Here is a 72,089-nt window from a genome sequence, read left to right as displayed (position 1 = left end):
CCATGGCATATTTTCAGAATTAAATCGCAGGCCAAGAATGATGTAGAAGTGACTCTCCAAAGACAGAAAGAGCAGTTGGATGTGTCATTAATGAAAATGACTAATGCTTTGACAGCTGAATTCCTCAATCTTCTAATGAGCATGCAACAACAGTACTATGTGACTTTGGTGATCAGACACAATATAGATATTTAGATGAAGATAGTAAAACTCCCAAAACCTTAGGGGATGTTTTCTTGAAATGATGCTAGAATGTATTTGTGTAATCCCTTTATCAAGTCAACTTTATATATATATATATATATTCAAGTCATCTTTTATATATATATATATATAAGTGAAAAATGACAATGGGTTCCTCAGGAAAATTGCATGACTAAAAGGCTACCATTCATCCTGAACTGAATACTACACCTCAAATTATCAGATCTTTGTTTATTTCTATATTCATTGTACACTTAGGGAAGTGGGGAAGAAAAGTTAAACCTTCTAAACATAAATGGACACTATGAAAGTTTCCACTTGTAACTGAATAAGCCACACAAGTATAAAAATAATGATGCTATTGCAATAACTGTATCCAACTACAAAGACTTTTCCTAATGAATAGTGTGTAGTTAATGTTGTTGCACTCCCATAATAATACAAGTAAACTCACTACTTTTCTTTAGCATAGTGTTTCTCCAGCTTAGTGTTCTAAGAACTATGAGTTGTCAAAAAATAAGTTTATTTTCAATGAATTTCATAGCTACATGTTTTATTATAAGAAGGATGAAATAGAAAATACTTGTCTGTGAAAATGCTAAAGACCCTTTAATACTGTTCTTAAAACTCTTTTCTCTTACTGTTCTTAAAACTCTTTTCTCTTTTGATCTTTTTCATGACTTCCTTCACAAGTTTTCATTTGCTAACTCACTAGTGTCCTTACTCCTCAAGGTCCCCTTTAGAAAGCATAATTTTCTGTCTTTTCAGTGAGCAATAACAACAACTATTATTGGCATTTATAGTTACATGCTGAGCTTTATGGCAGGAAGTCAGATATTCTCTGTAACTTTCTCTGTTGGCCCAATTGAGAAAAGTTTTACTGCTGTAAGCTAACACTGCAGAAATGCAGTTGTAAGTTTAGTATCATTTTCTTTTCTCTTCTTTCCTAGTCTAAAAAAATATCTGTTCTTCAAAATATCTAGCTGGCAAAAAAAATATTAACTGTCTATGTCTAGGTAACAAAAAAAATAAAAAGTAAAATTAAAAAAAAAAATTAAAAATCCCACACCACAGCAAATGAATTGGCCTTTTGCACACACAGATGCACTCTTGTAGCAATTTAATTTATCAGTGTAAAACCCCATCAAAAATGAAACATCAAGATACAGGCATTTTACAACAGTTTTATGGAAAAGTCATTCTTTTCTCTGAAAGCTCTTCCTTAGTAGCTTACTGCATACAAAGGACCCAAAACACAGATTAGGAGTACACTGAAACACGACTTCATAACAGAGTTCATGAAGTAAATCTATGCAAAAATCTCTATATAAATACTCACATCCCAGCTTCATTTTTTATGGTAACATTCCAGCCATTTTTCATTCTAGTGCTCTGTTTAATTCCGTTATGTGGGAGTTTATTTGCTTGACAGACATAATAGTCAATTAATGCTAACACATGCTAAATCCTGTAACATCTTCTACTCTGATATCCAACAGAAAGTACCTTTGGTAGTGTCAGCAGTTCACATTCTAAATTTAGACAAAATAATTATCTGAAGAATGATTGAGTTTTATGCATTTCAGCATCCATTCATACAGCAGGATCTGCTCTGGTCCATTGTGTTTGTAATCCATGGATTACATTCTGAGTACGCATTGACACTAGCAACAGTAACAGCTCCATTACAGTCCATCATCCCAACTAACCATGAATTTCAAAGCATTTACCTCTCTATTTCTGTAAGCTTCTACTGCCCATTCCTTCCTATAAATATTTATAAATAAAAATACAAATGAAATATAAAAAACCAAAATGGTCCTAAATGATAAAATCTTTAAATGTTTTTGAAGAAGAAAAGGAAGGGATGCCAGGTGTGAATCTCCGTGATAATTACATTATTTAAGGTTACAGTGCCGAAGCATTCTTCACTTCAACCTAGTCTGAGGCCAACAAAATCTTTATTACAAGAAAATAAGCTGAAATTCCAAAGGTCTGAGTGTTCTTTTTGACAGATAAAAACAGCAACAACAATAAAAAAATAGCCAAGTGAGTCAAAACTTTAATGAGGATTCAGTTTATTCAGATGGGACTCATCATTTTCATGAGCATAATACTCATAGAATAAATTAATTCATATAAAACTAGGAATATCTGAGTACACGTACTAGTTGTAGCAAAATTTCTTCCCTGATCCAATACAGTTGTTTGTTGAAGCACCCCACATCCTAATACATTGATGCAAAGCAAATGTAGGACCCGAATAAGTTATAAAGCCTGATGGCATTTTCAGGTCCCCTAGTAAGCACATTAACCCCAAGAATAACCTAAGAGAAAGGACAAAGTATTTTTCTTACTTATTCTGTTGAGTCAGGATGTAATACCAAACATTTATTTCTATAACATTAATAATCTGTACAAGAATGACAATATGATAATAATGACATTATTATTGGGGGTTTACTTGAAGTTCATTTGTCTAAGAGGTAGTATGCCTCTGTTTTCTGCTTCAGTTAGACATCTATCCAGATTTTCCTTCAATTTTATACGTTTAGAAGGTATAACTTTTCTTCCCCACTTCCCTAAGTGTACAATGAATACAGAAATAAACAAAAATCTGATAATTTTTGGTGTAGTATTTAGTTCAGGATGAATGGTAGCCTTTTAGTCATGCAATTTTCCTGAGGAAACCACTGTCATTTTTCACTTTTTTATATATATATATATATATACATAAAGATGACTTGAATATATATATATATATATATAAAGTTGACTTGATAAAGGGATTACACAAATACATTCTAGGATCATTTCAAGAAAACATCACCTAAGGTTTTGGGAGTTTTACTATCTTCATCTAAATATCTATGTTGTGTCTGATCACCAAAGTCACATAGTACTGTTGTTGCATGTTCATTAGAAGATTGACAAATTCAGCTGTCGAAGTGATTGCCTAAATTCCCCTTCATAGATTAATTTGCATGAGAATTGATAATACTTTTTTCCTGAAGATTTATTTTTTCTATTGGGAATTTCATCCAAATATGCATATAAACAAAATTAATGTTATTTAATACACCTTAAGGGCGATATGTCATCTTCTATGGAAAGAAAAAATTCCTAAGTGTTAATATACTCCATATCTGACAGCTGATTTTTCATTTATTTTGAATGGATCTGAAATATATACTTCTTTAAGTCAGAGTTAGTCTCTCTAAAATGTAAAAAAAAAAAAATAATAATAATTTGCTTTAAAGATCATACCTATGTATCTAATAAAGTATAATTTTTTAAAGTAGATACTGGAGGTTGATTGCAGACATAGTGCAACTAAGTTGGATAGCAAGGGTAAAACAGTGAAGATGGAGGTTTTTTTTTTAGTTATCCACCTAAATTATTTTGTAATGTGTGAATATGTTTAATTATTTTACCTATTGGAAATAAATACATGACCTCTGAAATTCCTATGATTCCTCAGTAAAATTCTTAGATAATGGTTTTCAAAGCATTCATGTAGTTAATATTGAACTGAAAAGCCTTCGTATTTTAACATATTGTATTGCAATCTAGAGCTCTTTGGGTGTAATAGATTCTTTATCTATGAATAAACTTGTGCTTAAATTAGTTATCTTTTAATCTTCTGAGAATACATTTGATATGTGACAATACCTGTAATACATTTGAAAAATTGTATGTGTTTTTGTTTTAAAGGAAAATCACTTCTAAGTTGCTCAGTAAATAGTCTTAGGGTGGGGGGACAATCACACTACAACCAAAAGATATGGAAATTACATATTTCTGTGACCCACATCTAAATTTCAAATATTTGTCCATACCAGTCATGAACTAACATTTCCCTCTAACTTTTATGCTGTGTCAGTGCTATAGGGTAAGGATACCTTTAGTACAGTAGCCTTCCTTGAAAATTTTGTAAACAAACATCACCTTTTCATTTTGAAGATCACTGAAAAAAATTTCCTTTTTAATTAAGGATGTCAATAAATATTGCAAGGGATCCAAATGGATATAGTGAACTAGTAGCCCTTTCTGAGGTATGTAGTGTGCAAAGCACATCAGATTCTAGTGTTTTTAAGTGAAAGAAAATAAAATTTATATCTTAAAAAAGTATAGTCTTAGAAGGGCTATGGATAATAAAGGTGGTATAACACAAAAAATCCTTATGAAACTAAGCTCTCATTTTATTATAGTTTTGTGATCAGTGACATTCTTTTTATTGAGCTGAAAACTTTAAATGCTTGCTCAAAATACATATTTTAGATAAAATGCCTTGACTGATGTTTATATCTCTCTCTCTGCTAAAGACAAATAACCTTTGATATTTTTCTGAATCTGTACATTTAAGAATACAGCTTTCAGAAGTAAAATCTGAGGCTTTGTATGCAGTACTTTATAATACACAAACACATTTCCAGTTTCCTTTCACTTTTAAGGCTCTGGATTTCATTACCAATTAAAAATTAGAAATATCCTAGGCTTAGCCCTGATTATGCTACAAAGCTTATCTGTATATTTTTCTTTCATTCAAAGACTGTTGTGTGTGTGTGTATTTATATAGCAAACACTGTATTTATATATTACTAGACATATTTAAAATACAAACTCAGAATATGTAATTATGTGTTCATCAGTCTCAAGGAACCAAGGCCAAGCTGAAAGACAGTAGTGTCTGCTTTTGATTCATTTCATGGTCTGCTCTTTAAGTAACCATTGGCCCTCAGAAAGATGTCATGTAAGATTTTTACTGGGGAAAAAAAAAAAAAGAATTTCTGACAAACATAATAAAATCTTTAAAAGCAAACTAAGGAAAGAAAGGAATAAATAAACAGTCCACTGCTGTGTTAGCATGGTTGAATAACAAAACATTAAAAACAAGACTCCAGACATGTTCTATTTAGTTAGCTGACCTTACATCTCTGTCTGGATTCTGGCCAGGACAGAGTCAATTTTTGCAGTAGTCAGGAGAGTCATGGTCAGGACGCTGAGGTTATTCTGTACCACCTCATGTAACATGCAGGGGTAGGGGAGAGAGGGGGCAGAAATGATCCCATCTGGTCAGACTGGTGATGAAGCAAATGGTCAGGGTAACATCAAGTTCCACCTGGTGAGCACTTGTGTGTGAATCATTCAACTCTTTTGTGCACTCTGTTATTAATATTGTTGCTGATACTATTCATTTTCATGTCATAATAGAAAGGGACTCAGAAAACAGTGATGTCAACTGCTCCGGCAGTCCTAGTAAAGTGATGTTCAAGGTGCTGTGTCTACTTCTGAATACTCCAATACAAGAAAGAAATGGGCTGACTGGACTGAAGGGCCACAAAGAAGACAGTGGACTGGAGCACCTGACAGTGAGTAAAAGGAGAGAGAACAGGGAGTATTCAGCTGGGAGAAGATTCAAAGGGAATATTACCAATGGTAATAATATTTTGATGGAAGGGAATGAAAAAGAATGTGCCCAGTGACAGGACAAGAGGCAATGGGCACAAATGAAAACTCATTAAGTTCCATCTGAACACAAAAAAACCAGTCTTTTTTCTTGGAGAGTAGTTACATACCTGCACAGGTTGCCCAGAGAGTTTGTGAAGTCTCCATCTGTGTTTCTAGGTATATTCAGCTTGTGACTGGACATGGACCTGAGCAACCTGTTGTAGTTGACATGCTTTGAGTAGAGTGGTTGGACAAGTCCCTACCAACCCAAAAGATTCTGTTATTTCATTAAAAGAAAAAAAAATCCCTTTTTGGCATATGTTTATGAAATGGTCTATGGTTATAACCATTAGTGCAATACAAGAGGGGTGGATCTGAGAGAGGAACCCAACTGGTGTTGAGCACCATGTATATTGCATGGGGAGAGGAAGGTGGGGGGGACTACTTCTAGTCTGATTCTGTTTCACGAACACGTCTGAAGAATACTAGGTGATTTTTTGGACTGATTCATCACTCCATTTCACTTGAAGAATTTATTTCATGTTGTCTAGAATCATTGCATGACACAAAGCAATGATCAGTAATCAGAAACGGCTGATTTTCTTCAAGAGTGCTTTCCTGATCAGAAATAAAATCCTGGCACTGATTCAGGAGGTAGAGAACTGTTAGTTGCTTATTATCCTAAGAATTATAATTTAGATGTTGGCCTCAATACTGTGGCAAAAATACTAAGTTTGGACTATTTCTTTGTTAAAGTCAAACTGGGGCTCTGACCCTGCTGTTCACCAGAGGAAGGAGCTGTGAATAAAACACAGATGAGGTTCAGTATAGGTACAGCTGGTGTGCATAGGACAGCATGAATGAACAGGTCTGAACAGTTCAGGTTTTGCTTTGGAAGGATATTTCATAAGTATCTGAGGTAATTCTCTTGCACATCAAGAGTAGGGGTTATCTTTGCTATTTAATAATTCAGATTATTCTGTGTCTTAACAATGTTATAAAACTAAAGGGCCGAAGGGGACAGAATCTATTCATATCCATTCTCTATCAGCAGAATTTGGGGCAAGATTATAAAATATCATTAAGACCCCGAGGACTGATATATCTGCAGATTATATTAAAGTTAGGAAATAAAATTTGTGACATAATACATTTGCCCTCAAGAATTTCCATCATAAAGTCTCTTTCCTGAGAAGCAGTGCTATGTATGAACAGGCATCAGATATAGAGTGCAACCTGTTAAAATTCAACAATCAAAAAGAAATGGAATAAAACACCAAGCCTGAAGAAAATACTACCAATTTTTGTTTGTTCAATATTTTTTAAAATCAAGTTTCATTAAAATGTCTTTTTTTTGGTGGTCTTATATGGAAATATTGAATATACGAACAAAGTGTATTTGTATTTGAAACAAAGAACAATGTTACATTAATTTTCACATGAGGATTGTCAAATACTTTTAGGAACCTTAAAAAGTAAGGAGGCTGTTTGACAAAATAAAGAGTAAAATTATTTATAGTGCATATCTATACATTAGCTAAAAATGTTTTTATCTTAGTCAGATACCACGGTAACTTCTATTAAATCTGAAGTAGTCTGTTCCTTTTGTGCCAGGTGTGATAGATTTACACAGATAAAACTTTCCCCAGACATTTCCTCAGTGACTATAAGAGGTGATTTAGGAAGGAATGACTGTGTTTGTATCGGAAATTAATTAATTTTCCATGCTATGGTCCCAGCAAGGGTTCTGATCTCCTGCAATGATGTACAATGGCTCTGTAATGTGGGCTACTAAGGGCAAAAAGGAAACCAGAAACTATCAAACATCTTCTAAAACTATATATCAGACTTAGCTAGAGGAGAAGCTCAAGTAGGGCTTAATCCAGCACTTCAAACTAGTGTAGACATAAAATCATGGAAAAAGAAGATTTTGGCAGAAATAAGTGCCAAATATAAGCTTTTGTTTTGATGTTTAAATTTAAGATGTGCTAAACATCTTGAAAACAATTATTGATGATTAGTTCAATCTGCTGGTTCCTGAAAGATGCAGATGGTACAGCACTAATGACAGTAATTACAGTTCAGATACTTTAAATCCACTTGCAATCTATGCACTTTCAAAACTCTTATGAATAAGCGAGATTAAAATTGTCTGAGCAAAAATGAAACTCAACTGTCCTGTATCTGGTTTAATAGAGAACTTAGTTGAATAACCTTAGAAATTAGGCATATGAAATAGAAAATATTGAGACGTTGTCCTGGTTTCACTTGGGATAAAAGATGATGGGTGATGAGCAATGGCATCATGCATCACTTGCTTTATGTATTTTAATTCTATTATTATTAGCAGTAGTAGCAATAATAGTAATAACAATCATCATCATAGTAATAGTAATAGTAATAATAATAATAATAATAATGTTATTAACTCCTTTTCCTGTCCCATTAAACTGTCATTATTTCAAACTACAAATTTTACTTTTTCCTCGTTCTCTCCACCATCTCACTGCAGAGGGGGCAGGATGAGTGTGTGTGTGTGTGTGTGTGTGAGAGAGAGAGACAGAGCAGCTATGTGATATTTAGATGCCTGCCAGGTTAAACCACAGTAGACATACACAGAACATGTACATACAAAGATAATAGACTCCTCAGTACAGTTTTGGGTTTGCATGGTGTTTGTAAGGACTATAAACACAGCATAAACACAAGGGACTGAACACTTTTTATTGTGATTTATAACAATGTAAAAATATTCTCATCTGCTAGTCTGGGTGCTGTCATTTGAAGTAGCAATTCAAACAACATCAGCAATATGAATGCGAGGTGAATAAGTTTTCTGTAAAACCGTCACAGAATAACATCTTTATTTTGGTAAGATTTAATTCTCAAAGGGTTTTCACTCAAAAATTGAAAAAAAAGGCCTAAGTACTTAGGTTCAAACATATTAGTGGTCATTTTTGATCACAGAACAAGACAATGAAATCTTAATAAAGACAGAAACTCAAAGTCAGCACTGTTTGGATCTGCATAGGTTTAAGATCACAGATGTACAAACAGAATTGCTGATTCAGTGCCAATTTTAGTTAAAGAGTTTATATTGGGTCTGGCTGAGCTGGAGTTCATTTCCCCACAGTGGCCCTCACAGTGCTGTGCTTTGCATTGGTAGCTAGAAGGGTGTTGATAACACCCCTGTGTTTTGGGCACTGCTGAGCACAGCACCAGCACTGTAACATTCCTTCTTCAATTGAGGGCAAGATCTTGAGAGGGCACCCAAGCAGGCCAGCTGACCCAAACTGACCAAGGGGATATTCCATACCGTATGACGTCAGCTCAGATATAAAAGCTGAGGAAAGAAGAAGGAAGGTGGGCATTCATTGTCTCCAGTGGCTGCCTGCTGAGGAACCATTACGTGTGCTGAAGCCCTGCTTCTCGGGGATGGCCGACCATCGCTGCTCATGGGAAGCAGAGAATAAACCCTCTATCTTCACTTTTGCACATTCAAGCTTCTAATTAACTTTTTGCTTTAAATAAACTGCCTTATCCCAACCTACAAGTTGTTTTTTCCACCTTACTCTCTCCCCTGTCTGTCTAGGAAGGGGAGTGTTAGAGTGGTTGGGTGGGTACCTGGCACCCAGCCAAGGTTAACCCACCACAGAGGTCAATAGAAGGATTTAGCAGGCTATATGTTTTCTTGTAGTGTAATATGACAATGAGGCATTAAGACAAGCAGGACAGGAAAAATTTGTCAGAAAGAGCAAAGTGTTTGCTAAGAACACCCTCAAAGGAAACATAAGCTCTTACGTGTTGTAACATTTTTTATATACTACCTGTTTAATATGTAAGCATGCAGATAATTTTATTTAAAAAATGAAATATCAATATTTCAAAGCCGTTTTATAAGGCTATGTGTGTTTTCTGCTTAATGTCCTAAGTACATGGTCACAAAATACTGCTACAAAGTAAACCATTACATTACTTATATTCTTTAAATAGTAAACTACTCTTTTGTAATCTATACGATTTTTTCATATTTTTTCCCTCATAAATGCTGATGGAAATTTAAGGTTTCTTGCAACAATATAAGTAACAGTTCAGCAAGTGTGGAGGAAGCTGTTTCACCTTGAGACTTGTGTTAGTCACTTCCCAGCTGGACGCCTCATGGGTGGTTTACCTTACTGGTAATTTAGCCTCAATGGAAACGGCCTATTTTTCCCTGCTGCACTTCGAGTTATACTTTATCTCTGACCTCAGGTTGACTCAGTAGTTACCTTTTTTACCCAGAACAGATGGTTCTAAATTGTTGAACATATACAACTTGGCTTTACATCATTGTGTGATAAAGCATAAACATTCCCCACACTGACAATAGATATGTGTCTACAACTGTGAAAATACTTGCATGATTTCAAGTGTATGCAGTGTCTCAGATTCTGTATTTGTCCATGTGTGTGAGCTATCTAACCCTTTTTGTTCCCACTGAATTAATGCATGTTCTGCTTTTCAGTGAGAGAATGGGTATGTATCTCATTCCCATGTAGATTTGCTGAGGTAAGTAGAATGCTAGTGATTTGCCTGATGCCATACAATGATACAAAAGAACATTGCTAAATGTGCGTCTGCAAATTACTAATTTTTTTATTAATTATCCCTTCTAGCAGTCAGAATCTGCCCAAGTGCTTTGCAGAATTTTTAATTACATAGACTAGAGTGTGTGTGTGCATGTGTAAGGAGTGTGAATTTCTATGTGCATTTACATTCATGCTTCTTTTGAACTTATATGAGCTTTTTTTTTCTTTTTTTTTTTTCTTTCCCCACAAATCCCTGGTATATTTTGTATTCCAGTTAACCTAAACTATGGAAATAATGTGCTTTGACATTTTAGTTAGGATTGCTCTTCCTGTAAGAAAAAACCCTAACATCCCCCACCAAAAAAAAAAAAACCCTAAACCAAAAACCAACCAACCAAATAAATTCCCCACCTGCAACCAAACTCCCTCACCCCACAACGAAACAGCAACAAAATAATTAGTGACGTGCATAGCAATGAAAGTGATTTGATTAAAAGTGTCAAATAGGATCTATCTCTAAGCCTGTATAAACAAAACGCATTGATACCTTATGCAAGACTAGTAATGATAGTTTGTAAGGAATTAAACATTGGGGAAGTAAGATCTTATTGCCAGCAACTTTCATGTAAATCTTGTGAATTATAAGAACCCAATCAGGATATAACATTACATGAATGCATCCAAATCACTGGGAGATGCTGGAAAGAATTATAGGACATGAATATTTTCATTGCTTCACTTTTGAACACACAGATGGCAAACAAGGAGTACAAATACGCTATTGTCCATATGGCCCCAGTATACCTATGCACTAGGAATGTATAAGTCAGCTGTAGGGGCAGGAATAAGTAGTAAATAACTTGGTCTCCAATGTAGAACTGTGTTTCTCAAAATCCAAGAGCACAAAGGGAATTTAGCAGTAGTGGGCAAAACTGTTGCTGTTTTATAGACAGGGTAGAACAGCAGATTAATGACAAGTTCACGATGAATGTGAGCATAACTACCTGCTGAAGACATTGGTTGAGTAATTTTGGGAGAGAGGAACTAGGTGAAAGAGGAAGACTATAAGAAAGAGGAGCCCCATCCTTAAGGAATTAGTTCAAGATAAACTGGGGAAAAAATAAACAAAAACCACAAAACAGTAGAAAAGTGTGCATCTCAGGCAAAATGTAGACATGGTAAAAAATCAGCAACAACAGATAAAGAGGTTAAATATATAGCAGGTGTAGCATAATCCAGCAGAACACATCCAGCAACAAAAATACCCTGGATATTTCTGCTTCCTGAATAATAAAAACACTAAATTAGAGCTTCTATGTCAACTTGTTTGTTCTTTAATGTAAATACCCTTTCAAGAGAATATCAATTGGAGAAAATCCTCAGATGAAGATTTATAGCTATTTCCAGACTTCAGGGTATGTTGTAACACAACTAAAAAAAAAAAATAAAATAAATATTTCATATAATTTTCCTCTTAAATATAAACAAAAAATCTCTTCTGAAATATAAAAGATTCTGTCCAAAATCTTATGAATTTTTTAAAAGTAAAAGCTTTTTTTGTAAGTATTTGCAAAACTCATTGCAGCACACATGAATTTCAAAAGGTGCTGAAGCAATCAAGCTACCATCCATATGAAATCAGGCCATACTCATTCTGTGTTACTTCTTTCCAAGGAGTAAAATAATGAACATTTTTTCTCAATTATTTCTTCTTGTTTATAATTTTATCATTTTACTTTTGGTACAGTATTGAATCACAATCTATTACTGAACCATTACTAAATTAATTTAAAAGTAAATGAACATTACAATGCAGACTGATCTTAAAAACAACTTCAATCTGATAATTTAGCTTTTAGTAAATGTGGAGAAAAATAAAGACATTTCTTAACTTTTTTATTACTTTTTCCTTCTTTTTTTCTCCTTTTGCTGTTTTTTTGCCTTTCTCTGCTTTAGTTTGCTCATTTTCTTTTTTTTTTTTCCAGTTAAGCTTTAAAATAGTAACTTTTAAGTAGTCTATTTGGATTCACAATATGTTTCGAAATCAAATGAGGTATTCTCTATTTTTGTGTTGTAATCACTTATTGATTCACTTATTTGGACATAGAGGTATATTGCAACCTTTTTAACATTAAATTGGAGTGTTGCTTTTTTTCACACAAAGAAATTGCTTTGCCTTTAATATACACTTCTCCCTTCTGCAGGATTCCTTGTTATTCCAGTCACACCCTCCCCAATTTTCTTTCTCATGGCTAATCAGCACAATAGAGTTTACCTCTGGCCTGCTTAGAAAACACCAATATAAATCCTACAAAAAGCACACATAGAATTGTACCTTAACAAAATACTCATGTCCTGAATGCTGCCAGTCACTTCAGAAGCTCAACTGGTTTGAACACCCAAATGCAGTATAAATTTCCCACTGGTTTTGAGCAATTTTCAGAATGTTGTACGTTCAGTCTTCAGTATGGACCTAAGGGAATGCATTCAGGTCAGCAGGAAAGAGTCCTGTGGTGTTATCTAAAGATTAGAAGTTATGAGAAGTTTGTTTATCAGTGTTTGTAGCAATGGTGAAAAGGTTGACTGCAGTTCTAATTAAAAAAAAACCTTGTGAGGATTTGTTTTGTCTTGTAAGACTGGTGTGACATTTGTTAGGTATCTGCTTCATAGTGCAATATTTTATTTGGCTTTATTTTAGCATTTCAGATATATCTTCCACTATCAATACACAGTTTATGCATGTAATGAAAAAAAATCCATACAGGTAGATAAGAATAGGCATAAGCTATTTGAATAGCTTTTTTCACCCCTGAAAAATCCAGGTCCTTTGCTCAGCTCATTAAATTTATTTTTTGATATCTTTTCCTTAAATATTCCATTTCTACAAAATTTTAAAATGTTGAAAAGTAGTCAAAGTGATGACTAAAAAATTCAATCACTTTCACTTCAGTTGCTTTTCTTGAGAAACTATCCAATAGATAATGTGTCTCACTGACAAGAAGATCTTCATGGTATTGGGTATAAATATTCCTTTTAAAATTTTTTTCTTATATATGGCTCCTTTGGCATTGCATTATAAGACATACATAAAGTTAAAACAACAAATATGACTACCTTTCAAATATTTATATGTACTTATGAAGTTGATTTCGGTATTTATCTTGAAAGCATTTGTGCATGCCCGTAGATTTTCCTTTATAGGTGAACTAGAAATCAGTCAAAAAAATTAGGTGGTGCAAAAATTCCTTGTACTTGTGGGATGTGTGCTATCTAACAAGGAATCCTATGTGAATTTTCAACAAACTTCTCATAACTTCTTATCCTTAGATAACTCTATGGGACTCTTTGCTGCAGACCTGAATGCATTCCCATAGATACTTTTTCAACTCTCTGCACCTCTTTTGTTTGACCACTGTCTAGTGAGGGGATTGTTACTTTGTGCACCTACATAAACCTTCCAGGACTAATTCTAACATTTTCTACAGTCTTACATAAGGCAATTAATAATTTCAAATAAGGTTAAAAGTTACAACATTCATAATTAATTTTACTGTGTAAGAGGAATTGCTTAAGCTGTTGAAAAACAGAAGCAGTAAAAAACAGAACTCTCCTTTTCTAAGAAAGTACTCAGATTGACTTACTAATTGCATTCATTGTTTTGAATATCCTTCACGTGTCTTTTTATTCCTCTCTTTAAATGAAAACATTTCAACAATTTTTCCTACTTTTACTAATAACTTCAATTATGGAATATTTTGTACAACCTTAGAAGACAGATACACAACAAATCTATATAAAACATTTAAATGCTTTCAGACATGATTTCCATCTATTGTTCACTTGTTGTTTGCCGCTTTTTTCTTTTTGTTTCGTGGGGTGTTTTGGGGGTTTTTTGCACCTAGGTGAATGTTGTGAAGTTGTCTTAAAGTTCACCTAAGGAGATACTAAAAGAAAGAGAAAAAGAATATATATAGATTTATTTTGGTTAATCTTTTCTAACTAACATTGCCTTATGTCTCGTGTATCGTGGAGTTGTCACATTGTGGAGAGTAGCCTACAATAAAAAGATGTTATGTTGCCTAGAAATGTACGCTGTTTCCTAACATAAACTGCATTTTTCACTCTGTCCTTACTATTACCCCCATGCCTTTTATATCACAAAGAATACCTTATCCTGCGGAATTCAAAAGTAAAATTTGTTTGTACCATGATTATTTCCTCGAGGTACTATATGGAATTTATATTTATTGTGGGTGCTAGGAGTTCCTGATGGCATTTTTGTGGCTGGACAGGTTCAGTGCATCTCCCAGAGCCCTGCAATTCTGTGCCTGTTGAGAGGGCTGCTGGAAATAGGTGCTCTTCCAACCTTTTACTGGTCTCCAGATTACTCCAGTCTTTTTCAGGCTTTTCAGTAGCTGATGAATTGAGGAATTAGTCCTCTCAATTCCTACTTGTTAGCTCAGCTTTCAGGCAGGCATTCTACGGAAAGATCTCTAGGATCTCTATGTAGCTATTATTTTAATGTATGCTAAATAATGCAGAATTTTGGATAAATCTCTCCATGTCCAGTTCAGCTACATGGATTAGCTATCAACAACTTTTGAATACCATATTTAAATATCATCAAAACACACCCAACCCAATTTGATGATATGTAATGTCCAGACAGATTTTAAACTTTCAAGCTTTTGATAAAGTTTCTCTTTTTTTTTTTTTAATATCACATTCCACTGTTAATATGACCATATGTGTGTATTTTAATCTTCTTGATTTGCATTATCACACAGTAAAAATCTTTTATATAAGGTGCTCCAAAAAGTGTTAATCCCTTTAAATCCTCTTTTTCATCCACCCACTCACTTAGGGCCCAATTTGCTCTGGTTTCATGCATCATTTGTTCTTAAAATCTGCAGAAGTTCAATAAATTGCTTAATGCAGCAAAATCTGCAAAGTGCAAAGGAGTCTTACTTATTCCCTATATGTAATTGCTTTATCTTTAATTAGATGCTATCAAAAAGCAAACTTTTTTTATCCTCCAAAGCAAAAGGGGTAGGGTTTAAAAATCTTAATTAATTAAAAAAATACCTCCCAGTTAGGCAGTTAGGAATCAGCCTAACAATTTAGGATAAGTAAATGCCACATAACTTTTGCCACATGTGAATTATATTTCAGAGTACACTTCCAAATATATTTTTGTATCAAAAATAGTGTGACCATCAGGACTAGGGCAGTGATTTTTCCTAACACAGCACTGATGAAGCTACATCTCGAGTACTGTGTCCAGTTGTGGGCCCATCACCACAAGAAAGGCATTGAGATGCTGGAGCATGTTGTCCAGAGAAGGGACACAAAGCTGGTGAAGAATCTAGAGAGTAAATCCTATGAGGAGTGGTTGAGGAAGTTGGGGTTCTTTAGCCTGGAGTAAAGAAGGTTCAGGGGAGACCTTATCACTCTCTACAACTACATGAAAGGAGGTTGCGGCCAAGTTGGGGGTCAGTCTCTCCTCCCAGGCAACTACAGACAGGACAAGAGGACATAAACTCAAGCTGAGCCAGAGAAGGTTCAGGTTGGACATCAGGAAGAATTTCTTCATGGCAAGAATGGTCAGGCATTGGAATAGGTTGCCCAGAGAAGTGGTGGAATCACCACCACTGGGGGTGTTCAAGAAACAACTGGACATGGCACTTAGTGCCTTGGTTTAGTTGACGTGGTGGTGTTTGGTCCAAGGTTGGACTCAGTGATCTTGGAGGTCTTTTCCAAACTTCACAATTCGATAATTCTATGAATATATTACTTTTCCCAGTCCAGTTTTTATAATGTGTTGTTTGTTTGAAGATATTTTGAAAACTATTTTCTATTAATAGTTTTTTTATAGATGACACCAAGTGAAACCCTAGCTGTAGTTCTGCCTACATGTGTAGTGTATATTAGATAAGTCATATCATATAATATGACTCTTGAAGGCTCTAGAAATAGAAAACCCAAAAAGCTCTAACAAAGTTGAAATAGAATTCCCTGCAGTAAAACTTATAATAATGCAAGACTTGTGGAAACTCATAAAAGGGATACAGAATTTTTCGTTATTTTCTTAAGTAGTTTGCAACAAAATCTCTTGTTTTAGAACACTATTTGTATTTGAACACGGCACTTTGACACATTTGTTGTGACAGTTCATGTTGATTAATGAGAATTTAATACATTAAAATATAGGTTATCTTTAATGGAAATGTATTTTTTTCAAAAATAAGTAACAGTACCAGAAAATGTCATATGTATTGAAAACATTTTCAATATTAGAGCCTTCAGATTGTGAAAATTAAATAATTTTGCACAGGAAAGTGGGTTACAGACTGATGGGGGAAGTATCAAAATATTGAAATACCTAGACACTGTTCTCTGTGTTCCTGCCTATACTTTGCACAATTACATTCCTCACTTTCCTTTTTTTTTCCTCCATACTAAGGCTCAGTGTCTGCCTTTACTGAGAATACCAGCGTTTGAACGACCATTCTCTGAATTTTCTAATGTAAATGCAAATGCAAATGCAAGTGCAAAAAAAAGTCACTAATATAAAAAAATGGACTTTTCATTATTGGTACGTAATTGAAATGATTCTCCAGTGCATTGTATTAAAGACAATTTAGGTCAGATCCACATTTACCAATGTAGATTATACCTTCAGCATTGTACCATACCCATGCTGAAATTCATATTCTGTCCCCTGACTTTTCATTATTTGACTAAAGTAGCCTTTTTTATTTGTACAGTTTAATTTAATGATACCATGTCCATTACTTACTATCATAGACTATTTGTCATATTTGAGTAGGATGTAATAACAGACTTTTTAAGTGGAAGTTATGTGAGGCATTCAGACTGGTTTAGAGGTTTTATAATATTTTTCTTTTTCCTTGATGTCTGTACTTACTTTTGTTACCTGAAAATGTGTTTTAATTCTGTTTTACTTTCTAGGGTGGGATAGTAAAGCTGGGGTTGGACCTGTAGGTAAAATATTTTATATATAAAATTAAACAAAAGCTTTGGCTTTGTGCTTTGGCTTTTAACATGAGGGTAGAGAAAAAAAATCATTTGAAGCACTCTAGGGAATTCTGACTTAATTGAAAAAAATTTTTTAGTGGTAGAATTGATTTTTTTTTTTTTAGACTGGAAAAGCAAAATTTATATATGAAAGCAGAATAAGGAGCTGAAGGTCAAGAGGTAATCTGTTTGATACAGCACAACTCAAACTGAAAGTCAGTCCCATGATCTGTGTCACAGAGTATAGGGAATGGTCAGCTAAGGCAGAGCCCAGTGTAAAAGAAGGATATTTTAAGATAATGCCTGAAACTTACATAAGACGTTTTTTCTTCTTGGTATTCTTCTGTATGCTTGAAAAGCATTTAAACATTAATTTCTTCATTTTAAAGGTCCTGACACATTCTAGGAGATACAAGACTTGTGAATTTTCTTGCCCTAGGGCATAAAGGATTGCCTGTATGCAGGAGTTCCTAGTTAGGATCCTCTCTAGCTTGCCCACACTGGGTTAGAAAGGCTAGAGCAGTATGAAGGAAGTATAATATTTTTGTTTTCCCTGGGGTGGCCTTTCTTAAGACTGTCAAGTAGTCTTGTCTCTTGACAAGACTTCTTGTACTTCTTATCATAGGGAATGGAACCAGGACAGAGCCTCAACAGATAACCCCAGGCTCTGCACATTGTCCAAGGGAAGATGCCATAAACAAATCCACCCCCTACGATTTCCTTGCTTCCACCCCCTATGTTTTCCTTGCTATAGCCCAGTAACACTGATAGTTAGCAGGTAGTATTTTGAAGATTCTAATATTCTATATATTAAGGTCTATCTTTCATATGAGCCCAATGTTTTGGGTTGGTGTTCTTTGCAACAAACATTGACAATAACTATAATTATTGTCACAAATTTATTTACTGAGATAATTAAGGCTATGGTTTGCCAAAAGCTCTCATTTTCCAGTCTTGTAAATGGATTCATAGAATCCTAGAATCACAGAATGGTTTGGTTTGGAAGGGACCATTGGCAGAGACACTTTCATTCACTCATAGGATTACTGGTGAAATTCCAGCTACTAGTCTTTCTCATTTTATATAATAATAATAATGAACACAAAAGTTTCTTCCTATCACTTTTATCTCATTGATAGTGATAAAACTTCCTCAACTGGCAAGCAAAAAGCCCTTTCAGACAGTGCAACACATGCAAGAAAACTTCAAGAGAACTAAGGTACATTTTTGTAGCAGAGGGTCAATAAAAACAATTATTGTCTGCATTGTTACCTTCTCTTGAAGGAATATGCTTGCATGCTTGTAACAAAGAAGACCAAGCTTTCTGCTTTTAAAACAAAAAGACAGTAAGCAATAGATTTAACAATTCAAATTTATTCTTTCATGATTTCTTTTCTAAAAATACGACTACTCACAGGTGAAATACAAGAATGACATAGCTGAATGACCTTTAGATAAACAACAATCCAGTGAGAGCTGAATCAAAACTGAAATGAAAAAGAAATCTTCTTAAAACTTTGCCCTGTCTTTCAAAAATTATCTTGATCATTAGCTTCAAAAATCTACTCTTGGTTTGGGCCTCTGAAGCACAATAGTTTTTAAGATTTTAGCAGAACAGACGTTCATTAAAAGGATGGTCAAGTACAACTTCCTGTTCAATACAGGTCGTAGAACTTATATAGAAATTACTGAGTCTCTTGATACCATGCTGAATATATAACTCTCAAGTTGACAAGGGCCACTTTATCTCTCCTGGCTTTAGCAATCTAAATTCAAGGTTGAGTTTTAACCTGGGATTCTCTTCTCCTGATTTTCTCATAAGTATATATTATAATAACAAAAATTATTCTTCCAAAATTAGTATTTTTCCACCACATGCTGAAGACAAAGCCTCTATTGCTACTTGGACTAGCAGTATAGTTACATATCTCACTGTCTCACTCTTTTGAGCTACATTTTCAAGCTCCTTGTCATTACTTACCCTTTCACCACTAGACTTAGGAGCCACAAGCTGTGAAAGAAAAAAAATCAAGCTATGCTACATCCCCAAAACATCTGCTTGATTAAACAAAATGTACAGAACTTCATTAATTTTTTAGTATAATGCATTTTTTTCCACTTACCAAATCAATCTTCAGTGTCTCTGTCTACTCTTGTCAATTTGTCTTAAGAATTTTAAAATACGGGCAGTGGAAGCAGACACGCCATTCCATTAGCAGCCTTCCTCTCTCATCGTAGAAAATTGGTTTGTAGCAATGAAAATCTTGAAATGCTCCTTAGTCTCCTCCTACATGTCTACCTTGTGGCTTGTCACTTGAACAGAGTGAAAACTGCTTGTGAGCAACCTGGCAGTGATATCTTGTTAGAAGAGCAGTCCTCATGATCATTCTTGCATGTGCTCCTGAAGACATAGTGTGAGCCCACCAGAACCTGGATGTACCCCCATGTAGTCATGGATACTTTTACCATCCGCTGCCCTGCTCCTAAATATTGTTTTCTGCTATCTAGGGAGAACTCTGTGTCTACTTCACCCCACCCCATTTATGTTCATTCTGATTTCCTCACTCATCACAACAATTTATCTTTTATGAAGTACAGAATGGTGCCCAACACACTGTGGTTATAGCTTGCCCTTGTTAGATTGAAATTGCTTTAGGTCTGGAGATTATTAATTCATTTCCTGCAACCAGCTGTGCTATTGTTTACCCAAGATTTATATCAATATGCCAAAAATCAAGGTGTCCTGAGACATTACCCAGTAGGTTCCCTCCTAGTTGTTACCTTGTGATATACATCTTATTTTTATATTGGCCCTGAAGACAGAATGATAACAGTATTGTTTCTGTATATGGTTATGCAAGCTGAATGACCATTACAGAAGACAACAGGCAAGGTTATCAGAGAATCATATTCATAATCAGCAAATCATATTTATAAATCAGCAAATCCTAAGTGCATCTACATTTCCTTTAAGACAGGGAATGATATTTATTTACACATTATATTGGGTCTGGCTGAGCTGGAGTTCATTTCCCCACAGTAGTCCTCACAGTGCTGTGCTAGAAGGGTGTTGATAACACCCCTGGTGTTTTGGGCACTGCTGAGCACAGCACCAGCACTGTAACATTCCTTCTTCAATCAAGGGCAAGATCTTGAGAGGGCACCCAAGTAGGCCAGGTGACTCAAAATGACCAAAGGGATATTCCATAGCATATGACGTCAGCTCAGATACAAAAGCTGAGGAAAGGAGAAGGAAGGTGGGCATTCATTGTCTCCAATGGCTGGAATAATTACGTGTACTGAAGCCGTACTTCTTCAAAGTGGCCGACTGTTGCTGTTCATGGGAAGTGGAGAATAAACCCTACTATTTTTCACTTCACTTTGCTTTTGCATGTTCAAGTTTTCGCTTTGCTTCTGCTTTAATAAACTGCCTTATCCCAACCCATGGGTTGTTTCCATCTTACTCTCTCCCCTGCCTGGCTGGGAAGGGGAGTGATAGAGTGGCTGGGGGCACCTGGCATCCAGCCAAGGTCAACCCACCACACATGTTAATGAAGGTTGTCTCCAACCTAGTGTAAACTTCCTCAGAACCACAGCATCCTTAAGTTTCGAAGGGGTGTCTGGAGACTACCTCATCTACCTCCTGCTCAGAGCAGGGTGGTTAGCTCAGGATGCTCAAGACTGTGTTCAGCTTAGTTTTGAGTATCTCCAGGGGCTGAGATGGCACAACTTCTCTGGTGTATCATTTAGTGTAAGTGAGGATCAGTTGACAACAGTGATAGCATATAAGCATTAGTCTCCACACTGTCTTTTGGTTCATAAGTGCAACAGCTGGGCAAGTCATTTCTGTGTTCAACCACCCTCAAAATAGTAACGTTTTCTTCTGATGTTTAATTGGATTTTTTTTTATTTTTAAATTGATGTTTCAGTTTGTGCCCATTGTCTCTTGTCTGGTTAGTGGGCACCATGGGGAAAAGCCTGGCTCTGTATTTCATTCCCCACTGCCATGAGGTGAACTCATAAAATCTCACACTATTATGTCAAATAATGTCATTACCTAAATCTTAGTTTGGTTTAAAATCTGACATATTAAGAGTAATCATACCAGTTTATGATTCCAGACAGTGTAAGATGTTTTGCAGCTCACAGTAGCTTCTACCATGACCTTATAAATGTCTTTTTAAAAGTTAAATGAATTAAGGCAGTCACTTTCTCTTTCTGCCATTTGTTTATACATCTCTGATAAATTATAATAACTAAATGTTTGCTCCTTATAACATCCTGACCTTCGCTCTATTTTCTTTATTACACAAATAAGAAAAATGCATCAGAAAAGCTTTCCTTTCTTTTTTTTTTTTTTTTTTTTTTTTAATTATCACTCTGAATTCAAAAGACCCAGAACTTCACACTAACATTTAGTACCCCATCATAACCTCAGGTGCCACTGCCATCATCTTGCTCCTTCTGCTGACATCTACACCATTACCCAGATGCTGCAGGACCCAAAATCTCTATAAACCACAGTTGCAATCTCACAATCTTTTGTGTGGTATGGCTCAGTCATCACGTGAAAAGATGTCTCCTGCTTTCTTTAACCTTTTCACATCATCAGAGCACTTCCTTTGAGGAAGGACTTTCAGGGAAAGGAGGAGGAAGTTTTAGATTGTCCCCCTCCAGGGTGGCTAGCCCTTCTTACACTTGTTGGATCTTGATAACCTCAGTCTTACCATTCGTTATCAGTTCTGACCTCCTCTATATCCTCTATCTAAAAGTTAGTATTCACAATCACAACTGACGAAAGCCATTGCCCAAATGCTGACCACAGAATGTAACTGAGTGGTGGTGGAGAAAGAGTAACAGAAGGAGGAGGAGGGGGAGGCCACATAGTAATTGATAGTGTATATAGAAATATATTTTTTAGTTGTTTCCCAGAACAAATCCATTCAGGTATCAGAATAAGATCCCTTGCTACACCCAGCTGAGAAGCAGATCCACCAAAGCAGCTCCAGAATGGAGAATGAGGCAGAATTCACACATGAAAACTTTTTCTTCTTACTTTGCCCTGCCCTTTTTCTCCATAAGCCTTTTTTTTAACCTTTAAAGAGGGTTGAAGCCTAGAATTAGAACTAGGAAATAATGACAACAGTCCTAGAATCTTCCTATCTCCCAACTAGGGGGTAGGAGGTATTGAAGGTACCATGTTGGATCCCTTTGCTTCATCCACAGGAAAATTCAACCGGTCAAACTGGCACAGAGTCTGGAGATAGCACTGAATCTGCTATTTCTTACCTTGTGAGGTCCCTAATTGAGAAGGTCCTGTGTTTTATGCACTTGTTTTCTCCAGAAAAACATAGTTTGCCTCTGTGGCTTTTGGCAAGAACTCTTCCATAATGAGCCAATCTCATAAAGAACTTTTATATAACCATGTCATATTAAAGCAGTCTGAGGTGCTGGGTTGTCCTTGCTATTTAGGTGGGACAGGGTCTATGCAACTTCTTACATAAATCTCTGGGCTTTGATGACAGCCACAAACTTCTTTTTTACTCACTTCCTAAATCCTCTTCTAAACTGAATGGCAAGTCCTGGACCAGTTCCTGAAATGCTTCTTATTTCCTGAATCTATCCCAGCAAGCAGTTGGGGCCTGAAATCTGTCTGAAATCCCATCTAAAATGCTCCCTATTGCTCCTAGGACATGTGGTTTAGAAACACAAAATGAAGCAGAAGTGACCTAGGCTGAGGGCAGTGAAGAGACTCAGGAGAAGCCAGAAGAGGATGACTTTTTTTTATGAAACTGTTTTAGTCTACAGACTCTTCAACATACACAGTGCCTGGGACCTGTGGTTCTTGCTAGAGAAATCTCCACTTCAGGTGTCTCTGCAGTAAAAGAGTGACCCAGTTTAAATGAGACAAGGGTCTTTTGCTGAGGATGGATTAGGAGGAAAAGACCCAAACTTCTCTTTCTAAGCAATTATAAATCCAAAATTAAGAGGCTTTGATTGAAGGAAAAACAAATTATGGAAAAGGGAAAATAACAACCCTTTATTAAAAAGGTATGTGTGTATTAACAGGAACACGAAAAAAACCAAGTAAAATAATTAAGCAATACTTCTATCCCTTTCAAGAACAAACCGATAAACTGGCAAAAGGAAAATTAAATAGTTCAATTTCTTGCACCCTTTGATGCAGTTCCAACCACAGTCAGCAGGGGGTGCCGTTGGGTCACTGGAGATGCAAAATTTGTAATGTCCTGTACCATTCACCAGGTGGCGCTGTTGGGTCACTGGAGGTGTAGAACTTGTAGTGTCCTATTGTAGTCACCAGGTGGCGCTGTTGGATCACTGGAGGAGCAGAACTTGTAATGTCCAGTGCCCGTCACCAGGCAGCGCTGAGGGATCCTTGGTTGCCACCAGGTGGGTTGGAGGAAAGGGAAAAAAACACCACTCCCCAGGGTATATCAGAGAAAGAACAAAAAAACTCAATTCCTCTTCCCTTCCCACACTGGAAAAAAAAAGGAGGGGGGAAGGGGGGAAGGAAAAAACCAGCAATAAAACAGAAAGTTCTCCCAATGGAAGAAAACTCACGAACTTCAGCTGATTAGGATTAGTTTTAAGCAGGGCCTGCAGCCAGTAACAGCTGAGAAGAGAACAGCAGCAAATTCCCCTCCGACAGGAAGAAAGAAGAAACCAGGCAGCTCTGCAGCTTGCAGCAGGTCCTCCCCTCACCGGCACACACACCAGCCACACCTTCCCATCTCCTTCCAGCCACACACCAGCCCCCCACAACTCCTCCCCCTTCATTGTCAAGGAGACTAATCGCGGCCATTAGTGGATTGCGCCGATTCCTTTGTTCAGCTGATGGCCCATATACAGAGCACACACACACACACACACACACAGACACACACACACACACGGCAGGGGGAAGGGGAAGAAAAATTCCTTGCTAAAATCAGAACTATGACAAAGAGTAATCATGGCTTCATCCTGTGGTTCACTAAAGCCCTTTTCAAGTGTCCAGAAAGGTAGAACATATTTTCTCATGAGCTGTCTTTACATTTCCCCACAAATCTGTGAAGAATTTTTTGCTTTTCAATATCTCTCGATTAAGTAGCAATACCAAACTCATTAATAAAGATACCAACCCACTGGTAAATCGTGTAGTAGCAGCATTGCTACTTACCAGAAAGAACAACTGGACAGCCCTCCACAATGTGCTTGCACAGACCATGATTATAAACCTAATTTCAGGTGTCTGTCACCCAAGAAATATCTGGTGGGGTGACAACTCTTACCTATCTGAAAAAGTGCTCTATCATTGCTGACGCATTTCGAGCCCATTGCTTTATTATCCACTCCTGTCAAACATTGGATACCACTTTAACAAGCTTTAAAACACCTTTTTGGCTAATCTCCATTACAGAAACATGCCTGGAAATACATTCATGCACAGTTTGTTCCATTTCATCATTCTTTTGCCTTTTTCTCATGAAGAACAGTCAGAAGAAAAGGTTAGGAATCCACACGGGCTGGCATGTCTGAGCTGAGAGCTCATTAAGGATATAAACTGAAGAATCCTCCATGGGCTGATGTGTATGGATTGGCTTGTATTGTTTAATAGCCCCTGATAGAGTTCACACTAGACACTGCAGTTGTGAATTCCCTATTGTTGTGAATTCTATTCCCAGTTGTGAATTCTATTTTTTCTTAAGGACACCACACCCTGGCTAGAAGATAGTTCTTTCTGTACACAGTCTCAAACAAACTGCTGGGGAACCATTTGGAATGCCACAAATTCATTTCCAGCATGAAAATGTGGAGAGAGCATTATCATAACATGCAAAGGTTCATCAAAGTATCTCACTCATATATGATGGGTAAAGTGAGAGCTGATTTGAAGTAGCTTCTGTCCCTTCAATAATGAATCTGGTTTGTCTGTGTCAATGATTTCTGTTCTCATTACTTTGCTTTCCAATTCTGTTTTGAAGTCACATGACTGCTACACATAAACTAAAACAATACATGAAAAAAATATCCTCATCATAATTAAAATATGTAGACCTTAATACTTCCCATCCAATCTCAGACTAACAGTTCAACTGGTTGCTAAATCTATTCATGAAAGATTTCAAAATAGGGTAAAACTGGAATTCTGTTATGAGGAAATGACCAAAAATAGCCATTCCCAAGCATAATTTTAAATCATAGTTTAATAAGACAAAATAATACTTGATTGTACCCACACTAATTGTGAATAAACTGTGAAATAAGCTTCTATAAACTTTGAGGGTTATTTTACTGTTTGGAATTTTTTTTCCTCCCACAGGTGGTTTTAACAATATTTTGGCATCATAGGTAAGTAATAAATCATGGGGTTTCTGTGGTAGCCAAGTAAGCTGAGTATCACATCCGCTGTCTCTGAACTTCCAATGGATTTTAAACCTTATTTAACCATCCTTTTGAAGCTATTGGCTGTCTGATCCATATACCCTCCCTACTTAAAGAACGTTGTAGCCAGTGATAGAAATTATTAAGAAATAAGAAATCATATAATATTTTATTTTGGTCTGTAATTTTTTCTCTTTTTTGTTTCTTTGTTTGTTTGTTTGTGGGTTTTTTTTTTTGTTTTTTGGGGTTTTTTTGGGGGGTTTTTTAGATTTTTTGGTTAGATTCCATTTGAGCTGCTTATCTACTTGCACTGTTGAATATGTCTGTAAATAACCTGGAAAAGTGGAGAACTGCTGTTGATGACAGTAAGTTTTTCAAGGTGGTATCACATACAGAATTGCAAAGATGTTTTAAAAATTGAGCATCTGAGATGGAAAAAGTCCAGTTCAACTGAGTACTGATAAGTGTCAAGTGATGCACTTTCATACAGGTGGGAGAGAAAATAATAATTTCACATGTGATATGTTGGGTAGAGGACATTTGCTTAAACATTTGTCCCAAGAACTTGAGGAATGTTCAGTGAAAACATCAACGTAGCATTCAGAGGTGATCAAAAATGCAAATCAAAGGTTACAGATTACAGTCTGTAAGATAAGATGATATGAAAGATTACAGAAATATTCTATTGTATAAATCCATGGCACATCTATATCATGAGTACTATATATAACTGTTTGAGCTAATGTAAAAATAAATACCTCTGAATGATTCAATTAAGGGCATCAAGTCAAACTTTCATAAGAGGAATAATTCATTAAACTAGGAGTTCTCATTCTTCAGAAGAAACAGTAAAGAAGTATTGTAAAAGAGGTTCACAAATGCATGTAGCTTGGAAAGGCTAAGAGATTTCTTTTTTCACTTTTTGTGTCTTTTATATCAGAAGAACAAGGGATCAACTAAAGATTTAAGACTTAGGTTCAAAAGAAGGCCCAAAAGGATGTCCTCTGTGCTGCTGCAGCAGAGGTGTTGAACTCCTTGTCTTAGGATTCTGTGGACTTCATTGGATTCAGGATGAGATCTTCAGTTGAAAGCAGTCCATTAAATGCACAAATGAAGATTTGACCCAGTTTTTGTTGTTGTTGGAATGTAATTTATTTCTATCCTAAGTAATTGGAAATTATGTGGTACTGTGGGATTCAATTTGATCAACCAGAAATTATTTCTGATTGCAGTTTAAGAAATTTTGACAGCATTATAATACTTTTCAACCCTTTTTGTCATTTTTTTGTCATTTTATAAATTATCTTCTATTAAAATTATATATAAGAAATACTACTGTTTAATGGACATATATTTAAATGCTATCATGTATTTATAGTAGAAAATGGAAAGCTAAAGAACTGCAGCTGGCACTGGAAGGGAAGGCCTTGGAGTTTATAATGGTTTTTAGTTCCCATGAGAACAGATTGTGGCCGCAGCTAGAGATGACCATTTGGGAAATGTCTCTCTCCTGCTAAATGAAGTTTAACTGTATTAAACATTTAGGTTACATTTCCAGGGAACACAACAGAGCAAAAATGGTATCAAGAAAACTTTCTGGAGGAAATACCTTTTTAAACAAATCAAAATATTTATAATAAAAACATTCTTGAAAATCCAGAATTTTGTCATAATTAATTTTAACAGCACAGGTAACACTTGTTGTAACTGTTAATATTTTTACCTTTTTAATCATTTTAGATATTTGAAATTTTTTTTCTTCTGGTAAGCTAAAAACTGGAGTATTTTAAATCATGAATATGTTTTGAGTGCTTGTCTATGTTTACAGATATAAATACTTTTAAAATATTCTTCATGTGGTGATATTTTATTTCTATCTTTCATCATAAGACTGTTTTAGATAATTTTAGTATTAATTTTTCAGGAAATAAAATAAATTTGTCAAGACCAGGAAATTAAAATATCTCGTTTGGAGTCTATGTAATGTCTATGACATTTCTTGATTACTAGATATTGGCCTCTGTGTTCCATGTTATTGAGGTATGTTAAATGGAGAATTTATGAAGTTAGTGACATTTTTCTGCTGACTGCTGCCTCCTCCCTCTGCATTGCAGCACATTGATCCTTCCATCCCCAGCTTAGCCTTGCCACTTCAGCCTGACCCCACATCCTGTTCTTCTTGTGTGGAGGAACAGCACACATGCTGAAATGGGATCCTTTCACACCATGAATATGGAGGGGGATTTGCTTCTCAATGCTAATCATAGTTACTAAAATAGTCCAGAAGGCTATGCTCTCTATGTTAATCTTGCAAAGACATTCATGGGACACCTGTTCTGGATTAGACTGCTAGATTGCTTTTGCAACACAGTAGTTGCAAAAAATGCTTACAGACCATATATAGACATTTGCAAAGGTTAAACACAGGCCATGTTTGGTAAAAATATCCTTCCAAAAAGTCTGTCCAAGGGAGATCTGTACACTGAGACCTGTGGGTTAGCTGAAGTCTGCTTCCCTGGTCATTTGCAGATTTGTCAAAGAAGTAGTTCATCTGATTTTGCTGTACAAAAGGTTCAGAAATACTTTTGGTTTATAAACATGGATTCATTTCTTAGGTGTTTTGTAAGTGGTAGAGAGTAGTTAAGTAAGCTGTGATGATCTCTTTCTGTCTAGCTGTTGGTCTCTATCTCTATGTGTATGCATTACAGGCCTACTGTAACTTCCAGATGAAACATAAATCATATCAGCATATCCCAACATAGTATTATTTTATGACTGTATCACTAGAAAGTGGCACAATGGTTAGTGATTCCAAATATGCCTGTGGCCATTCCCAGTTTTGTCAGCTTTCAAGATTTTATATTTTATGAAATCTCTTTCATAGTCATAACTGTTCAAAAGTTTAGAGATATTATAGCTGGAGAATCCCACATACATTGAATAGGTCTGGCAGTTCTAGGAGAGCAAAAACATTTTGATTGAGATATGATCTAGCTTTTCAATTTACACTAAGTAAAATAATATAAAAATGTTTAATTTTAATTTGTTCCATATGTCACTGATGAAAACAATGTAATAGGTTTTCCCATATGAGTTTATAAAAACATCCAGAGGCTCAGATGTTTCATAATATTCAGCTTTCAGATAATATATAGTAGGTTAGCAGGATTGATTCAAGTATGTATGAGAGAAATTGACAACAATCTTAAATAAGATTTAAGTTTACAAAAATATCCATTTAGAAATCATAAACTATCTACCTAACATTTCATCATCAATTAAGGCCAAGTTTTAATTTATTTATAAAATAAAGTACACAGTATTCCAGAGACTTAGGTTTCTAGAAAAGATGTATGAATGATAAAAGAGTCTACCATTTAAACACCTTTATAAGAAATCTAAGTATCTTATTTGCATGTGTTGCAGTTTTTCTGCATTTTTGAAAGTAGAGTTTTAATTATAAAAGTACAAACTGTAGTAGATAACAGATTATCATGTGCTGCTGAACTGGTTGCATGGAAGAAATAATCTGTAGACCAGATCAAAGATAAGGACATAAACATTATTAATTTTACTAGATAGGCTATATAGACATTTACAAAAGTTAAACACAGACCATGTTTGGTAAAAATATCGTTCCAAAAACTCTCTCCAAGGAGATTTGTACACTGAGACCATTGGGTTAGCTGAAGTTTTTTCCCCAGTCATTTGTAGATTTGTCAAATGAGAAGTTTATCAGATTTATTATATTTTTTTTTTTTTAAATGAAGAACAACAAAGTAGGTAGGAGGTTGAGCAATTAATGACCAGAAACTGTTTGCAGCTACTTACCCAGTTCTGGACTTGGTCAAGAGTCACTTAAATATGATCGCTTCTGTAGTATTCTAGACTTGCCAATCTACATTATTTTTGTGCATTTTCTGTGTAGAAAATGGAACAAAAAGGGAAAGTCAAACAAAAATCCAGAGAGTTTCTGGCACTTTCCCTTTATTGTAATAAAAATGGTTTGCTTTTTTTTTTTTGCTTGTTTAAATGCTACTACTACTATTCTTTAAATTAAAAAAAATTTACTCTTGCTTTACAGAGCACAGTGGTTGGAAAGAAGTGTTCTTTCTAGGGAAAAAAAAAATTAAAGGAGGAGGAGATTTTTCTAAAATTATTCAGACCTTTAATTAATCTGATTTGCTTATTATAATGTTGAAGTGTAACAGGAAAACAACTAATTAGAAACAAAACAGTTCAGCAGAATGTAAATCTTTGGCTTTAGAAGTGTTGCTGGGAAGTGCCCATTATTTGATGTGTTTCTCCAGGTGAAATCCAGAGGGTTACATTTTTAAATGAGGGGCTCCTATCTAAATTTCTTTCAGACTTTTTCATCCTCAACAAGAACAATTTTATGCAGACCAAATTACAGCTTTAGTGGCATCTCAGTGATTTGCAATGAGTTATGGTAGTGCAGGAGAACATGTGGCTATGTAATTAGAAATTAACAGCTCTTCTGACAATGTACAAACAAGATGATGTTCTTTTTTTGTACCTGTCTTGATCTTGTGAGGGTCAAATGAGAGAGGCAAAAAAAAAAATCTAGTTAAATTAATAGAGATAATTTTATGTAAACATCTATACACAAGCAGATCTGTCAAATATAAATGCATACTTTATTCCTAATCAATTTGAATAGCAGATTTATACCTAGGCATAACTCTCAATATGGACTATGTTATGCCTACAGAAATGACATATCAGCATCAGCGTCATGTCTTTACTACAACTACCTGTGTAGTTATACAGAAATTAGCTGAGGGAAAAAGAGTGGAAGCCAGTAGGAAGAGTGAATGGGATGGAAATTCAACTTTGTTCCCATATGTCATTGTCCATATTCATTGAAGTATATTATCTTTTGTTGACATGTTACAATAGTTGAACTTTCCCCTGAGAGTGAAAAAGAAACAAAGGAGAAATTTATCTCTCACTTTTTTGGGATAGTGAAATTCAGGTCATGACACTCAGTTTATACTACTCCCAAGACACGGTGTCATTGGGATTATATTTTTTTTTCTCAGTTTTTCGTATCCCATGCATATTGACAGACAGTCTCCTGTTTTTTCTCTGTAGGAAGGTTAGAAGACATGATCAAGTAAACAGCAAAATCAAAGCATAGATTAAGTGCACTGTAAGGAAAATGGCTACCTTTTCACAACACTAAAGTCAGACACAGAAGTTACAATAAAAAGGCAATATTAACATTAAAAAAAAAAATCCGTAAAAATTTAAGTGAACTTTCAGATTATTAAAGATATAATGCTTTTAAAATATTTTGCCCTCACTTTTTTTTAATGAGCATATTTTGTGTTTCTATACGATTTTTCAGCTTGGAAAGAGATCTCTTGTGTTTTCCTTTACATTTAGTTACAAATTTAAAACTTTGCTTCATTGAATTAACTGGGATGTGTCACCACTGCCTGGGTTCACAATTAGACCTTTATTCACAGGGAGAAAAAAAAACAACACAACAACAAAAAACACAAACTGAAAACCAAGAACAACAAAAAAACCCCAAACAATTCAAAAGTATTCATATCAGCTATAGAGAGACTAGTTCTTATTATTCTTATTGTTGTTTCTACATTTGAAAATATGTTCAGGGTTGAGTCATAAAGTCTAATTATTCTCACTGGCTAAAGGCATTCAGTGTTGTCCTTTATAAAGTTAATAAGAGTACATTTACAAGTTAGATTTTAACATTTCTGAATATTTCAAATCCTCTTTGGTATTTAGAACTCACATTTTTATTGAATAATGAGATGCTTTGCACAGTTTATTTTGTTTTGTTTCAGAATTCATATGTATGAACTATATGTTTGGAAGCAAGTGGATTTTGTTAGTCTGAGAAGCAAAAGATTCTGATTTTAGGCACATTTTTCCTGCAACAGCAGCTGGAGATCATGAAGAAAATGTGTCCCTTGAAGTATGAAGCAAAAGACAAATAAGTAATGGCATCAACTGTATTGACTGCAACAATGTTTCCCATGAATACACTTTGTTCATCTGTCTCTGCTTTGACCATAGAAGATTCATTCTTTATAATAAATGAAACCAGTGATTTTCTAGAAAAAGATGGGTGTTTCTCCATTAAGGTGATGCATGAAATCTCCAATTTCTCCATTTTGATGCATTATATTTCATCTCCCATAATCCATCTTTTTTTTTTTCCAAATAATCACTCTACAAAAATCATAGGGCTCTGTGAAAGAAATTGATAATTAATATAAAGTGTTTACAAATATTTCTAGCTGAGCAAATAATTTCTTTCCAAGTGTAGTCCTTAATAGTTAATTAGATTTTTTAATAGCACTGGTTACCATCATGGGAATTATGTATGAAAACTCTTCCATCAGCAAAATTAAAGTATAAAACATTTAATACAGTGTTTTGTTTGGTTTAGTTTGTTTATGCTTCACTGGTTACTTTTTCTCTTACTTTTAAAAATGCATTTTTTTAAAGGCATTTCCATACTGTAAATTAAACAGACAAATGTCAGCTTCGGTAGTTTTAGTTGTAGTTAAGAAAATTTAAATTTGCAGCATCCCAGACATTTACCTCACAAGCTTGTTAAAGAATCATAACAATGAGAGATTTTTACCATAACCCTTGAAAAAAAAACCTCTTAAAACAACTCAGAATAAATGCTCAAGACCATCAGGGAAATGGGGTCCATTTGATTTTTGTTCCATTGCTTTCTACATGTTTTCAAAACCTGTTCAAGCTGGTATCTTTAGCTGTTTGCAATATCTATGTGTTCCTAGTGAAGCCTGAATCTGTCTTGTATAGAAAATCCAATTATACAAACCATGTGATAGCTAAAGGATGCATTTCTCAATAAAAAGGTGTGTTCCTTCTCCTGCAATACTTTAAAGTTCTTTCTTCTGCTCTGTTCTTGAAGCCAAACAGGAGATTTCTGGTTAGTGTACAGAGAAAAAAGTGTCAGTAATTTTCTTTAAAGTAAATTATAAGTTTATTGGTCTCTGAGATTTGGTGACTTTATTTCTTAATGAAAACAGCAATAAAAACCAGCTAGATTGATATCTTTTCCAACTGGATGAACTTAAGTCTAAGAAAGTCAGACTTTTTTCAGGACTTACTTTTGACTTTTGTTTGAAGATTGCTAACTTTTTTTAATGTTAATAATTAAGCATCAAGCTGTCATTTTTGAGTATGGTCCCTGTGCAGGGCCTGCAGTTGGACTCCATGATCCTTGTGTGTCTCTTCCAACTTGGCGTATTCTGTGTTTCTGCGATTCTGTGATTTTTCTATAATTTCTATTGTGGGGAAAACATCTATACATTTTAAAGTTTCTTGATCTTTCTACTCGTTAGTCTTATGAGCATTTCTGACAAAGCACCTGTTTGCTAAAATAACTGTAGGAAACAAACACAAATATCCTGCTTATGGATTAATTTCTGGTTTTGTCATATCCTACCTGTGCACTATAAATACATTTGATATTTATTACATTTCTAAAAATACCAGGTCATAGAATTATCTATTTTAAAATATAAAAACTGAAATTTGGGAAACATGTTTTCAAATTTAAGAATGAAAAAGAGTATCTAAAAATATAAGCAGACAACAGCATTGAAGTTTAAAAGAAGTAGAGATTAAGAAATCATAAAAAGAATATTTTGAAAGTTTCATAATTTTTGGGGTCTTGCACATAATTGAATTTGATCCTTTGTAATGCAATGAACACATGTTAGGGAAACCTTTCTTCTTCACTTCCTCTGCCAGTAATTTTTCCATCTTTGCACAATTATCTCACATATTTATTTCCTGTATGAGACAGATCTACAGCACAGTGCAACTCACCACCCACAGTTAAGCAGAAGTATACTGTCACATGAAAATAAAGAAATGTGTCCTGGATCAACTGCTTTCCTTTGAATGAAAGAAGAAATATGTTTCCAACCTTTCAGCTTGACAAGTTATGTATAAACCACAGAACAAATTCCTATTTATTTATTTTAATTTGTCAGCCATCAGGATGATTAAATTTATATATACAAATTATATAATGAACAGCAGAAAAAAGCAGGTTGAAAAGATGGATGTAATTACTTCAGTGCTTTTTCTAATTGTCTCCAGACAGAATATCCTCATCTTACGCCACTTAGACAAAATACAATGCTTTAGATGTGGAGATATGCTTATTATTTGCCTTTTCTAGAACACTTGACAAAACAGTATCTATATGTTGGGTTCTTTTTGATGTTGGTTTTCTCCACATTTACATGAATGATAGGCTTCCTTTCCTGAATTATTTTATACCTGTGAGGTAATAAATGTACTGAAGAGCCATACTATGTCAGTCCAATGGTCAGTCTTGTCCTATATTTTATAAACGAAAATGACCAGGAGTGCAGGATAAGGTAGGCAGTATAACAAACAAGCTATCCTGTGTAGAATTATCCCGGAACACTTCTTTGTCTTGGAATTGTAAACGATAATCTTTTCCAGACAGTATTCATAGCTGGTGTCTACTAAAGATTTCCTGCAGAAGACTCAAGCTTTTCAGTGCTCCTATCTTATGATGCAGAGAATCACCCTCCTCAGAGGCCCATTTATGTCCACTGATTCCACACAAATGCTTGGGTGATGAGTTTAAGCATAACTAACTTTCAGTTGCCTATGTTACGCTGGATGAGCTACATTATTGGTGCACTAATCTATATGTAGAAGCAGTCTGATATGATCTTGTTATAATTGTTTTTTCTTCAAAAGATATCAAAATTAGAGATGAAAGTTACAAAATATTTCAATATATTCTAACTTACATTTAGAACTATGGAACATTTACTTGCCTAAACTTCACTACAAACGTACTTGGTGTTTTATCATAAACATTGTGCAAGTGATGGACAGCTTATACAGACACACAAAAAGAAAAAGAGGGGTAATCTGTTCTGTAAAATCTGCCTGGCATAGTGATGCTGTGGTGCTGGAAATGGCAGAAACTCAAGCAGGTGTAGTGTCATACAGTTGGGCCATGCACCATTAACAGCTAGAGCCAAGGAGTGATATATTTGGATATCTTTGGAGTCTGAACCTACAAGTCAGAAGGATGATCTAGCTAGGCACTTTCTTCATGCCCAGGCAGGCATGCTGCTTCTTCCTGAACTCCCTGTGTACTTCGTTATAACCCTGGGAGAAGCTTTCTCAACCTCTCTGCACTTGGAGCCTAAATATAATTATAGGATACCTTTCTGATGGCTTGGCTAAAATCAGCATTAGGGTTGGTTTTAACAGTCTCACCACCACCTGCAATAATTTGCAAGAAACATGTCTCCTCATTTATTTGCATAAATGGATTTGAATAGATTTTCAAATTAAACTAGTTTTAAACTGAAATTATATTTTTGTTTTAAAATAAAAAAGACACACTTTCATGTCTTCATTTTCAATTGCTGTAAAAACATATTTTGACATAAATACACCAAATTTCAACAATGGAAAGCTATTTTTAAAAAGTCAACTCTGAAAAATATCAGTCAGATGTAACTACAAGTCAAAAATATTTTACATGTTTCCTGAGAAAATAACTTTAAAGTTATTCCTATCCCACCACACCTACTATCATGGTCTTTTCAGTTCAAATTTGCTTTTTTCTTTCATTTGGTAGAATTATTGATTCATCTAGAAAACGGGTAGCTGAAGACCAGATTATAATATATTCACTCATGCTCAGTAGCTGCTTAACGCATAGATAACATTACTGAAGTCAGTAAGATAACTACAGAGAAAAAAAATTAGCCAACTTCATTGTAAAGTTTTTACTATCAAATAAACTACACTCCTCTGGTTTCTGTAAAACTGTACATACAATTTCTTTTTGTATAGTGCTCTGGGATTGAATTTTACCTTCACTTTGCAATTCTCCAGTTTAGGGTTTCCTGATATGAACTAAGTCTCCTGTTACAAATGTATTTGATCACTTGAACTGTCAGTGTGAATTTTATACTCATTTCTTTCTGAAAACAATATTTTTTTCTTTGTAAAGAAGGAAAGTCTTCTGATGATTGCACTCATATCACCTGCATTTGTTGTTTTCCCAATGCAGGGATCATCCACAACTTCATTATAGTTCCCAACTCAGTGTATTTTATAGATCAAAGAATCATGGAGTATCCAGACTGAAAGCAAGCTCAAAGCCACCTAGTCCAACTCCTTGCTCAAAGTGGGTCTGGTCAGATCAGGTTGCTCAAGGTTGTGCTTGGTCAAGTCTGTGTTCTGCAAAGAAAGAGAGAGAGAATTCTTGTATCCTCTGCTGCACTGCTGCAGGTTATCTTAATGATACCTCCAATGAAGTGAAAATAAGCTTGGGAGAAGTTACACAGAGCATTCAGGGCAGCTGCTGAAACATAGTACATTGCTCCTCATTCATTATTCATTAATGCCAAAACTAGCCAGATACATTAACTTCTGAAAGTGTTTAACTGTCTAGTGACTCATTTCAGCACCATCACAATAAATCAAAGTCTCCAAAAGATGAACAATAGAGACAAGCTCAAACCAGGAACAAAGGAAATGAGAACAGCGAGAAAATATCTTCCAGTAAATGACTGAGACTTTATTCTTGAATGCATATGCTATCAAAGTGGCACAAAACCTTTGAACTGTATCCCTAAAACAGATACCATTCCATCAGTGATTAATATCTACGGTCTCTGTTACAGAAAGAAAAGTTGTGACCATATTTTTAAGAACAAGAAAACCCCGGTGGTCATATGTCTTGGTTTCCTTAACATGAATGTAATTTTCTTCAGGTTTGAAAAAAGGAATTAACTCTTTTTTTTTTTTTTTTCCTCTGAATTTTCAGACAAATGACCACTGTGTATGCATAGTTTACCTGCATGTGTGCTATACAGTTCATTTGAACATGACCAGTAGAGGTAATGTGTTCCAGATGCATTAGACTTACTATGCATGTGCTGCATGCCACATGCTCCCACATTTAATTTGTAGATTGTGTGCCCAGAAGTACAGGAACACTAGGCATAAAACAGAATTCTGCTTAAATGACTTTAAAGTAATATTCCTCCAGGCTATTCGACAGCCTTTTGTATGGATCTCAATGCTTCATATAACAAAATAGTCAATCTGATTCGTCATATATCATAGAATCATAGAATATACTTTGTTGGAAGGGACCCATCAGCATCATTGACTCTGACTCCTGGCCCTGCACAGGACACTCCAAGAATCACACCACGTGTCTGACAGCAGTGTCCAAATGCTTCTTGAACTTTCTTAGGCCTGGTGCTGTGACCACTTCTCCAAGGAGCCTACTCCAGTAGGCTCAACCACTCTCTGGGTGACAAACCTTTTCCGATATCCAACCTAAAACTGACCCGACTCAGCTTCATGCCATTTCCTTGAGTCCTGTCACTGGTCACACGAGTGAAGAGATCTGTACGTCCCCCTCCAGTTCCCCTCATGAGGATGCTGAAGAGCACAATGAGGTCTGCCCTCAGTCTCCTCTTCTCTAGGCTGAACAAACCAAGTGGCCTCAGCTGCTCCTCACAAGGCTTCCCCTCCAGACCCTATCATAGATTGCCTTAAAGGAGTTGAACATCAGCAACTGTTTCCACTTATTCATTTTCAATTATCAGTGTCTTTGTACTTCCAACAGCATGGTAGCATGCTCTTCATTTAAGCAAGTATTTTATGTTATTGTTTCCTGTAGCTTTCAAGGTTTTCTGGAAGTGTAACATACAGCACATGGAGTCTTCCAGACAACTAGAGAATCTTCACAAACTGAACGGTGAACAGCCCAAGGGCAGTATCTGCAGCAGATCACCCCTAATTCACAAAAGGTTCTCCTAACGGAAACCCAGCACATGGGGTTTGGGAAATAAGGTTAATGAGGCGCAGATCCATTTCATGTTGCCATGGGAATACTTTTTGCTATATGTCTGGAGAGTGTAGAAGTATTCATGAGTCATCGCTATAAACCACATAATTAAAATAGGGAGAAATAGGATTAAATGCATGTTTTCTGCAGAAAAATGTTCACTGTCTCTATACAGATAATTTCAAAATATGTGAAAGAAATTAGCCTTGATTTACTGCAAAAAGAACTCAATATATTTCTTTTAAGAGATTTTAAAGTAATCCATGTTTCAAAAGAAGACAGTGCCAAAAAAAGAAAAAAATTACCTCTGAAGTACTCTGCCCTGGTCACTTCTCTTTGACTTCCCATTCTTTCTTGTTGTAGGAAGCAGTCAGCATAGGAAATAGTCAACACAGATGTATGGAGGGAAAATCATGCTTTACCAACTGGAGCACCTTCAGTAATGATACGATTGCCTGCTAGGTGGATTCTGCCCATGTTGACTCTTGTAAATTTTTCAACATTGTCCTGTCATCATATACAAGTTGACTAAGTATGCACTAGATAAGATGACAGTGATGTGGATCTGTAACTGCATAAACTCCTGGGTTCAGAAGGTTGTGATCAGTACGATGAAGTCCAGGTGCAGGTAAGCCATTATTAGTGTGCCTCAGGGAGTGACAGGACAGAAAATACTTATTAATACTTATTATACTAATGAAAATAAGTTTGGGTGAATACAAGTGAAATTGTTCATGAAGTATTGTCCATGAAACCATAGATCCAACAGAGCAATTCAGACAAATTTCATGCACAAAGTTTGAAAAAAAAAAATGTTGTTCAGCATTATTACTCTCAAAATTGATTCAAGCAGTTGTAAATAAAGACAGAGGTCAACCTTTGAAATCCCATATGGCTAGGGGAAAGCATGATCTGAAAAAATAAGACTTGAAATATACTCTTCAGTATATGCATCCCGAAGTACAATATTTTGGCATTTCTCCCTCTTCCTACCTACTCACCCCTAAAGGTCAGTCAAGGTTATGGATTAAATACTATTGGAATGGGTCAAAAAGAAACACTGTGGGACTTATAGATAGAAGGATCATAGGAGACTAAATTAAGTCGACAAAAATGAAAATATAATTTAGTCCATATTCCTTGTTTATGTATTTGGCACGTTTTAACATTCTTTGAGAGATATATAACAGATATGTTATGAGTTAAAAAGGGAAGCCAAGAATAATGTTAATTATATTAAAGGAACAGAAAAAAATGTGATCATAGGAAAAGCAAGCTACAAAATAACCTCACTCAAGAGGAAAGAATGCACACAGGCAGAACCTATTGAAAAAAAAATCCATAATCACAGTTATTGCTTCAGGTACAAAAAGCTTACAAATAGCTGTTACAGAGTCTACAGTACACTGTTTTGCTGCATAAATAGGCTGTGAAAGATGATGTCTGGTAGTGAGAAGCTCTCAGGTGTCCTCTTACCCAAACTGTTCTCTCAGAGAGTTTAGCATTGTTTTTCCTTAAGAATTAAATATTTCACTTTAAGCCCTTCAGAGACGTACCTCTGTGATATCACCCTGGGTCTGATATTTGAAGATTCCCACTCCTCCTCTGTGATCTTCAATTACTCTTCCTCTGGTATGTGTAGGGTGCATTTACATACCTGTGAAGGAGGATGATGAAGAGTTGCTACAGTTGCGTGTAGCACCATCTATCCATCTGTTCTCTAGAGGAGAAAGATCACATGCCCACTCATGTAAGTTATTATTTAGATATGATGCCTCTGTCCCCTAGATAAACCTCTGCATTAGTGCAAACTTAACCTCTTTCCTCTGGGGAAAGGAGGTTTCTTACTTTTCCATGACTTTCATGTTAGATTAATTGTAATTTTTTTTTTTTTTTTGAGGGGAGTAGATAGTGGAAAAGAGTAAGAGGAACAGCTTGTCTTCATTACAGAGTCTTCTGTAATGATGCTCAGTACTATTGCAATTAATGCCTTACCAACATGAGTATGAAGAACTATGTCTTTCTCTAGGGTTTTTTTATGTCTCTCTATCTCTTAATGCACTTTAACAGTATTCACTTTAAAAAAAAAAAATACAGGACACAAATTGAACTTGTAAAAAATACTTACAAACACTTTGTAGCCAAGTGTTAAAGATGACTTGTAATATCATGGGAGTCTAACCTAACATCATGGGAGTCCTACTACCTCTGCTAAAGGTAGTAGGAGAATCCCCACAGTAACAGTGACATCAGAGAGTAGAATGTTCCGTGAGACAAAAAAATAAAACTGATAAAAAATAACACTGATGTGAACAAGCAGAAAATTTGAGACAGCGAGTAACTTCTAATGATAGTCAATTACTTGACTTCCCTGATTTATCCCAGCTTAGCTATAAAGTCAGTTTACGGTCAAACCACAGTATCTTACATCAGCAGAGTAACAGTTAGTAAAACACAGATCTTTTCTAAAGTTGCCTTTAAAGACTCTGGTTGCTTAGATGTCCTTAGCAAATTATTGACTGCTGGAAATTATTGCCTGATAGATTGGGGTTTTTTGTTTGTTTCCCATTGTTATAACTACTGTTGCTTAAGACAAGAGGGTATGGTCTCAAACTCTGCCAGGGGAAGTTTAGGTTAGATATTAAGAAGAAATTCTTTACAGAGAGGGTAATCAGGCATTGGAATGGGCTACCCAGGGAGGTGGTGGATTCTCCATCCCTGGAGATATTTAAGAAGAGACTGGATGTGGCACTTAGTGCCATAGTCTAGGAACTGTGGTGGTAGTGGATCAAGGGTTGGACTTGATCTCAGATGTCCTTTCCAATCCATCTGATTCTATGATTCTATGATTCTATTTTTAATAAATAGAAATAGTCACAGAAAGAGTGGAAACAGAGAGCAGGAGATAAGAATAGGAGTCCAATTAGTTGGTTAGTTTTTATGGGATTTTTACAGAAAAAGGAAGTTACTGGTCAAAGCATTTTGCCCCTGCAGATCACAACAAAATGACAGTGTCCAAAGTTTAAAGATTAAAAATACATATTGTAATAAATGGCCTTTCCAAAGTGCAAAACCAGGATTTATCTAGGTACTTCAAATATGTTTATATGCTGGTGATGCTTATGTCCAGATAAGAGTGAGATAAATAATTGAGAGGATGGATGATATGAAAAATTAGAAAAATCAGGCAAAAAAAGAAAAAGGAAGTAGTCAAAAAAGGAAAAGGGAGGAGTCAAATTGTGCTCTAACAGTGAATCAGTATGACCTATTCTCTTAAAAGTCTGGAAAGTCCTTGCTAGTGTTCTCCATTCTTGTCATACTGTCAGTAAAACTTCAAAGAAGAATATTATATCCCAACGATTAGGAGATCAAGTTACAGAAAATTGTGAAGTTGACTTTGAAATTATGAAATTTAAAAAATAAAATGTAGATATTCTGAACCTTTTTTCACCTTTTAGTGGCTTTATAGAAGGCTGATATCCCATGTCAAATTTCATGGTCTGATCAGAGATGTAAGCTGCGATGAGCACAATCACTTCACTCAGCAAAAAGTTCTGATTTAGCAAGGCCTGTAAGTAAGAATGGGAATGAACAAAACTATTACATGGTTCTTCCATTATCGGCAAAAGAAAAATTTTGGCCTACAGTATATTAGCTTAAATTTTTGTGTATCTTACAGTTTCTTAATATTATTTCTAAAGTGCTCACCATTATATAAAATTAATAAATGTCTCTCTTATTTATCCTACTCCTGAGGTGAGAATCTTAATCTATAAGACAAAGGTCAGAAGGCACTGAAATCACTCTTTTAAAATATGGTCCATAAAACAATTATCTGTCTTCAATTACAAATATATAGTTATCTTTACTATAAATTATTATCCATTAATATTAGTAAAGAAAACTTTTCTGGAGGAAAACATAATACCTAGCTTTGTAAATCACTAACAGCATCCTATGCAATCTATTATCATAATCAGACTTTTCGTGGTCCCTTAGGATTTGTTAGAATTTAATTGAAGAGTACACCTTCTGAGACTGATAACAATTGAGATACTGAAAACCTTCAGTTTTGATTGGAGAATGGAATTATAAGTCCTTCCAGCACAAGTAAAAAGCTCTGTAAGAATATTTTTAGTCACAGAGTGGTAAATTCCCAACAGAAATACCTTCTGTAGGCTTCTGGTACTTCTTCAGGGAAATAAGATGGCTTCAGTTTTTGAAAGTATTGACTATGATGTTATGCCAGACCAGACGATAATAGCAAAGTGCAACAGCAAAAAATAGGACTGAAAAGACAAACATTAGTTAGCCTTGCTCCAATACACAGATATAACACAGGACACAGGCAACATAATTGGAAAATTGCTTCTTATGGTGCAAACATTTAAATGCAGCAAGTTTATGTGTAAATTAATCTCATTTTGTCCTCATTTATAATTTATTTTTCAAAAATTATTTTTTAGGTCTAATGAATGCATGTAGTGACCTATTTCAAATTGTATTTTATTTAAAATTATTTTTAAGTTACTTGAGACAATTATTAATTGGAAACTTCATATTTTAGCTTGGTATTTGTTTTACAGAACTACTTTCTAGTTTCTCTGCTTTGAGAGGCTGAAAGCCAAACATTATGAAAGGCCACTCTGGGGACAGAGACAGCTTTACACAAAATTTTCTGCTTACAGTAGTTCACCAGTAAAATATTCCCCACAGAATAAAATATGGTGCAATAAGCAACAGGAGACTCTGAGTAAGTTCTCAAGGTTTGTTGATCAGCTGAGATGTTCCTTTACTCAGAACAATCATTGGCTCTTTGATCATGCTGTACCTTCAACAAGGAATAGTGAATAGTCTTCAGTGAATAGCATCCTGTTCATTATGGCCTAATATCAGTCTCAGGTAACTTACATTTTAATTTGAAATTCAACAGAGGGACAGTCTAATGAACTTATTATTCCTTAAAATTTCTTGTTCTGTTTCAAACATCTTTGCTTTAGCTTCCAGTCTTACAGTTTAGTGATTACTATATACTAGTCTATTGACAAAATCTTAGAATATACTTTGTTGGAAGGGACCCATCAGCATCATTGACTCTGACTCCTGGCCCTGCACAGGACACTCCAAGAATCACACCACGTGTCTGACAGCAGTGCCCAAATGCTTCTTGAACTTTCTTAGGCCTGGTGCTGTGACCACTTCTCCAAGGAGCCTACTCCAGTGCTCAATCACTCTCTGGGTGACAAACCTTTTCCGATATCCAACCTAAAACTGCCCCGACTCAGCTTCATGCCATTTCCTTGAGTCCTGTCACTGGTCACACGAGTGAAGAGATCTGTACGTCCCCCTCCAGTTCCCCTCATGAGGATGCTGAAGAGCACAATGAGGTCTGCCCTCAGTCTCCTCTTCTCTAGGCTGAACAAACCAAGTGACCTCAGCTGCCCTCACAAGGCTTCCCCTCCAGACCCTTCATCATCCTCTCTAGGAAGATTATCATAGGCATCAAATATATAGATATGTAAAACTGGCATAATAAGATGTTGGCAAAAAACACGGAGATCAAACTTCAGAAAGTGTTAAAAATTCCCTCCCAGAAAAATTGTGGGGTTTTAAAGTTCTCAAATTAAGCCAATTTTTCATTAAGTCCTCTTTTAAGAGTCATAATTGTGGCTTGCCTTGAGCTGTGCCTGTCACTCCTCTGATTTATCATACATCTTTTTCTAGCAGTGACAGTTCTCCCATAACTACTTCAGCTTTAATTATTTTGCCAACACTCCTGAACAAGTTTCGATAAACAAAAAAAAGCTGTAGAAAGGTAATCTTACAAATAACTGTCTATTAATAACTGTTAAGGAAATGGTAGATTAAACTTAGTATCTTAGTGTAGGATGTATGTTCAATATCTCTCTTCCCCTCTACTGTAGGAGTCTCATTGCTCACTTAAGGCTGTAGTATTATATTCCTTATATGATAATATCATATACATATATATATATATGTAGCAATAGTTTGCTAATACCATATAATATTAGTGAATGATTAAAAATATAACAAGTCTAGACAATTCACTACCTATATATTCTAGTGCTTCTTCATTAATTAAACACAAAAAACAATAGAGACTCAGAAATAATAATTTTATAAGGTTGAGACATTCTGAGCTACAAATACTAAACCCAGGGGGAAGACGGATTTTTTCCACCACTTTAGCTACTAATTGTGCCAGGTCAATAAGCCTGAGTTATTGTTAGCCATATTTTGAAGAACATGAAGTCTGTTTCATACAGAATCATTTATTAGTATTAGGACACTTCAGTTTAGTGAAAAACTCATACACTATTAAGAGTTATGTCTGAGATTATATTCTTTTACCAATCAATAGTTGGTTTTAAGTTTTGATATCACAGCATCTGCACGGTGTCAACCTAATTTCCTAAGTAACATAATGTCACAGTCTGCTAGTGATACTGGTACTGCAGCACTAATCTGCAGTCTTTGCTTCACAGTATTATATAAAAAATTTGTCCTTCATCACAATTCCATTACATGCACATTAGTTCATAGTTACTACGGTGTGTATGGTAGCATACTATCCAGTCTTTGGGACTTGTGTCTGTAATAGAGGTCAGAAACTAATACATATTTAAAAAAAAAACAAACTTAAAAAGTTCCTGTAAATTTGAATCCAAGGGATCAGTGACCTTCTACTTCATGTTTCTTCCTTGTCCTATCTTCTCCTAGAAAAAGGTCTTGGATGGAGAATGGTAACATCAGTTAAAGTTATCTCCTCAAAAAAGCACAGGGAATGAAAAGAAGTAAATCCCTATGTTCCTTATAAGTTAGTGGATTATAACACACATTTTGGACTAGAAAACAAGAGATTAAATAGATTGAATAGGTTAGACCTTGGACAACATGTTGCTACTTCAAGTCTGTTTGGAAACGGACGCACAATTTTGTAAGTGTTCAGAGAAAAGTGCTTTGAAAGCAAGGACATGAGAGAAATCATCTTAGAAAGTATCTCAGATACTTTTAGTTTTTCAAGATGAAGTAAACCCCCTTACCAAACCATACACGTTTGCCTGTATCTTAAGCAACTTAAGCAACACTTTTACTCTACTGACCTGAAAGACCAGAGTTTAGCAAAGCAACTTCACACCTAGCCTTGCAGGTTAGCTATGTGAATGTCTGTCCTGGTCTTGTAAACTGCAGAGATGTTAGCCAGTTGCCAAACTTTGCTCCTTCACTGAAGTTAAATATTAAGTTTCTTTTCCTGTTCTGGTCTTACCAATTTTCGTAATTTTACTTCAAAACATGAGATATCCACTGATATGTATAATACTGTAACTGCCAATTTACATAATAGAGTTAGCTTTTATTGTAGGGCACAAGTTAGGTTTTTTAATTATTGGCATAGAAAAGGGTAAAAAAGTATAACACATTCATTTTCAAAATAAATCAAAATCTAAATACTAAAATACTTCTATTTATCTCAAAATATGAGATCAAACCAATCTCAATATAGCAGAGAATGGTAAACATGATTTACTTTTACAGGTTGTACCAAAAGTCCTGCGGTTTATTACTGGTTTTGGTCTACATTATTCTCTTCACATGCAGTTCTCATTCCTGTTCACCAGCTATTTACATCAACCTACTTTAATCTGTTCCTGGGATTAAAGAACAGTGCCTGATACAGTGACTTCCCAGAATGCCTGGAGCTTTAAACACTTTTATTTTTAAATAAGACATAATATTAAGCAGCATAAAGAAAAGAGATCTATTGCTCTGTTTTATGCACTGATTCTATACAGATTTGACAAGATTTCACTTGTAACAGTAACTATGACAAAGTAAACTTTGATTGTTGTGAAATAGTTGCTATCCTAGAGAAAAATGTTGCCCAAACCACAAATCTAATACACCTGTACTCAATGAGCACATTTTCTTTCAAAGTGGCATTACATTTACTTTATTTGCATGTAAATATTTTATTCTTCTGGCATCAAAAATATTTGTAGTATATGAATTTCCTAAGCAAAACAACAGAATGTAAATATTTATTTAATGTGTTGTCACTCTGAACACTGAAGAAAAGCATAATGGGTTAAAGTAATAAACACACTAGACCTGAATAATGTAACTGATTCCATATTCTAAACAAATTTATACAGGTCCATGATTCATAAATCAATTGTATCCATTCATTTTCCAACTCTGAAATCTATTCTTCATTTCAAATGGTGTTTTCTGAGTTCCGTATTTCATAACCTTTCCACAGAAATTATTCTCTCTCCATGTCCATCTTCTGTATTATTTGGCCTTTACAATTTTCTGAGATTTGTTTGCTAGTTGAATTGTTATTCATACAATAACCTCACAGACCTCTTATTTTTAAACTGTTTGGGAAGAAGTAATTGAGAATAATCAATATTGAAGTTCTGAATGTCATTGGTTGTATTTGATTGAATGCATGAGGCATGTAGTGTATTTTATTCCAGAAGTGAATCAGCATGACTTTTCTGTTTTGGTTCAAATAATTTTGTTTACAAATGTCTATGAATATATTTAATTTAAATGAACTCTCTGAGGGAACAATATGCTAGTAAACCCTTGCATGATAATGCTCAGAAAAGGGAATACAGAAATTTATGATTGAAAAAGAAGAGAATTTTATTTACAATTTTGAGCATGCCTTCATGGTGGTATTTTTATTATTTGCTGTGTCTAGTTTCAGCTAATGAAAAGAGATAAGCTTGTACATCAGAATTTTTGCTGGAGCTGTAGGAACTACAAGCATGGCAATTTGTCAGGAATATGATGTTTCCCATTGTCACTTGTCAAGTCAGCTTCCAGCATTATAATAATAAATACCATTATCCAATAGTATATGCAATAATCACCAATACAAAGCTCTATTCCAATCTGTGCAAATAGATTCTGAAATATGTAATATCACATCCCAAGGCAATTCTATATTTAGCATAATAAATGTTGTAAGAATCCAAGGTCATTAAGAATAGCCATTTAAATAGCATTAATCCTCAGTTTAAAAGTCATCATAGGTATTTTGAACCTAACTTATCCTCTTTTTTTTGAGCTTTCAGGTCCTGCTATATCAAATTCTGATATGAGATGTAGGAAAAAAAAGGAAATGAGCATACATGCAGCAATAAAAATATCTGGAAACGCTTCTGCTCTTCATTGGCACAAAGAAGCTGCTGGAAAACTTACAGATGCACAAATGTCAGAAACCATGATGTGTAGAAAATTAAGTTAGACAGCTGGCATTGACCAAGGGCTTGATCCCAATGACTACAGTGCCAGGTCGCTGAGGTAAATGAGAATTATTTGCTGTTGCCTTTTCCTCATTAAAAAAAAAATCATAATAAATAAGTTTCTTTTGCCATCAGCTGACACTACAATGAGCAGAAGCTTTGAAAAAAATTATGATATAGGGGTCCTCAAAATTTTCAGAACCATATGGACATGGGTATAAGAAGAGCTGATGTGTTTCTTTACAGGATATGTAAAATTTATCTTAATGATTTCTGACATTGCAGCCATTATATAACAAGATCCCTTGTCAGCAAAAGCCTAACAACAAACTAAACAAAAAAACCCAGTCACATTTCTCTTAAATCCAATTCAAAGGTTCTTCATTAGAAGCAGTTGAAAGACTGGCTAAAAAGTAACGTCCTTTAACTAGATAAGTCAACATTTGTTTAGAGCATCATGTTTTGAGAAAGCTGTGGCCCAGCTGGACAAAACCCAGAGAGGAACAAGTAAGATCAATAATCTAATCAGTAATCAAGATTATGAGGAGAGACAAGAAGAACCATTACTGTTAGTCTGAAGAAGGGTATGCAGAAGGAGCATGTAGCAAGTTATCAAATATGGAAAATACTACTGCACACAAGAACAAGAAGGATTGAAAATCTGTTCTCTACATCTCAGTTGGGAATAAAACTAAACATACTGGGATTAAATTGCAGCTAAAATAATTTAGTTTAGACATTGCAAAGAATTATGAAATAGTAGGAGAAAAAAGTAATCTCTGGAAAGTTCTGGATTATGCATTATTAAAGATTCTTATGAACAGATTTGGCCAATAGTGGTAGGGAATAACAAGTGTAGAGTCAGAGGTCAATTTATTTCAGAGAGGAATCTGCCCCTATAGCAAAAATCTTTAAGATAATCTGTGAAGCAAATAGTGTCTCTCTCTCTTCCTCTCTTGAAATCAGTTGCTCTCTTTGCTTTAGGTATACGGTGATTTTTAACAAAATCCACCACAACTACAGTGAGATGCAGAGGAATTTTCTATCAGTTGGAAGCTCATTTTCATTATTATTTTGTTGGATTAGGATATGTAACAAGATAGAATTGTACTCTGTATTCTGCTGGATATACTTTTTGAAATTCAATAGGAAACTCTTCTGTGATGCAGACATTTTAAGGACTTCCACTTTGATGTCTACTCATAGACAGTAAAAACTGTATAGGTGGCTTTTAGTGTCTGATAACTTTAGAGGTCTAAAATTGTTGTGTAAACCCACAATGATCAATTCAAGTTCCTTTCAAATCTGTTGGACAAAAATAGTCACTTGGAACATGTGGAACAATCCCTCTTGTCTCAACCAAAATGTCTAAAATATCTGGAACAAACCAGGTCAGTGCTCCTGCAAAAGTGACGGCATATCTATTTGTCTGTTGGTAAATCCAGGATAACCACCTAGTATTTAAGTAGGAACATTTTAAGATACCTTAAATTTTCTACTACTCTCCCTCTAAGTTTCATCCTCTTCCTCTTTTAACCACCTCCCCACCTTGTCTTCACACAGGCAAATTACTTGAATCTGAAAGTATGGTTATACAAGGTAAAATGAACAGGATGACACCAACTGAATAAAAAAAATGATGTCTGTATGAAACAAAAGTTTCTTTTCTCAGAGGAATGTTTTTAACCTTCACAGTTGTAACATAATCATCTTTGTGGGGTGCTCAAATGATCCACATATGGGGTGGCCTAGATAACCCCAGCTTCTATGGGCAGGACTGTGACTGCATAGACTGTGATGTGCACAGAACTTGCAGTAGGAGATCTGCTCCAATTCTTCCATAGAATCATAGGATCATATAATCATAATATCATTTAAGTTGGAAAAGATATCTCAGATCATTGAATCCAATCATTAACTGTGCCAAGTGCACCACTAAACCATGTCCCTAAGCACCACATCTACATGTCTTTTAAATACCTCCACAGATGATGATTCCACTATTTCCCTGAGTAGCCTGTTCCCGATGCTTGACAACCCTTTCAGCAAAGAATTTTTCCTAATATCCAACCTAAACCTCCAATGGTGCAACTTGTGGACATGTCCTCTTGTCCTGTCACTTGTTACTTGAGAGAAGAGACTGAGCTCCACCTGGCTACAACCTCCTTTCAGATAGTTGTAGAGAGTGATAAGGTCTGCCCTGAGCCTTCTTTTCTCCAGGTTAAAGAACCCCAGCTTTCTCAGTTGCTCCTCATAAGACTTATGCTCCAGACCTTTCCCCAACTTCCTTGCCCCTCTTCGGACATGCTCCAGTACCTCCATGTCCTTGTGTAACCGTGTTACAGAGGAAAGCCACCACCGACCTAGTTATCTAGGGTATTAACCAGGAGAAGAGAAATTCTGTTGAATAGAGTGAAAGAAATAGAAATACAGGGGGAGACAGCCCGAAAAATGGCATAGAGGCATCAGGAAGAGTTGCCAGGTGGGGGAGGCTCTGTCAGGGAACCTACAGCAGTGCCACCCAGCCAGCCCCTGCTGCAGTGCCCTGGTCAAGGCCACCAGTCCTTGGGCACATCCCTTCAGGTGCCAGCAGCAGCCTGTGGCCGACAGGGAGGGGACATGTGTGGGAACCCATGCTAGAAGTCAGGGGGGTACAGTGTGTGCCGCTGGCCAGTGCAGTGGGGGGGACCTGAGACCTGAGGGGTGCTGGGGAAGGGGTGGGGGTGTGTGCTTCTGGGGCTGACTTACAGAGGCTGGGAGATACATCACTGTTTATTAATGTTGTGTTAGTATCTCCCATCATGATTTATCCACTATATTACCAATATTGATCCTGAATGTATAGTTCACTGTGGGTTAATTCCATGTCATTAATAAATTAATAAAATGCTTCGATTCTGATTATAATTCTGGCCTAAGCTATGTGAACTCACTAGTTTTTTCCTGATGTCTGCCTTTCCTGGGAAAGGATGCTTAGCAACCAGCTACAATTAACAGTGGATTACTTGTACACAGTGCAAATAATAAAGGCAAACACTGTTTGGCAGGAATGCAGAGAACTTTGAAATGTTTCAAATTTCATATTGGAGTAACTAGAAGCCTCACAAAGTAGCCTGAAAGACTTGGGGTAACCAAAGGATTTACTTCCACTTTTCTCTCATCAGTATTTGCAAGACATTGCACCTAATTTTTTATATTTTTTTAAAATGTAGATCATTACTCCCCAACATCGATATCAACACACACTATTTATAGGGGTAGAACTATACCTTTGTCTTAGACATGTATCCTGGTGAATTTTCTGTTGTATTTCTGGCATTTTTTCATTTCCAGTTTTTAAGATAATTTGTCTCAGGAGATGACTTTTATGTGATCCTGTTATTCATATTTTTCATTCCATTAGGAATCTGGGGTGGGGGAAAGGGGAAGTGAAGCACAAAATATTTTCCTTCTTTCCAGAATGAAAACCAGACCCGTTCAAAGATTTGACTGGTAGCTGAAGAAGAAACACACTTTACCACACTCCAAAGGATAAAATACAATGCTTAATTTGTTATAATGATAATTATTTTTATTCAAAACAAAACCCCAAAACACTGAAACCCCAAAAACCAAACCAAAGAAATGAAAACAAGCAGAACAACTGATGCTTTGCTAAACTCTGTTTTCTGCAGAAGTGTAAGTAAATAGTTAAAGGCAGAATTAAGTCCCTAACACATTTCCTTTTTTAGCTGTGATATATATCAGCCATCTTTGTAGAGTTTATTTATATGTGCATAATCTGCATACATATATATATACACACACGGAGGTATACACACAGACACCCTGGAAATGAAGGCAGGAGAGAAAGACTGCTTATTTCAGAGGAAACGTCTTTAACAAATAAATGAATAAATAAATAAATACTCCTCAATATTTGTGGAAGCAAAAATGGAAATTTTCTGTATGTGCAACACTTCCCTTACCTCATATTTTTCCTAGCCCAGCTGGAGGTATTGGTTAAGGGATGCTGTAGATCATGTGAACTGAACCTTTAGAAGAAACATAATGAAGTCATATTCTAGGGACCTGCTGCACACTAATGCATTCTTTGTTCAAGAATGGGCATCATAATGTATCAACGTCTGTGGAACGTTGCAGTAAAAAGCTTAAAACAAAAAAAGCAGCTCCATGACCCCTCCAGCAGGCTCTCCAATTTTGCCACTGCCATATGTTCTACATTCATGAATCAGGACCCCGAATTATAAGAATAGATTAAAGATCTTGCTTATCTTATGCTTTTCCGTAAATTGCCATCCATTAGTAACAGCAAAAAAAGGCTTAAGGGATTTTTATTTGCTTCCTAGTTTTCAAACAAATAACCCTAATGTTTCTATACCTAATATTGTCATGCAATTATTTAATGTTAAGTTACAAACTTCAGTGCTCTAACACTTTTTCAGGCTTTTCTTTCAAAAACGTAACTTACAAATAATACTGGCATGAAAACCGAAGTTCTTGGATCAGTTTTTGGACTGGACTAAAACAGGACATATGATTTTTGTGGAAAAGCATGTGATTCATGCTTTTAATGTTCCAGAAACACACAAACAGAAGTCAGAAGGTAAGAGACTGTCTGACTGCTTGTTGGATCCTAGGCCTGGATCAATATAGCCTACCAGGCTATCACCAGGATTTATCAATTTAGAACCACGTAAATGAGGCCACTGGATTTTTGATCAACATGAACTTGATCTTTACAACAGTGTTTGCTGCACATAAGATATGTTTATGGGTGCATCTATATGGAGTACATACCATAAACCAGATGACAAACATGTCATCTATTTGTGACAGATTGCATGCATGTATGTATGTATATCTGTATAGAGTATTCTGTACTTGTGTACATGCCCTCATGCAACTGGTTATAAATCCCAACCTCTTGATGGAATGAGAGTTACTAATTTATAAACTCATCTAATGTACCACATTTACCAAACTTAGAACTTCTGGGACTTAATAAGTTGATTATTATCCAGAACAATACAACTTTCTAAGACAACTTCTTTGTTACTTAGAGCATATAGAAATAGCCTTTCTAGTTGGGACAGTGGGATGTAGAGCACTTACAGCAAGTTTTCAGTTGTCAGCAAGCTGAGTGGCACAGTTGACAGGTTTGAGGGATGGGATACTATTTAGAGGGACTTGGACAAGCTCAAGAAGTGAGCCCATGGGAACTTCATGAGGTTCAACAAGGCCAAGTACAGGGTCCTGCATCGGAGTCAGGGCAACCTCTGATATCAATACAGGCTGGGGAATAAAGGGGTTGAGAACAGCCCTGATGAGAAGGACTTGGGAGTATTGGTAGATAAGAGGTTAAACACGAGTCAGCAATGTTCACTTGCAGCCCAGAAATCCAGTTGTATTCTGGGCTGTATCAAAAGCAGCATGGAAAGCAGGTTGGCACTAATTCCAGGCCTGGCAGAGATGAGATCTGGTTAGTATATCCTGGGCAATGCATATGAGAGCCTGGAACGTTAGTGGTTAATAGGGAGAACATTCAGGGTGCAAACTGACAAGGTGCAAAGAAACCACCCCAGTGCAGGAGGTGTGCTCACCCATTGCCAGAGGCTACAGCTGGGTGTTGCAAAAGATAAAGGAAGAAGCTGATGGGAGGCAGATCCTATGAAGTGGGATAGTACTTTTCATCATGCTGATGTCCTCCCTTACATAATGGCTCAGCTGTGAAAACTCCCCTTGGGGGAAGCACCCAGACATTGGCATGTAGGCCTGAAGGTATTAATCCCTGCTGATGGGCCATAATTGATTCATGTGCACTGACATAAATGGTAGCTGTAAGACTTAGACCACCAAAGATTCTCAAAGTATCCCCTGACTCACAGTATTATTTCATCCAGCGTAAAACCCTGTCCCTAGGCAGATACCTGGGGATTCCCATCTGAATCTGAGCATATATAACCCATAGAACTTTGTGTTTCATGGGCTTCCCCGGCTCCTAATGGGTCCAGAGTGCAACTACCACTTTGACACAACTGCAACCATCACTTTAACTAACAGACATTAAAATTGCTACAATCAAGTCTCATCATGAGATCCAAGGGCGGTGACTATAAACCTTTCTCTCTCCTTTTCCTTTCTTTTTCTTCTCCTAATTTCCTAAAGTTTGATAAGTTTATGTTTTAAAATTTGCCAAGTACTTTATTCTACCTTAATGTTCTAAAATTTGCGACTAAAAGTTTAGTATTGAACCTCCTGTGAATTTTGTTGTTTCTCCCATGCACTGCCCAGAGTAATCAAACAGCCTTGCCCTAAACCTGGGGAGCAGAATGGGGCATCAAGGAAAAAGTTCCCACAGTGGCAAATTGCATAAAGACACAACTGCTTATATACCTACCACCAGTCAAACAAAGATCACCTCAAGTTATGAGACAGATACCATCTGCAACCACCAAGTCCCACTGAAAAGCCTCCTTGGATATCTGGAACTTGGACTGTAAGATAAGCTACCACAGTGGGAACTTGAGATAAGATAAAGCTGGTACTATTGTCCAGGTGTTATCTCAGGCCTAGAGGAAGGTAAACAAATCTAGGGGATATGACTCTATCACTGATAATGGATATAAAGAATGCAGAATTTATGGGCCTGCTCATCAAGTGGCCAACTCAGCAACTGTGCTAAAATATACCCAGCTCCAGCTGGGTAAAAATTTCAGTAATTTTCAGTAATTTCAGTAGGGGGAGATCATGGCCATTGACTCATGGCCCAGCAACCCAAGAAACTCACCAACTTAAAAGATTGAACATGTGGACTAATTAGCATTGGAAGTGAAGAAATAATTTAACCAATAGAATAAAAGAACTGTGTAGCTAATGAACATTTATTCCTTTGTTTTTTAAGATGCATAGCGAAAAGTTTTGAATGACCTCAGGATTCCCAGCAGCAAGAAGCCCAGGGTGAAAAAGGACCAATGGGATGCCACTGGATCTGCAGGTGGTGACTATCTTATGCTTAATATCTCTCCCTCTCACTCTCTTTCTCTCTTTCTCCTCTCTTTTCTATTTCTTTCTGTCTACCTCACATTAATTGTAAAATAAAATCCATATTATTGACTTTGGCATATGGTCTCGTTTGCACCTTAATTTGGACGGAGGCATCTCTCAATAATTGGATTTTAACAAGAGCAAAATACATAATCGGGGAAAAAAGAAAACAAGGGTTTAGAAACATTCACATTATTCTCCAGAAAATATGTTTTCACCTAGTGGTAAAAGGAAGGGATCAAAAAAAATGTCCAGTATAGGTGGGATGCAAGTCCTCATCTAAAGGTAAGCTCCAGAATCTCTTGCAAAAATCTAGAAAAGTAATCCATGAAGCTCTGGAATGATTATTAATATTGTTTCAGTAATGTATTAAGCCCTCTAAGTCTTTCAATTAGCCCTTAATAACATAGTTTATTTCCCTCAAGTTTATCTTAGAGGAAGAAATATAAAAATATGTTATCTACTGAATGACTCTGAAATATTTAGAAGGTATGCGCAAGTCTCACTGAGCAAGGCTATATAGAAATAACGCAATATATAAAAAAATTATATAAATCAAGCTTATAATCACCTAACATTCTTTGACAGTACATTCTTTGAATAATAATGTGCTCTTCAAATCAATGCTTTCTTTCTTTGTTCAGAACACACGAAACGACAGCTTTAATGAAGGCCTAGCTACAAGCAGACAGAGGTTATTCAAACATATTTAGAACCAAGTTTTCATAGGTACTATTGTAAACAAAAAAATAAAACTAATTTAGTAGCATAAGCTTGAAGAAATAATGGCAAATAACAAAATTTCTGTTTAATTTATGACATTTAGTTGTTTACTGTAACTGATTTCTCAATATAGGTGGTTTTTATTTGATTGGTTGGCTTTTTTCCTCCAAAATATAACGTTCTAAATTATCTCTTTCTTTGAATTCCTCACTTTATCAGCAGGTTTTCCTGTTCCATTAAATACTTTAGACAACTCAGACCAAACTTTACGTTAAAGGTGACCTTACCAACATAACCCTGCTTTCACTTATTTAGTTATAATCAAAACCTGTTCTGACACATGAAAGATGTTCTCATTATGCAAAAAATATCTGGACTGGCATAATAATTTGAAAGACATCCAACAGCTTTACCTCATCGCCAGCACTGAACTATCTCATCTCACTGTCTTACTACTTGACTCTGTCTTTACTGAGGTTCAGTGGAAATATCCCCAATGAATTTTAGTCTTCCTGGTTTTATCAGTCTCTACATCATCCTATTGATAGATTTGTAGCACTTAAGTCAACAGATAGTTGCAATATGTATGATTTTCTTCTAAAAAGAATAAATAAACCCACAGAAGTAAAGATGAAGAGGTCAAGAAAGAGGAGAACAAAGAGAACAAAGAGGATTTTTGAAATTCAGGCTTTTCATTTTACACCTCAAGTTAAATTTCAGTTGCTGATGGTCCACAGTCATTTTCTGGGTAGGTTGGTTGAAGTTTTCTTAGTGAGATTTTACTTATTTTCAAATAGAAATTCTTTAGCTCAGTATTTCAAATTTAAAGATGTTCTGACATCTGTCTACAAGGGCATGATCGCATTACATTATTCTCACCTTTATAAATAAACAGTCTTTTCCAGAAGGCAAGTCAATAAACCCTTGTAATATCTTTGGTTATGCTTCAGTTCTCTAAACAATACACAGATAACTGGGGGTAAATATTCAAAGACACTTAGATATGTAATTGTTACTGGGTATCAAGTTTAAATGTGTATTGCCAGTAGATCAGTGATGCTACACTATGTCCAGTGAAATAAAATTTGTGTTGTCTAACTACAAGATCAAGCTTTTTAAAGGATCAGAATTGACTTCTTTCTCATTTTAAGAGCAAACGTTGCAAATTTGCACCCAGAGTGTATTTCTTGTTTCACAACTCAGTTATAATGTTTAGTATTTTAATGTATAATTCAACATAAGGAAAGGGAAAAAGAAAAATCAATGACAATAAGCAGCAGCCAGAACTTATAACTCAAAAGTAATTAAGACTTTTAGACATTGTCCTGGAAGATCAGGCAGCAATAGGGAAAAACAGCAATAATATACCTCTCTCAAAATTTTGTCTGAAGTTGAAGAATCACAGAATTACAGAATTGTTAGGGTTGGAAGGGACCTCTGGAGATCATGATGATCTTGTTAAAGCAAGACATACAACGTTAGCAGGAACAAGTATGTCTCTTTTGTCACTTTCCATTCACCATGTTTCAGACCTCAAAAGAAGATTTTTCATATACCAATTTCCTTTTTCAGTGAGTTGGGAAGATGAAACCTCACAGAAACCATGATTAGAAAGAGCAAAGACAGTCGTCTGAAATTTCACAGAATTTGGAGGTTTTACAATCTGTAAAGAGTTATTGAAATTAACAGACTTTCTTGCATGCTGGTATAATTAATTCAAAAGTTGCTGTGAAACACAGTATTTCTGTTAATTAGAGGAAAAATGAAATAATCAGCAGTGTATTCATTCTCATAGGACATGAGAAATTTTAACATCTCACACCACTATATTATATGCAAAATCGTTAAACATTATAACAGAAATATGGGATCTGTGTTACTACAAACTCTAAATTTAAATATGCACAACTTCCTTCCAGTCATCTAATTACTGTTTCTCTTGTTGCATTGGTTTTTTCTGTATTCTACCTCTCTCAAAACCCTGAAACTATTTGGAAATTCAGGAACTTTTGACATGTTGGAATCAGTTCTTTGATTTCCAATGGAGACATACAAACACTTACAAAATTGTATCTAGTAATTTACTGATAAATTTAATGATATATGACCTTGCACTTCCCAGTACTTATGCAACATGAGATGTAACTTCTGGTAATTTCACAGTGATTCTCTAAGATCCCCTACAAATATGTTTCTATGTTCCCTATAACACTAACATAATACTGACACAAAAATAAATAGGAAAACTTTCCCACTCCAATGAGCTAATGCTTTTCTGAGTTGATTATCTTTGCAAGCTCAAAAGATGGAATAAGAAACAAGACTCCATCTAATATCTCTTTAAAACTATTTCTAGGAAATTACCAGGCATGTTTTTTTTTTTCCTTCTACTTTCTATTAAGTTCTTTCAAATATGGTTCTATGAGCATACACCTATGTAGGGGGTATATGCACCTGGCTGGATGCCAGGTACCCACTAAAGCTGCTATATATATTCTACAACTGGAGAGAGGAGAGAAAATATAACGAAGGATTCATGAGTTGAGATAAGGACTGAGAGAGAGATAACTCACTGATTACTGTCAGATGCAAAACAGACTCACAGTGTAGATATTAATTAAATTTATTATTAACAGAATCATAGCAGGATAACAGTAAAATAACAGTAAAATAAATCTTAAAAACACCTTTTCTCCACCCCTCCCTCCTTCCCAGTGGCACAGGAAAATGGGGAATGGGGGTTACAGTCAGTTCATCACAGGCTGTTTCTGCCGCTGCTCAGAGAGAGAAGTCGTTCCCCCATTCCACCATGTGGTCCCTGCCATGGCCAGCAGTTCTCCATGAGCTGCTGCAACATGGATCACTTTTCCATGGGTTGCAGTCCTTCAGGTACAGGCTATTCCAGCTTGGGTCCCCTGGGGCAGTAAGTCCTACCAGGAAAAACCTGCTCCAGCGTGAACTCCTCTCTCCATGGCTCAGCAGGTCCCTGCCAGGACTATGCTCTAACACAGGCCTTACACGGGGTCACAGCACCCTTTGGGCATCCACCTGCTCTGGCATGGGTCTCCTCCAGAGGCTGTAGATGGATCTATGTGGACCTCCACAGGCTGCAGGTGCACAGTTGCTTCACCATGGTCTTCATCACGGACTGCAGGAGAAACTTACCCCTGGCACTTGGAGCACCTTCTCCTCCTCCTTGTCCACTGACCTTGGTGTTTGCAGATTCTTTGCATGCTCTCATTCAGCTCTTCTCTGGCTGCAATTTTCATCTGCACAATAACTTTTCTTCCTTTTTAAAAATGTTGTCACAGAGGTGTTACATCATTCCTCATTGGCTCAGCCTTTGCCAGTGATGGGTCCATCCTGGAGCTGGCTGGCATTGGCTCTGCAGGACATGGGGGAAGCTTCTCGCAGCTTCTTGCAGAAGCCTCCGGTGTAGCCCCCCTGCTACCCAAACCTGGCCACACAAACTCAGTACAACCTACAACTACGATTTATGACCAAAAATGTGTAAAGATTCTTCATCTTGGCAATGATACTGAAAGCGTATTTTATCCAGCACTACAAGTTTTTCTGAAGTGATGCAGAACAGTTGTGTTTATCAGACACCTGGCTCCATGCAGTAAGTCCTCAGGGAGTCACTTAGCATAAGCTCACAGCAGAGTATTTTTATGATAATAATAGAGCAGACTTAAACAAAACCCAAGTAACCAACCAAATAAACCCCCAAAATCTTATCCTTGGGGCCTTTAGGAAAGAAATGTATGATCTACTGTGTATACCAGGATTAAAATTCCTCATTGTAGGTGATATCTGGAGGGTTCATTTGGTACGTGACAAAAACCTAAAGCTATACAAGGCTTTTGCTAGCAAGTTTTGTGCTATCACCTTAGTCTGAGATCTTTCTGTGTCAGTGAGAACTGCTGGTCACAAAACAACAATTGAATGCATTAAAAATTAAGGGAGAAATAAGTTATTTTTTTTTTAATATGCTATTGAAGATTTTGAACTAAAAATTAAATAAAATTAAATCAGGAATTAAGATGTCTCAGGATATTGAGCAACTTAGTGGTTGGAGCATTCATAAGTAAAGGGAGTGATCCATCATTTTATCTCAACTTTTACTGGTAGTATGCTGGATACTTATTATTGAAATTGAAATATTTCCTCAAACCACATTTTCACCAAAAACAAACAAATAAAAGAATATTTAAAGGAGGATAAAAAGAGGGTTTTTAAATTTTTGTTAACATGTACAATTGCCTTGAAAGACTGAAATATATTGATCAAGGTCAAAAGCGATTATTTAGAAACTGCCATTTGTTGAATTAAGGTACCTAATTGAACATGTTGTCATATAAAGTAGTACTTACTAATCTACCATACGTTTGTCATTTGAAGCAGTAAGTTTCATTGGAAGTGCTAAAGATTGGATTACACAATATAATTATAGGTATATACCACATAAGGCAAGAGGCAACTCCTGGCAAGATATGCATAAGGATTTCCCAGGACTTCCCATAGTGAACTTGTTATGAGTAATGCTTTATTTGGATAGTCATAAATATTTTGTAAATCATTTATGATATCTTCTCATGTCTCTGATATGCTGTTATTAAAAACTATGCTAGAATACATTGCCAGCAATAGCAACTTATAATTTATTTTTTTAAAGAATTCCACAAATTTTTGATGTGAAGTGGAACGACAGACCTTACCACAAGAGCCATACATCTATCATTCTAAAGCTTGACTAAACACTTCACCCAAAAGCTAAGAAAAAGTTTATGGCCTGTGAATACAGAAGGGTGAACTCAGAAAACAAAAGAGGCCAGTTTCTTTTTGGCATGTAGAAACCTTCTACGTATCAGCCCAGTCAGCTTTCATTTATTTTACTTTTTGGATAAAAACCCTGTTTATAATGTTTTCTTTTGAAATAAGGCTTTAAAGGTCCCACATGAAAGGAAAATTATTTTTAAAAATAAAAGATTACTAGGCAGCATGTGCTACATTATTTGCACCAGAATTCTGGTCAGAAATAATTTATTTATTTGGTCAGAAACACTGATGGGAAAAAAAACAACAAGGGAAAAAAAAAATGAAAAAATATCCAAGCCTAACAACTGAAATGATGATAAAACTTTACTTGACAAGAGCTTTTCAGCCCTACCTTACGTGACACAATCTGCTTTCCTTTTTCTGTCTGATACGGGTCATACTGTTGAACACAAGTCCTTGTTTTCTCCAGAAACCTAACCACTAGGCTATGCTGTTGCTCTGCAAATGTATAGTTAGATACTCATTAAGTGTGAAACAGTGGTGTTTGTCAACAACCTACCTAGTACCTAAGACTCTCAGCTCTGATTCAAATGACCCAGGCTCAATGAGTGCTTCAAATGAGCATTTAGTATGATACTACGCCATGTTGAACAATTTCAGCAGAATAAGATACTACAGTGAGAAAACATTTCATAGTCTGGTTGTCAGAGCAAATAGCTTTGAGACGTGAACCAACATGTCCATTTGGTGGATATCCACTGAAGCAAAACATACAGTCTACAAAAGATTATGATATCTTTTATCTCAAGTCAAGTCCTGTCTGAGATGTTTTTAAAAGAAAATAACCAATTTTATGTTCAAATCTTAACATATTTTAGAAGGTTGATATTGCATAATTCATAGCTTGATCTTAAAAGGTGCTGAACATTCTGAGTTATTTCAATAAACCCCTTAATAGATGTACAGTTTTAAAATAGATCCCATATATTTCTAGGAAAAAAAATTCTTTTTTACTTTTCTGACTTTCACTTATTGACACGTTGGAAGGGATATCCCATTGGTCTTAAAGACTTTATAAGACTTTCTCTGAAAGTGAAATTACTTCCATCTCAACCTTAGATGGCAGATTTTTGAGAAAAAAATTAAGTGTTTTTTCTTTTCTCTTTTCAAAATTTGGGATGATTTTGCTTTATGAAAGCCTTCTGTGTATGATAAAAGACAATTACACTGAATATATGACTTATTCTTATGATTTTAATATGAGAATTCCATCATTTTTCCACTTCATTGGTTTGGGCAACATAACTCACCTCTTTGGAGGAAGGAACCCACAATTTTCTTAAATACTATGCTGAATAAAGGCACTGTATAAGTGAAGGTGGATTTTTTGTTTTAGAGGTGTATGCTACTTTTCATGAGAGATATCACTGAAGGCCATCAGAAGCCTTCTTTGATAGGCTGGTAAGATCAACAGCTTTTTCCATCATATTTTTGTTAAACAGAGGAAAAGAAACAAACAAAAAAACCTCCACCTCTTTAAGGAATGGTAGCTGTACAAAGACATTGCAAATGTATTACAAATATGTAAGAAAAGTGTTTAGTGAGGTTTCTGTACTACACATACAGATTTCTATAGGACTGTTAGTAAATGTAGGGTATTCTTCATGGAATCATAGAATTGTTTAAGTTGAACTTGTTTAATGAACTTTAAGGCCACTGACTCCAACCATTAACCCAGCACTACCAAGCCCAACACTAAAGCATGTCTCTCAACGCCACATCTACACATTTCTTAAATAACTCCAGGGATGGTGACTCAACCACTTCCCTGGACAGCCTGTTCCATGGCTTGAAAACCCTTTTGGTGAGGAAATTTCTCTAGATATTTAGACGTATTTGAATGTCCCTAAAATATTCTCATAGCTCCTGCAGAAATTAGTCCTAAAACTAACCTGAATTCATCTTGGCATTGGCTGAAACCTAGGCAAAAGCCTGACATGGGAAGCAATGAAAAGGAACAGGGCTGAACTGTCAGGTGATGTGAGAAACAAGGATACCAGCAGGAAAGTTGGAGCTCAGTAGGACAGACTGAGAGTGAACAAAATAGATGAGATGGGTGAAAGATAGAGAGACCAAAGGGATTAAGATTTTGTGAGTAAAAACATGTAACTGGCTAAGGGAAAAGGTTAGGAAAGGGCTTAAATTTCAAAGTAAAAAAGGTAATGGCTGAATAAGACAGCTGAGGCTGGTAGAATGGGGAGGAAATAAAAGTTGTAGCAGAGAGATTGAACATATAGTATGTGCATCGATAAAACCCAGGAGGTAAAGTATGGAATGGCACCCCAAGTTGAAAATCTTAGTAATTTTCCAATTTCTATTCTTTCCTATTTTCTACTTTTCCAGCAAACTTCTATGAAATATTTGGCAAAGTGTCACAGACTCCTGCAGTGCTGGCATCTACACAGGGGACTATTTCCATCTGCTGCCATTACATGGAGTGTCAGAGGTCTGTGACATCCATCCAAAACTTCCAGCCAAACTGCCATGCATTGTTGCATGACAAGTTTTCTGCTTTTCCAGTCTGCCTTTTTTCTAAATGGAAATTGTATGCAAAATGAGCCTCCTCTACCATCTCCTCAAAACACTATGAAACTCCAAAACCAAGTCAGAATATCTGCATGTTGACTTTTCATTTTCTTTATATATGCATAAGCAATTAATTTCTCACAGGTGGTTAGTGATTACTGGTTTTCTAGTCCTCATCATGCAGATGAGTTTACAAGCACCTAGAAACTGTAGGATATTTTGAAGTACTCCACGTATTCAGAAAGATGAATCCTGAACACGTTATCTGATTTAGTACATTATTTGACGCACTGTTCCTTCCCTTCTCTTTGTCTCAATCACAAAGAGTAAAAATGTCCTCCTTGCTAAAGAATATTGTGAAAATGCATCCATGCATTAAGGACTTTTTTCTATGTGTGAGGTAGTTTCATGGTTTGCTATAGCTCAGGAGATGCTCTGCTGGGACCCAGGAGCATGAGTTGGAGACTGTTCATGCCACATCAGCAGCAGTGATATCTGGTGAGTGTATTATCTACAAGGCTTCTGTGAACTAAACCCAGTTCCAGCAGGGCTTGTGTGGCCCACATGCATGTGCCGTGGGTACTCTTCACTGTGTGACCTCCCAGAGCTGACTGGAAAAACACGGATAAGGGGAAAAGTGGGAGAAAAGCCATAAGATTGCCTTGAATATGTCAGAGGGATTTTGAAGCTACTTCAGGGGCTAAAAGGAAGGAATTAATCAGGTGAATGTGACAATTGGTGTGGGACTGTGTGGGTCTGAATTCACTCACATCTGTGATAAGATGGATATTGTAGTGAGGACTGCCACAGGAGAAGAAATGAACAATTCTGCCTTCGGAACAGGTTTTGTAGTAAATACACAGTGAATCAAATTTGGGCCTGTATATTCATTATCAAGGAAAGAAAGCAAAATATTGAACACTGTTCATTAAGTGAGCATTATCCACATATCCATCTGTGCTTAAGTGAAGAAGGTTCCTATGTAAAAATAGTATGTGATCCTGTAATTATAAACTGTGCTGAGTGCATAATGGTCTATAAGAAGTTAAGATTTGTACACACAACAAACACTCTCAGTCTCACATACATGCATATATATATGGCTGCACATCCGTGCTTTATGATCTTTCTCCTGTTCATAAATTTAATCCAGGATTTAAGGCTCTGGGTGAGATTTTTCCGATCAGATAGATTTATCTGAATCTGTCATATAGAAATCTAAATGTAAACTTGCTGCTTAGACACTTCCTAATTAGCAGAGAGAGAAAGAGACATTTGATGCTATCCACAATCTGATCTAGATACATATTTTAGTGAAAGTACCCTAAAACTACTTAATTCCATTGCTTTGACTATAAAACAGTCTGAATGACTTCTCCAAACATAAGTAATGTAGACTTCTAAGATTAGATAACGTGAATCCCATGGTAAATGTTTATTTCATGCTACAATTTCTTACCAATAAAAACATACATTGTAAAATAGATCACAGGTAATGTTATAGCAAGAAAGAAATACACACTATAACAAATCTGTCTAGCTTAAGCATCTAAAATTTTTACCTATTTCACTGAAAAAATACTTCAGAATAAAGTAAATAAAGTGAAAATATGTAATTAGAGCTTGAAATGTATACTGTGCTTTCATAAACAATAATATTAGAAAAATAAAACTTACAGTGAAGTGAAAATAACAATTGAAATAATTAGTCATTGGTTAGTAGGATGCTGAAAAAAAACACTCAGTGAAAAAGTACATTTCCAACATGCAATTATCTAGTTAGTCAGAACAATTCATTATTTTCCCCCAAATCAATATTACAAATGCTCAATATTTCCTTCTGTGCACTGAAATTAGATATCAGTCAGATGTAAGTACCAAGCAGAAATGATTTGTTGCTCTAAAAATTATGCCTGCTCAAAATCTGATTGTAAAATTGATTGTAAGCATGGAATTTGACATTTTATCAATTATATCACATTACTGCATGTGCTAGTAAGAGTTCCTGGCATATGGTGTTATATAGGCAAACTATATGTGAAGTGACAACATGAGCAAGTTATGTCTGACTTCTTCAAATGTAGCTATAATTTTCGATTACAGACGTGATGATGGAAAAATCAAAGTATTTTCCATTTTAATTCAAATTGTTGATGATGTTCAAATTGTTGATGATGACATAATGCATGGCTTGATTACTCTTAATAACCTTGCCAGTGTTCAGAAATGTATGTTGCATGCATAAAGATAAATAAGTTTTACTGTGTATATTATTGAATTCATAAATAATACAGCAAGATTTGAGGGAAGGTGATTGACATTCTAGCCCAATCCAATATGAAATGTTTTTCTATCTCTTTTCCCAGATTTAATTTAAAGATGAAATTTAGCAGTAAAATAAAGAAGCATATACAACATTTGGAAGCAAGAACAGTGGTTGCATAAGAGTGCAGCTCTACTGGAAAATTAACTGTCTTGTGCTCTGTGTGAACACTTTAAAATTTCACATGAAAAACAATGATTTTAGCACATTGTTATGCTCATCTTAACTATGTAGCAGAGTATCTGAGGTATTATTATGACAGACAAATACACTTAATGCATTGTGCGCTATTTAAACTTGAGTGGGCACCTATAAGGTGTTTAAAGCTGGCATGGATGTTTAAGAATAAAATCAGACAGGTGATGTCCTCTGAAACATAAAAGAGTAAATTATGTGGCTATGCATGCAACCCAGTAAGGTTTACAAAAGTTTCTACATATGATGAAAGAAAGTGAACTAGTGGAACATTCTAGTTCTTATACATTTTTTGGCATCTATTAAAGCATTAAACATTTTCTTTTAAAGCTGCTAGTGTTTGTTAGCTAGTTATTTGCAAGCTATTTTATGTGGCAGCCAATATAAAATTGCCATTCCACATGCTTAGTGAACAAACATGTACTTAATGTACTATGGTTATGACATGCAGGAGTTGTCATCTCATCTGGAATGACACAGCTTCACAGGGAAATTGGTCATTGAGAAGATTATATTCAAGCACTAGATGCATCCTGTAGAGGAAAAGCTGTCACTGATGTCAGAGTGTTGTGTGAGGTCCCTTGGTCATGATTATGGCAGTGACTTTATTGGGCCGTACGCTGGTGCTGAATTCCATAGGATTTATCCAGCACTGTCGTGGTTACCTTTCACAGGCGCCTTTGTACTGATGACATTAATATGACTGCCTGACTATATCTCTTTGTTTCTGTTTTCTAAATATAGAGTCAATTTTACTTGTATCTAAGGAACTCACGCACATAGCAACAGTCCTATCAAACAAGTCTGTATTATGGTATACCTTCAAACAGGCTATCACTCAACATATCACACAAAATTATTTGAATCATCTCAACAGTATCCCTCTGAAGTTTATCTGTCTTAAATTTGCTTTTCTCCAACTCCTGCATTATTCAGTCAAACAACACCAAGAAAATGTTTCAATCTCAAAGTCTCATTTTCCTTCCACCTCCGCTTTCCTTCCAGCCACACACCCCTATATACCTCTGGCTTTTTAATTGGTTCAATTTCTGGAGGGTCTTTTCTGAAGACTGGAGAGATTTTCCTCCACTTCTCAGAAAGGTCCCTTTTACCCATTCCCTTTTCCATTTTCTCAATGAAATACTTTAAAACAGATTATACAAGAAAAAATATCTTGAAAAAAAGAGAACACAATCCACAATTGAGATATTATCTTTTATGCATTGGTTCCAAAAAGATAGGGGAAAAAAAAAAGAGAAAAATATAACTACACTTTAAATACTTTAAAAAATAATTGTGATTAATTTCCCGCACGCTTTGTCCAAACATTCCTATCTAGGTATATTTTTTTATTTATTTATTGGAGCAAAGGTAAGGAAAAATAACAGTATCAGCAGTATTTGAACAATACTTGGTAGCAAAAAGACCTATGACCATTCTGATATAATAAAGAGCAGATTTCACAATCATTTTCCCTCTTGTCTCAGTATCACTTTTGATGCACTGACCCAGCTGGACATGGTACCAGAAGTTGGCACTGATGTTCAGTGAATTGTCTATATAAGTATATTTACTGTGAAATGTCTAAAGTTTTCAATAGCAATACCTACAGGTCTTTTAGAGTATTTTTTTATCTAATTGCAGAAACTAAAAGTTGATTACAGCCTCTGTGGAAATATAGCAGTTATCAAAATAATTTGCATTAGTCTCTGTATACAGAAACATTTGTGAACATTAAGATTCCTTTGCAAGTGCTTAATTTATTTTTTTAAAAGTAAAATACATATGAGTACTTCATTGAAGTAAAGTATGTGTCAGTCAATATAGTCCATATAGTCTTTTCAAAAACAGCAAGGTCCCAAATAAAAAAAAAAAAAAAAAAAAAATCAAAGCAAAAGAATCATTGTGTTAGACATATGAATGCCTTCAGACTGGATAGAAAAAAAAAATTAAAACATTTCTATGACATGAGGTTGGTTTGACAGCCAGTAGAACTGAATGCACCAGAAATAATATTAAAATTGAATTGTGTGAACTACACTCATCAGTCTTCAACCCACTTATAACCTGCAGTCAGCATTCTTCCAAAATAAGTATTCTAATAAATCTGCTTGACTAATAAACAATTATGGTTTCTAGAATTAATGTGAAATCAAGGTATTTGATTTATTTATCAATTCTACTTGTAATCCCCATCTCATTTGGCAATTTTAAACCTTTCGGAGCAAGACAACCTCAAATCCTTAACTTTGAATCAGAGAAGACTGACAGCCACAAAACTAGTTAGAAGGTAAAAATCTCAAAAAGTGAAGGTGAAGAAGTTCAAAACAGGTTAAAAGTTCTCAAGATTGGCTATAACAATGAAGTAAATGCAAAAGAAAAACCTAGAGCACTGAAGACTACAAATTCTGTAAGAGACAATTTAGAGATTCACTTAATAATTCAACTGAAAAGATGTATTTTTTTTCCCCATTATTGTAGAACTTTTCCATCTGAAACCATAAATTAAATGCTTTTAATTTATCTCTAATAATTATCCTGCTGGAATACAGCATTATTTTTGTAGTGACATGGTTATAAAATACCAGAATTCTCTCCTCATTGAAAATGAAAAAAGGTAGATAAATATTGCTTTCAATCACTGGTTGAATAAGTTGCTAAATGTACTCAGTAAGTTACATTTTAAAAATTCATGTCATACTTTAGGAAGATTATTTCCCAATTCAGTAACCCCACTGAGACTCACTCAAACCAGACACCGCTCCCTTGCCTCCTCCACAGCTTCCTATGCACTCCCTCTCCAGGGGTGGAGTTGGGAATTGGAGGCACAAAGGTGAAAATTGTGGGTTGAGATAAAAACAATTTACTGGAAACAGCAATGAGGTAAGAAAACAAACAGTAACAGCAACAATATTAATAACAAAAGATATAAGATAAAGACAATTTACATGGAAAGTAAAATGATACCTGACCATTTCACCCACCACACTTTCTCCCCCAACCTGGAATTAGAGTCTTACTTATGAGTCCCTTACTCATCCCTGGCAAGTGAAGTGAGATGGTATTGAATAGCATGAGGGTCCAACCATGCCCCCTTCCAGGCTACTGAAAATAATTAACCCTCTCCTGGTCAAAACCTGGACAATCAATTATCTTGCTAATGAATATGATAACAAATTATAAACATATGGAAGGAAAATTAATCATAAAACATATTCCCAATAGAAAAGAAAGAAATTAATTTATTTTTAAACTTATCAATAGTGAACTAAAAGATATAAAATATAGTCCAGAGTTCTATCTAGATTTGTTCATCATCTTTCTTTTTTTGTTGTGTTTTGTTTGTTTGTTTGTGGTTTTTTTATGTTGTTTTGGTTTTTTACCTTTTTTTTTTGACTTCTTTTTATAACTGAACTGCTATAGAAGCGATCAAAGAAAAGGACTTCTGCAGAGAATCAAAATAGAAGAAGAGTCTCACAGGGGACATTACAACCAGATGTTTCCAAGTGAAAACAATTCTCTCTTACAGAAATTATGACTAAATTGACAGGCTACTTATTCCTGCTGCTCTGTGGCCTGGGAGGAAAGCTACAGAAAGAAACCCTATAGGTATTGAGTAGAGGTAGACAAAATAAGGACTCTGGGACTGTTGGAATACTTCCCAAAGTGTTGGTAGGCTTTCCCACATTCATTGTTCTTAGTGTTGATCTGTTCTCTATCTCCACAGCCCGGTTATTCACTAACAGCAACACTGGCTCATTTTATATTCTTTTCCCCACAGCAGTCCTCTCTACATCTCTTTCCACATCTTTTTCCACAACTCTTTCCATTTGGCTAATCCCTCCTCCACACAGGATAATCAAAACCTACACCGTATAACTTTTGTCTTATTTATTTAAGTTCTTTGAGAAAAGAATGGTCTACCTTTTTTCCTTTTAATTTTTCTTTTTTTTTTTTTGGGGGGGGGGGGGGAAGGGATTGTCTGGTTTTTTTGTTTGTTTGGTTGTTGTTGTTTTGGGTTTTTTTTTCTTGAGAACTGCTTAGGTGTCTAATTCAAAGTTCACTGGATGCAATGGATTTTATATAACCTGCTGCATTCAGATTGTAATTTGGTATGATTTGTATTATATATATGAGACATCATCAGGAACCACTCAGGTGAGAGAGGGGTAGAACAGGCTCATTAGCTGTTGCTCCAGAGGGCTATATATGAGCCTGAAAGAGAGCTACTGACTGATTCCTGCTTGGGCTTTGTTGCTCCTTGGGAGCCACTCAGGTGAGAGGGGTGGGACAGGCTCGTTAAGTGGTGCTCCAGAGAGCTATATAAACATCTCCAGGGAGCGCAGGGAGCAGGGGTGGGCAAACAGGGGTGTGGCATGGCAGTTTGAACGGGCAGGGCAGGGCAGGGCAGGGCAGGGCAGGGCAGGGCAGGGCAGGGCAGGGCAGGGCAGGGCAGGGCAGGGCAGGGCAGGGCAGGGCAGGGCACGGCACGGCACGGCACGGCTCGGCACGGCACGGCCAACTCTTAATTTGGGTGGGTTTTTTTGTTTGTTTTTTTTTGTTTTGTTTGTTTGTTTGTTTGTTTGTTTTTTGTGGGCTTTTTTTGTCATTTTTTTTTGTTGTTGGTTCAAGGGTTAGACTTGATGATCTTGGAGGTCTCTTCCAACCCAGTTAATTCTATGATTCTATGATCATTCAGTTTTTCTCAACTTGTGTACTAGATACAAATACAGAAATGTTACAAAACCTAACAAATAGTTTAATGAAATCAAACAGTCAATCAAGGTAGATATATTGAATCTAATTTTAAACAGTATTGACAACTACATTTGAGTTAATTGCTCAGGGCTGTAGTTAGGCAAGAGAAAGTGACATGCTTTCTGGTGTGTAATTCATCTCAGCCAAAAGTAGGCATCTCATACAGGTCATACCAATTGCACCTTAAATGTGCCTATTTCTCTATCTTGGCTACAATGGGAGTCTCAAGTGACTATCAATTGTACCATAGATAACTGAAGTTAGATGAAGTGCTTCCCACTCTTATCAATTTCCATGCTGACTGCAATAGTCATGTGTTTTCTGAAAGCTATCAATAATGTTGCTACAAGTCTGTCACGTTATTTCCTCCAATTTGAGTAAGCTATAGTTCTTTAGAGTTCATGAAAGCATTTCAAAGACCTGTAGTTTACAGTAGCTAATAGAGCAATTTTTTTTTCCCCTCCTATATGAGTTTTTAAACTCCAGTATCAAGACATTGGTCATTGGGTTAATTTGTTTCTTCTCCAAGATGTATAAGAACATGTACAGATTTCTGGGTATCAGCAACACTCACCCATAGAAATGTGAACTCTTCAGTATTAAACATTTGATCAATATGAGAATTTCAGAGGAGAAAGTAGTGTTAAAAGTTTATTCATTCTGTGCACTCTTTAGAGATGATTAACTGTCTTTATTATATTAAAGCAAACCCAAAGCCATCTGCCAAAGGCGATTGTGTCCAAGCACTGAAACCATTTCATGTGAAAACTCATTTTCAGGCTCCTAATTATTTTTCATTATAGTGGCAGTGTGGAATAGATTGGAATTGGACAGTAATTGCCAGGTCTGAGCAGTGCGGACCATTGCAATGTATCAGTTTAGATGAAGTGTGACAAGGATACATCTAGCTACTATATAACTTCCATTAAGCCACTTCCCTGTCCCTGATCATGTAACACTTCATAGAATGTGGTCAGCACAAGGTCATAATAATGGCTTTCTGTCTGACTTCAAGTATTTTCTACATGCACAAGCTGTTAACCCCCTCTGTTAGCATCACTCTAACAATGCCCAGTTATTTCAGTTGTCAAGGATCTTGACAGTATTCCTTCAGAGGGGATAGAAGGACTTTCAAAGGTTGAAGAACTTACATATGTATATTTTAATGCTTCATGATGTTAAAATGTTCTGAAATTGAGAAACAAATTACCCAGAAGATAGTAAAGTGTTTTTCTACAGCACTTCATGTGTTAGATCCTAAAGCACAAATAGTAAAACAAATGATCTCAGGTTCAAGTTGTAAATCTATAGACATTTCTTGCAGCAAAACTCTTTTCTCTCATATTTCAGTCATTAATTCATTTCTTCTTCATTTCTGTCTCTTTCTTCTTCCCTTTCCAGAAAAAAGTCACTAGGACTTGATCTGTCTCCAAAGTAAATAATAATACTCACAACTGACTTTACTGATCTTTCAGCCCTTTGCCTTAATGAAATTATCTGAGATACAACTTTGCAATCTTATACTTTCCATACTGATTTTGGCTTATATGACTATTTTTGTTTCAATTCATATTTAGAAAAGTGTATTTTAGGTTTTGTGTGTGTCTCTATTTCTGAATACTGTCATTATTGACTAAGGGAAAACATCCCACATTTGAGCAACAGCAGTTAATGATCAGTTCAAAAAATACCCTGACTTCAGTTTTTATCCTCACTATGTAATTCAATGGAAGCATCTTTTGGCAGCAGCAGTGCTAAGAATGCTGGCTGTCCCTTTCACCTGGGATGCCAAATTCTATAACTTTGCATCAGATATTCAATCACATAAAGTACTTTTTTTCCAAAAGGAGGGCCCAAAGTTCATCTTATCTTTTCTTACGTACCTAATCTGTACTTTTCACACAATGAAAGCATGTGTCTAGATACTCTTGTAAAGTGAGGAAATTGTACTGTATTCAGAAATATGTCATAATGCTAACTTAGCTATTTCTCAGAGGCATTATATCCTGTACAGGTAGACACACTGTTGGAATGATTGTGCTCTCACAGCTAAAGTCTTTACCATTTACCAACTAAAGAGCTGTATAGAATGCCAGCTCAAGCTCAGGGTGATTAAAAAGAGTATTGATTTTCTCTTCTGGACATGGTACTAATCTTCCAAAATTCCAGGGATGGTAATATATCACTTTGTTTTTCAATGCTATTCATAGCATAGAGAATTTTAAGAAATACAAAGTAGTGGAAAAAATATAATTAATGAAGTCATCTGTCATCAATGAACCTGTAAATTAAATATGATTTAAAATGTTCTGAAAGGGTAAGGAAATCTTAATAAGGCATTCTAAAATTGCATTCTAAAATTGTTTAGGGTTTTTGGCCTTGGTTTTCTTGGTTATTTTTGGTGTGTGTTTTTTTGTTTGTTTCTTTGTTTGGGGTTTTTTTGTTTGTTTTTTGAGGATACATATAGTATGGCTCAATTTCAATATTAGAGTGGTAAGGATTTTCCTTTTTTTTTTGACCCCAAGTTTAACTTTAACTAGAAGGAAAGTCAGAAAACAGAACTATAGTTAGATTAACTGACTGAAATACCTTTGAGGAAGTAAAAAAAAAAAAAAAAAAGGAAAAAGAAAAATGAGATTTTGAAAGGGCAGTCTGTGTCACAGCTTGAGATTTTCAGACTTTTTGAAAATAATTGCTAGATCAACTATATCATACAGAGATAGTAGAAACTATTTCCATAATATATTGGAACAATGACAGTTCTTATTTTTGTATATCCACTTTCAAAATAATTGTTATTTTACATATGCTATGTCTCTGGTACACATGAGTCACGTTAACTACAT

Source organism: Myiozetetes cayanensis, unplaced genomic scaffold, assembly GCF_022539395.1.
Source record: "Myiozetetes cayanensis isolate MyiCay16 unplaced genomic scaffold, myiCay2020 scf2-11, whole genome shotgun sequence".
Classification (NCBI taxonomy): domain Eukaryota; kingdom Metazoa; phylum Chordata; class Aves; order Passeriformes; family Tyrannidae; genus Myiozetetes; species Myiozetetes cayanensis.
This window is presented reverse-complemented; position numbering follows the sequence as displayed.